Here is a 72,089-nt window from a genome sequence, read left to right on the forward strand (position 1 = left end):
TTATGGAATCTGACTTCTAAACATATTCATCTAACAAAACCCTAAGGACCTTTGACTGAATCAAATGAAATCCCAAAGAACAATTATTAGATTATTAAGCAATCAGTTGAATTGATTTCCGCAAAGTCATCAATTAGGGTTAATTAATAGTATCTAAAGCAAGCAATCTTACGAAACACTAAACCTTAGATAACTTGATAAACTATCATGACATCATGAACATGGATCAACACAATAAGCAAGAATATTGTCACTACTATCCTAGCATGCAATTGACCAAGACGCATGAACAACTACTCACCTTATAGCTATTGGAATTTAGCAAAACATTTAAAACCCTAACCAACTATCAACAAGCTTCTATGATCTAACGGGCCCATTTAATCATAATAATCAAAACACCAAGTAATTGATTAAACATAAGCCCTAAATCTAAAGAACACAATCAAAAGATAAAAGATCTATATGAAACAATAGTTAACAATCAATCAAGATAATAAATACTTATATGCATCATGAAAACAAAATCAAGTTTTTTACTATTAAATCAACAAAACCATAATCAACATTATCCAAAGCAATAATCAAATCAACACATGTTTATCAAACCTAGGTAGACATGAAGTCTATCCTAGAATCATTATTAAAAACAATCCTAAACAAGTATTGAAAACAAAGAGAAACATCAAGAAAGATAATGAACAAGAACAAAGATAAAGAACGAGAGAACCCGTCTTAATCAACTCTTGAACGCTTGTACGAAAGCTTGATGATCCTCCTTGATTCCTAACTCCAAAACACCTTCAAACACTTGGTTTTGCTCTCAAAAACGGTTGCAAATAAGCTTAAGGTTCTGTCAGGTTTAAGTTAAATGCGTTTAAATAGCGAAAACTAGGCCCGACAAGAAGCAAAAACGAAATAACTCTAGCCCAGATGTACCTAGGCGCCGCGCCTAGGGCTTTTGGCCTTTCCCCTAGGCGCAGCGCGGCGTGCTCTTCCATGGGGGGCGGTCCGACCGGCTCGGTCTGACCGGTTCTTTGTCCGGTTCCTTCCTGATGCGTTCCGGATCTCCGTTTCGGCTCGTTTTAGCTCGTTTTTCGCCCTTTTTAATCACGATCGAATCCCGGAACCTACGAAATATAAAAACGTTAGAAGTATACAAATCTCGACTAAAAACGAGCAAAAACAATTAAAATAATAAATAAAATATACAAGGGAAACATATATATTTAGCATTATATCAATCGCCTTTGAATCTTATATGCGAACTTGCTTTCTTTCTTCTAATCTTCTGATTTTCCTTTGAACCAATTCAAATATTGTTACCAAGTATTTGTAATGGCGTCTGCTCAATCTGAGGTCGACGAGATAGAGGTCTGTTGGGACCCAGAAGAATATCAAAAGCTTGTTGCAACCTATGGTATTCAATCGGAATGGGAGCCAGAATTCCCTTCTGCTGGTTCCATAGCCAGCTTTCCACCTCCTGGAAAGATGGCGTTATATGCTGACTACTTTGTTCATGGGAATTTCCGTCTTCCCGTCACGAAGTTCTTTCAACGAGTGGTCTAGGAATTTGGGATTCACTTATCCCAACTTCATCCCCGTGCCGTTATGCGAATTCGACATTTTGAGTTCGTGTGTAGGTTAGATCGGTTCGCTGTATTTTACAAGATGGCGAATCGGAACGGATGGTATACTTGCCATAGCTTGCCGGATAGAACTATCGGTAATGTTATTGAAGAAACTTCCAAGGATTAGAAGAAAAAATTCTTCAGGATCTCTGAGGATGTGATACCGGGGGCCATGGTTCGCCGTTCTCCAAACGACGCTCTTATCAACATCACGCCGGCGGCTCATGAGAAGCGTGATTGGTTTCGAAAGCTTACTACCCCACCTACACCAATGCGGGCACTTCCGAAAGAAGCCCTTGTATGGGCGGGTATGAGTCGTTTGTGGCCTTCTCTTTTTATGGAGCCTGTTTTTATCGAGCTGGATGGCTGTGAGTTTTTACTACCTTGTTCTTACTTTCTCTTTTTCTGAGTTTTTATTGTCTGACACTTGTATGTTGTTTGTAGGTTTTTGGTCGATGTTGAACGCCTTAGACGATGGCAAGGGTTGTGTGGGTAAAACTATTCGTGATGCCAAGAATAAGCCTATCCTTGAAAGGACTGCTGAACACTTCCTTTTCCCAATCAAGCTGCGTGCCGAACCAATTGTTTCAGAGGCCATCTTTGAGACAGGTGCGTACATTCTAAACCCTCCGCCTCTTAACATGCTGACCTCCGATGGGATAATCGTTATTCCAAGTGACGATTCTGCTATTCTTGAGGAGGAAAGCTTAGATGATACCACTGAAGTTTCATCTGTCTCTCATTTGTTAGCAGAACTTTATCGGAAGAGGTCCATCCATATATCACAGGCGAGTGACGAGGGAACTAGTTCCGCCGACGCCGGGAAGGGACAAAAAACGAAGAAACGTCGGACGCATCGTCCGAGGAAACCACTACCACCTAGCCTTGCGGATCGTTTGGGAACTGTTACTGGTAAGTTATTATCTTTTGTAATCCTGCTGTTTTTGGTAGGAATGATCTTATTGTTACTTTCTTTTTCAGATCCATCTATTGCTGAGGGTCACACGGCTAGAAAGCTACCGACGTCGACCCCAAATGTTGGAAAACAGCCGTTGCCTCCTCCGGAGAAGGAGGCGGATAGGCCTGTTACCCCTCCTGGTGATACAGATGTAGATTATCTTTTCCAGGGTGGGGATGCCACCGATTCCTAACGTGATAATCCTGAGGTTGGGCTTCAGGGTACATGAATCTCTTCCCCGCTCTGCTCCCCAGTTTGATTATGCTTCTTCGCCTTTCGCGTTGGGCGGAGAAGATGACTTCTTGTTTGGAGTCGGGGGGGGGGGTCTTCACAAGGTGGTCCACAACAGTCCTCTTCTACTCCCATTCGCCTTAGACCTTCAAGTTCCCACTTTTTTGCGAATGTGCAATTAGGAGAAGACTTTGACTTGTTCGTCCCACCTTGGGATATTGTCAACGGGTCTCGGGTTTCTAACCCCAAGACCTGTATGAGTTTTGTTGAACATTGCATTCCGCTTGCTGATAGCATATCAACAGACTCGCTCCCGCCAAGAACTTCATACTGATCTAGCTGTTTCTTTGACTAATAGCTTAGCTTGTAGTCAGGAAATTCTGCGGGAGTGGTGAATGATGGGCGGGAAGCTTGGTGCAGCTTCCGAGGCCTTGAAGGCCGCCAAGGCGGAAGCCGAAGAGTATCGCAAAGCAGCGAGTGCAGCTAGGTGGAAGCAAACCGACGCTGAAGCTGCACTCCAAAAGGAGAAAGAGTGGAATGTTGATGTTGCTAAACGGTGGAAAGAGGCCTATGAAAGGTCTAATGCCACCCTCGAAGCTTCCCAGGCTGAAACTCAAAGGAGGGAGGATGATTTTGCGAAGGCACAGGAAGAAGTGTCTCAGCAAAACGCCCGGATCCAAGAGCTCGATGAAGCTTTGAAATTGCAAGGGGAGCAGACTGAGCTGAAAGATAAAACGATTGTTGAGATGCAGTCTGCTTATGACTCCCTTTTTCAATCCCAGACTAAAGCGGACACCCGCGCCTCCACCGAATTAGAAGAACTTCATGGCAGGGCGGAGCGTGTTGAGCGGGAGAGGCAATATTTCCTCAACTGTGGTCTTGACTCAGTAAGTCTCTCTTAGATTAACTCTCGCATTCTTATTTTTATGGTGTTGACAAACTTTCGGTTTTAGGTCATCCGTCATGTTAAAAGAAGTACAGAGCTTACTGATTGCTTTGTGAACTTGACGACTGCTTCTGAAGGGGTTGGCCGGGTAAAAGGCTTCGACGAAGGATTGGCATTCGCCCAATCCGGACAACCTATTGAAAGCCATCCCCTTCACGGACTTGACGCGGATCAAGAACTTGGCATGCGGGTTCAAGAGTATAATGACCTTTTCTTTCCGCTACAAAATATGCTTCCGGAATTTGCTTCATCCGAAGATGGTGTGAAGCAATTGCGGGTATACATTGATGATGAATCTGATGATGATGATGAGTCCGATGATGACAAGACAGAGGACGTGGCTCATACTGCTCCGGAAAACACGACGCCTCCTAACCCTTAGGTTATGTGTAGGCGTTAGAATTTTAAACATGTAATTTCTTTTCATGTTTTTGTAATCACTGTTTTGAATATTAATGAAAAGAAACTCTATGTTGATAATATCTTTTGTGGAATATCTTTTCCTTTGAATTTTTGAACTTGTGCAAGTTGGATAGATAATACTGATGACGTGGCGGAGAGAGGTTTTTAGACGGTGGCTGATAGGCCGTGTAAAACGCCTGTTTTGACAGCCTGTAAGCACGCTTTTCGAGTCTCGCGCCTGACGTGTCAGTCATTCCTTGGTCCGGATTTTTTCTCTTTCCTCTGTGAGTCAGATGGTCGCATTAATTGCGATGAGTATAAATAAGCCTTGGGGTCTTCAACCCATTTTTATTACTTTCATATTTTCTCTCTTGCTAATATCAGAAAGCTTCTTCTCTCTAATATCCGTTTCATATCCTTCCAAAAAATGGCTGCCCAAAAGAAAAATCCTCCTGCTATCAACGAAGTCGTATGAGAAATCAAGAAGAAGGACTTAGATGATATTAAAAACGTATATGGCTTTCCTTCAGAGTGGGAAGCTGAACGCCCGTTGAAAGGGGCTATTGCGACGGCGCCTCCGCCGAAGAAGATGGCCGTCTACGTGGACCACTTTACTACCGGGAACTTCCGGTTGCCCGTAACCAAGTTCGTGCAATCAATATTGACAGCGTATGGGATTCATTTATCTTAGATCCATCCATTCGGGATGCTTAGAATTCGTCACTTCGAATTCTGCATTCTGGTGCGTGACTATGACCCTTCCGTCGGTATGTTTGCTGTTTATTACAAAATGACTTATCGTGAAGGCTGGTATAGTTTTGCTACCACCGGGAAAGGGGTTATTGGCTTTGAATGGCTCCGCAACATTCATTGATGGAAATCTAAATTTTTCGGGATTCGGGAAGATGTTATCCCGTTTACTATGACACGTCGAAAACCCAAAGATAAGCTGCCGGAAGTCCTTGCTTCCGAATATGAAGGACATGCTTGGTATCTTACTTTGACCAAGACTCCAACACCCATGCGTCCTATTCATGATGGGGCGATGGTTCATGCCAAGATGAGCCGTTTATGGCCATTTCCCACTCTGGAACCATATTATGAGAATCCGGACGGAAGTAAGTTTCCATCTATACCCTTCCGGGTACTCAATTTACGTTGTTTAACATGTTTTTTATTGCAGGCGAAGGTACAATTCTTTCTACCCTTATGGACAAGGTGGGTGGCATGATGGTACGCCGCCCCATTACTCAACACGACGTTCCGTTTTTGGATCGCACGGAGAGGAATTTTCTTTTTTCCACCACTCTTACTCCGGAACCAATTGTCTCCGAAGCAATGTATGCCCAAGGTGAGGAGTTTGTCAGAAAATGCGAAGGTATTTTCCAACCCCGCCCTGTGACCGCCGTTACCTCAAGCGGAGTGGTAGTTCTTCTTTCGTCCAGCGAAGAATCATCACTCTGTGAAGAGAAGTTATCGATTAGTGCTGCTAACCCTTCATCTTCAACTGTAGGTTTAACCCGTAAGCAAGATTCGAAGACCACCACTGACCCGACAACAGGTGAGGAAGGTGGTCCTCAATCCGTTGAGGGTGAACCTCAGGTTTTGGATGCGGGTACTTCTGAGGTCGCTGGTAAGCGGAAACCGCAGCCTTCCGGTTTTACGCCTAAGAAGAAGAAGAAGAAGAAGAAGAAGAAGAAGAAGGAGAAGAAGACCCATGTTCTTCATTTAGGTGCTCGTCTATGAGAACTGTCTTCCGGAGACGTTTCCAAAGGTAAGTTTAAATCATTATGATTACCTTTTGGCCTTGTCACTTACTGATGGCTAATAAAGCTTTGCCTTGGAAATTTCAGGTTTCAAGGATTCAACTGTTGTACAACTTCCGACTCCGCCAACCTCTCCATTAAACAATACTCAAGAACCAATCAATCTATCAGACTCTTCTCCCATCAGGGAAAAAGAGGTTGGTGAGTTCGAGAAGCCTCCCACATCTCCCTCCACAACGAGCATCACTTCCGGGATCAAGGGGGGGTTAATGTGTTCACGTATAGGGGGCAGGCTTCCTCATCCCGAGTGGAGGAGGATACTGCTCCGCATAATCCTCGTTGGTCATTGCGTCGGAACTCAGTGTTGAACGATGCGGACGTTTGTCAAGAGTACCTTCACGAAAGCCTTCCTCCTGCCGAACGGGAGCGACAACGTCGTCGCATCCGCCAGGAACTTCTAGATTCCAACTCTTACCACATGGCGATCACTATTTCCACCAATTAGGATATACACCGTGATTGGTTAGCTATGAACGACGAACTGGAAGAAATTGAGCATAAACTGTTGGACGCTAAAAAAGAAGCTCTTAAAGCGTTAACAGATGCCCGGGATAGTCATCGGGCTATGGAGACTGCGAAAGCCCAACAACTTGCTGCTGAGGAAGCTAGGGCCGTTATCCAGAGACAGCTTGATGACCAACCTGAGCTGATAAAGACCCTTCAGGCTGACTCAGCAGCTAAAGACAAGCGCTTGTCTGCTCTTAATGCTAAGAGCCGAGACCAAGCTATGGAGTGTGCTAAGAACAAAATGGATCTTATCCGGGCTCAGACGGATAAGAAATGGCTTTTGTCGACGGCGATTCCCAAGGTACCAAGTCTGTTTGTTAACGTAATCAATTCAAATGTGTATAAGCTTACACATGTTTGATTTACTTAACAGGTTATTACTGACGTCCGCAACAGCAATGACCATGGAAATTGCATTGCGATACTTCTTGGTGCTTCTGAACAAGCGGGCCGGCAGATGGGTTTCGAAGAAGGATACAAGTTTGGTTCTGAGGGCCGGGTCCCGGAGGAGTATATCTTGGCTGGTAAAGATACTGCTTCCATCCTCATCGAGAAAACCAAAAATTTTGACACTCTGAAGTTCTCCCTTTCCGATCACATATCAAAGCTTGCGGACAAGGAGGATGCCATCGATCAATTGAAAGAATTATTAGATCTTGATGATAAAGAAGAGGAGGAAGCTAACAACACTACGGAAGATGAGGATGCCACCCCATAAATGTATATGCCTTTGTTTGTAAATATTTCCGTTGCTTGTAATCTCATTTGACTGTTTAATAAGAAGTCTTTGTTTCTTTCCGGTGCACTTTGTCTTATGTACTATAATATAAGTGTCTATCCGGTGCTTCGTTTTTGTCAATAAAAGATTACAGCTTATCGGAATGAAGTGGAACTAACTCAATATTTTTCATTCATTGGCATAAGCCTTCTTAGAAAAAGAAATTACACAATTACTGTACTATGTGGGCGCGCAGGCCAAAAATAAAAGACAAATAGGAGCACTATATGTAGCATATCTTTAGTTGTGCTGCATTCCATGTCCGAGGAACCTCAGTCCCGTCTAATTTCTCCAACTTGTAGGCACCTTTGGTTAATACTTGTTTGATTCTGTAAGGTCCTTCCCAAGTTGGGGCTAACTTGCCCGGAGGCTCCTGTCCGGAGGCCTCGTTGTTGCGGCAGACAAAGTCTCCCGCATCGAATTTGCATTCTTGGACCGCGAATTATAATATTTCTGAAGATTCCGCTTATAATTGTGTTCGCGGATCAATGCTAATTCTCTTCTTTCCTCAAGCAAATCGAGATTCATCTGGAGTTCATGATCGTTATCATTAATCAACAGAACCCTCGCGGATGGGATCCCGATTTCTGCTGGGATCATAGCTTATGTACCAGAGGTTAGGCTAAACGGTGTTTCCATATTGCTAGAGTTCTTTTGGGTGCGGAAGGCCCAGAGTACATGGGTCAATTCGTCAACCCAACCCGTTCGTTTAGTACCTAACCTCGCTTTAATCCCTTCCTTGATAGTTCGGTTGGTCCGTTCGACCTGACCGTTTGCTTGCAGGTGTGCTACAGATGTGAAGACTTGAGTGACTTGAAGTTCTATCAACCAATCCTGTAGCCCGCTGTCAGCAAATTGGGTCCCATTATCACTTACCAGTTCTTCTGGGAGGCCAAACCGGCAAATAATGAATTCCCAAAGGATTATTTTTACGGTTGATGCCGTTATCGAGGAAACTGGTTTGGCTTCTACCCACTTGGTGAAGTAATCAATGGCCACTATCAAGAATTTGACTCGTTCTGGAGCTTCTAGGAAAGGTCCCATAATGTCAATAGCTCACTTCTAGAACGGCCAGGCAGATGTTACCCTGCGTTCGTTCTTTGGGCGTAAGGTATTTGGGGCATGACGCTGGCAAGAATCGCATTTTCTGATTTCTTGCACATCGTCTAAATGCATACCAGGCCAGTAATACCCTGCGTTCATAATTTTTGCAACTGTCATTCTTGGACCCACATGAAGTCCACAAATACCTTCATGAATTTCCCGGATGAGGTAATTTGCGTCTTCCGCGTCCACACAACGTAATAGCGGACCAAGAAATGATCTCCGGTACAAGATGCCATTAATCATCTGGTAATTCAAAGCTTTATGTTTGATCTTCCGAGCTTCAGCTTTCCCAGCTGGAAGTGCTCCGGAAGATAAGTAAGCTTTAATTGGCATCATCCATGATTCGACTCCTGTTTGAATTACCAAGACTTGATTCTGGGGAACGGATGGGTGGTCTAAGACTTCTACACGAATATCTTTGGCAAAATGCTTAAAATTCGTTGAAGCTAACTTGCTAAGAGCGTCCGCCGATTTGTTCTCACTCCTTCTAATGTGAATAACGTTGAAGGAAGTAAATTGGCGAATCAAGACCTTCGCTTTTGACAAATAAGAAGCCATGACATCGTTTTTTGCTTCATATGTTCTATTTATTTGTCCCGCAATTAGTATAGAATCCACCCGTGCTTCCAAATGTTTCACCCCAAGCTTTTTCGCTATCCGCAGGCCTGCCAGGAAGGCTTCGTATTCTGCCTCGTTGTTAGTACTCTTGAAGTCTAACTTGTTGGCGTCTGTAAATTCATGCCCCTCGGGATTGACTAGCCTTAAGCCTGCACCTGATCCTTCACTGCTTGAAGCTCCATCCGTAAACAATGACCAAACTTGTCCTTGTTCCGGAGGTGCTTGGGGTTCTTGTTCGATCAGACACTCTTGTTCTTTATGCTGCGGGACTTCTGTGATGAAGTCCGCCAGCACTTGTCCTTTGATTGCCGGTCTTGGTTTATATTCGATTGAGTGTTCCCCCAATTCTATGGCCCACTTTGCCAATCGACCGGACAATTCAGGCTTACTCAACACGTTCTTGAGTTTGTACCCGGTTAACACATTGATGGGGTGAACCTGGAAATATCTACGAAGTCGTCTGGCGGCATAGACTAGTGCCAAAACCAGCTTTTCCAACATCGAGTATCTTGTTTCCAGGTCCGATAATGTTCTACTGACGTAATAAATTGGAGTTTGGACACTTTTTCTATCCGTCAATAGGACAACCCCCACGGCAATGTCGGATGCTGACAAATATAGTGTTAATGGTTCACCCGCGTGTGGAGCAGTTAACATGGGTAATTCCATTAAACACTTCTTGACTTCTTGGAATGCTTGTTCGGCTTCCGGATTCCATCTGAATTGTGCCTTTTTGAAGAAATTCCTTAATGTTGAGATGAACGGGTAAGACTTAGCAGCGTGGTTTGCCAGAAACCTGTTTAATGCTACCAATCTCCCGTTAAGTGTTTGGACTTCTTTGAGGGATACGGGGGATGCCATGCGGGCTACTGCTTGTATCTTGTCTGGATTAGCCTTGAAACCCGTGCATGTAACGATTACTCTGAGGAACTTCCCTTCCTCCATCCCGAAGGAACACTTTGCTGGGTTGAGTTTCATGTTGATACTTCTCAGTGTTTCGAAAGTTTCTTCTATGTCCCTCAGCATTTGATCTTCTTCGATGCTTTTGATCACTAAATCGTCTATGTAAACTTCGAGGTTTCGACTTATCTGACCTTTGAAGGCTTGATCCATCAGCCTTTGATACGTGGCCCCCACATTCTTTAACCCGAAAGGCATCATTCTGTAGCAGAATGTGCCCTGGTCGGTGCGGAACGCTGTCTTATCCTCATCACCAGCCGCCATATGAATCTGGTGATACCCTTTGTAGGCATCGAGGAAGCACTTGAATTTGAATGGCGCCACAACGTCTACCTTTAAGTCAATTTTCGGAAGTGGGTAACAATCTTTCGGACATGCCTTGTTTAGATCTTTATAATCTATACACATCCTCCATGTTCCATTACTATTTGGGACCATCACTGGGTTTGCCACCCATGTTTGGTTCTTGATTTCTCGGATAATCCTGGCGTGGAGAAGGTCTTGCACTTGCTCGTTCATGGATTTTGTCTGTTCGGGGCCCATTTTCCGCTTCTTTTGCACAATTTGGGTGATCAACGGATTCACCTTCAACTTGTGCTCTGAAATGTTCCGCGGGACACCTGTTATGTCCACGGGTTGCCACACAAAGATGTCGATATTCTTTGTCAATAATTGTTTTAAGAAGGTTCGAACAATTTCGGAGATGGCTGGCCTATTATTATTGTTTGATCAGGGAATTTCTTGTTAAGTACCCATTTCTCTGGCTCAGTTCTCTGATTTTGTTTCGAAACCTTACTTGGTCTTGAGCTTTCGGTTATGAAGCAATGTCGATTAACATGAATTATTGCTACACCGGTACGGGTCGTAACCCCTACTACTTCATGAGCTGTGGATGGGTGAGCATTGAAGTCACCAATTGCCTCTCGTCCGAGGATAATATCATGTTTAGAGGTTGCCGGTAAAACTAAGAATTCAACCTCCTCAGTTCTTGAGTGAACTCCATCACTAAGTGTGATCAGGAAAGTAATGACACCCCGCGGGTGCATTATTTCCCCACCAAACCCAGAAACGGGTGCGTGAATAGGTCGCAATCGTTCTTTATCCTCTTCCTCAAGCTGTTCAAAGCACTGTTCATACATAATGTCGGACGTACTACCGGTATCGAAGAACACATATTGTGACCGGTAGTGTCCGAATAAGGCGGTAACTATCAAAGGATTTGTATTGCATGGCCCTCCTTTGACACGCGAAAAAATGACAGGCTCATTCTTCCATTCTGCGTCCTTAAATTCTTTCCTCTTTCCGCTGGTCTGCTGGCCTTCGTGAATCATATGAACGTTCAGATCTTTTATTTGCCTTTTGGCTGGGCCCTGGTTGTCCTTTGCGGGAGGTTTACGAGCCCCTGGTCGCACACTTTTGACCAAATGGTTTAACTTCCCATTTTTTACCGCTGCCTCTATTTCATTTCTCAAAGCCACACATTCTTTTGTGTTGTGTCCTATGTCATCATGGTACGTACAATGTTTATTACTGTCAAGGAATGATTTCCTTGGTAGTGGTTGAGGCTTGCGGAAAGTCAGGTTCTCGGTCGTGAGGATTTCTGATGGAGATTTTGACAACTGAGTCCAACTGTTATTCGACGAACGTGCGGGAAAGTTACATTTGTTCTTGTTGCTAATCAATGATCTCGCATCAAATTGCTTTGGTGCTTTTGTACTTGGTTGCAGCCTTGACCAAATTGGCCCTTTTGCCTGTCGATTTGGTCTTGGGGTTTGGAATTCGACTTTTGGCACTTGTTTTTGACTGTCGGATCCCAAGGTTTTCTCAGTCCTTGCAAATAACTTAGCCGACGTCATAATTTCGTCCCAAGATTTGGGCATACCGTCTCTTCCGGTTAGAGCACGAATCAAAGCGTTACTATTTACGTTCTTTCGGAATGCTCCCCTCAGCATGTCTTCACTAATCCCGCCAATATTAAGGCTCTCATTATTGAAACGGATAATGAAATCTTCAATGGATTCATTATTTCGCCTTACTACATCAAGTATTTCAGACGGGTCACGAGTGTGTTTCTTTTGTTGACTAAAGTGCTGGGAAAATTTTGCTACAAAGTCTTTCCAACTCTTAATGTGTCCGCAAGGCAATTTTTCAAACCATTCTCGTGCAGCTCCAGTAAATGTCAATGCGAACATATGACACCAATATGGTAGAGTCCAACCACTGACTCCTCCAACTGCTTCGAACCTCAGCAAGTGATCACTGGGGTTCGTCATCCCGTTATATGTCCCAACAGATGTTGGTAGTTTTGCGTTTATCGGGAACGGAGCTGTCGCAATGGCCGGAATGAACTTTGATTTTTCAGTGAATGATTCCGGGCGATATGGTTTGGAGAAATCGTGTTCCGCGTTGCTGTAATATTCCGCATGGCGAATAGCCGATCGCGGGTAACTAGCCTCTCCAAATGGAAGAAAATGGCTGTCTCCGCTGTAATAGCTACCTCCCGGATGATATGTCGAGTCGTGTCCGTCTAGTTCTTCTTCGTAAGACGGTACTCGCATATTTATGCGGAGACGAGGACGTAACCTTGGAATTTCTCTCTGGTTTTGCTCTTCTGGGTGACTGTACTGAATATGACTTCCCTTTATTGGAGGAGAAATAGATCTCCTACGAGGATCATCATAGCTCAGGGTACGGGCGTGAAGCCGTTCATTCCGTACCCTTCGTCCATATTCAGCGGCCAAACTCTCTTGTTGGATACGGAACCACTCAACTGGAGACAAGAGTCCCTCAGATCTATGACTTGTTGTATGAGTTTTCACCGGGGCTGAGTCACCTGAATGTTCTTCGAGGTCCAATTCTAGGTGAGTCCGGCGATTATCTCTCATAATTCGCCCAATATCTCCCAAATTAGAACCTCTCTGAGCTGTAACCCCTCCTAGATCGTTGGGAGGGGTACCAGCTGGTGTTACTACATTTCTTGTACCCATTGGAGCAGCGTCTGCTAGTGGGGTAAAATGCTTTCGAGTTGATGAACCACCCAAAGTACAACCTCCGGGTGTCGCAACATCATCTTGCTCATCGGGAGTAAGATTCTGATCGAACAATGACGTTGCTCTCTCACGTGTTTCTAGGTTAGTAACACGTGGGGTTTGTTCTGAGGTCCCCGTCGGCCCTTTAAGAATTTGGCTCATATCGTAACTTCGAAAACAAAAATTGCTGTTCTAACCACAAGCACGGATGGCGCCAATGAAGAAACACGGATCCTCTCCCCACTAATGGGTCATGGATCCAATGAGTCAATAGAGTAGGATACGGTTTACTGCCAACACGATATGAACCCAATTGCCCAAAGTCCAATGACAAGCACCTGCAAAACAGACACCGTGAGCTCGTTACGGGAAGGACAAGAGGGGGGTCTTCCCGTAACCACCCTCCGGCGTAAGAATAAGTACTGCTCTGTAGAAGATAAGCACTTAAGTAAATTCGGAGAGTACCGTGGGAGTGAATGAATACCTCATGATGATTGATAGGGTATTTATAGCCGAAGAGTGTGGGAAGGTGATTGGGCCAGCTGTCCCTTAAGAAGATGCCTGCATAACCGTTTGGACACGTGTTCTTATGTGACAGGTTCAACTTATAAGTTGCATGTGCATGTATAACAACCTGGACACGTGTCTCTTTCCCATTAATTGACGGGAGAATATTGGCCATGTGCACGGTTATAACGAACTTGCCAGGTGTTATTGGCTGATTGTCTGAGGGATCACGTATTGCCCAAGAAAGCATCTTGGTAAATCTTCTAGAAGGTAATTGTTTATTGACAGCTGTCCCGGAGCACTTACTTCGTTGTTATTTACGCGGAAGGATATTCCTTCTTGCGGATGACCTTTGAGGGTGCTATGATGCTTCCGCATGTGCTTTGGGGGTGTTTCTTCCTCAAATGATTATGTGGATGGTTTATATGTCCCACATGTGCCTTATGAGGGACTTCTGATTGACCCGCGGGTAGTCCCTAAGGGTATTTGGGTCTTTTTGGCACCCTACCTCTATAGTATTAATTTCTGTAATGGTTATTTGCTAACATGTTCCTTTATTCCTTGATCATGTAGTTACCTACACCAGAGCAATGTTTTATTGTGACTTCTATTTAGTGAAATGAATCGGTACTTAAGCAAAATGAATTGGTTTTAGTTAAACTGATAAATTTTATCTTGGCATTTGCTGAATTTTGATGGCCCATAATCTTGCTTCGTATGGAAAAACTATTATGGTCAACATGTAACAACTTTAAATTTTCATCAAACTAAGTAAATGTAATAATATCAAAATAAAAAAAATGAAAGGAATATTAAACAACTTAGCCAAAACCTTACCACTACGCTAAAATGATTGAAACAAGAACCTTAATAAACCTGCGGGATACAATAACTACTATACAACATAATGTTTATTACTTTTTATATTAAACCAACCAAAAGTACATATGAGATAAACCCAACTCCTAGAAAGTACAACCTTAAATTCGATCTTTTCATGGACATATATATCAAAAAACGTTATGACATTATAATTAATTAATAAAAAATATAATTACTATAAGTGCTGAAAAAGTTAAAAAGTTAACTTCAATTAATTAATTAAATTGTTGGCACATTGTGCATTTAAGAAAAAAAATTTAATTTTAGATGGCAATCATAAAAAAGTATTAAATTGCCGGTCAAAAATTAATAAAAGGACAAGTATTAACTAAAAAATGAGCATGCTTGGTAATTTGTAAAATTTTAAATCCAAACAAGCTTTATTTTTACTTTTCGTATTAAATAGGTCAATATACGATATTACTAATGACATGAAAAAGAAAAAGAAAAATAAATCAAGATATAACTAGTTAAAGGTTAATAACATATATTGCATTAACTATATATTATTAACGCCTATATATATACATACAATCTCGCATATGCATACCCAACCATCATACTAAAGATCACACACTTGCATGTGATTTTCTAGTTTTGTTCTTGTTGATAAGATGAGTTTTCGTTCTTGGGCAATACATATACTGATCGTGGCTTTGTTTGGGACATTAATTTTGCTTGGTAATACAAAAGGAGATGCTAGTTTTGATGAAAACTACAATGTAAATTGGGGAAATGATCATGTTTTGTCTCTTAATCAAGGGAGAGAAGTTCGATTGCTGCTAGATCAGTATTCGGGTTCGACTTTTCTAGTAACTTATATATTTATTTTTCTATAAAGGGGTGATCTCCAATTAATACATTTACTTGTTTATAACATATATGATGCAATATTCTACTATGTAACATGCAAGGCTAACTTTGGATTTCTGCTTTCATGCGGGTCGATAAGTGTTGTGCAATGAAATCCGTAACAAAAAAATGGGTTGACATGTTTCAACTTATGTATTATCACTGTCTTCAATTTTTAAGAATAAAATTACATGTGATTAATTAATTGACATGTATAACCAAAAATAGGCAAGAACTTTTAACTTATATACCAACATTGTTTTATTTTTTTTATTGCATGTGTTTAATCTTAATGTTTTAATTATTGTATTTACATGTATAAAGAATATCACATGTGATTTACATATATATCTCAGTTTTTAATTCAATTTGTAGTATTGAATATATTTGTAGGTGCTGGATTTATATCAAAATCTTTTTTTGGATCGGGCTTCTATAAAATGAAGATTAAGTTACTCGCCAATGATTCGGGTGGCCTTGTCACTTCTTTTTATGTACCTACAATTGCTCTAAACTTGTTTCTTAATGTTTATACAAACCCGAACATACATATTTATCTTTACGATTGATGCAGTTGTATCTAAATGAGAACGGCGTGCATGATGAGTTAGACTTTGAATTCTTAGGAAACAGACCTGGCAAGCCCATAGTATTACAAACAAATGTATTCACAAATGGAGTTGGGGGCCGAGAGCAAAGATATTTTCTTTGGTTCGATCCTACGACAGATTTCCATTACTACAGTATCCTATGGAATCACTATCAAATTGTGTATGTAATTCTCATCCCTTATATAAAAAAAATGCGTTAATTATCCGTATTAGCTTGACTAACGCTTTAAAATTATTATATAATCTACATGTGTTAAAAGTTCGATGTTTAAATCTTATATGTCTCAGGTTCTTTGTGGATGACATACCAATAAGGGTGTTCAAGAAAACCCAAGGTGTAGGGTACCTTAATAACACAATGCAAGTGGTTGTGAGCCTCTGGGATGGGTCTGATTGGGCCACCGATGGGGGTCGAGTAAAGGCTGATTTTAACAATGGGCCATTTGAAGCCTACTTTCAAGATTTTAATATAAATGGGTGTGTCTCCTCTAAGATCAATGTGCACTGTTTAGCCCAAGATTACTGGTGGAATTTAAAAAGGTACTGGATATTGAATTCAAAACAACAAAGAGCTTATGAGCATGTGAAGGAAACATATATGATCTATGACTATTGTAAGAATGGGCTCCCTACCAATTTAGAGTGTCATTAAGTGAAAGTTGAGGGGTGAGTTAGTAATTTTACTAGTAATATGGGTTGGCTTGTGGATTGTGGTATATTTTAAACATGGTATTACTTTAAGTTAAATTTGTTCTTTTTGTTTTTGTTTATCGTTTTTGGTTAAAATCTAAGTAACGTTTATAAAAACTTTAGCCGTAACTAGATTTATAAAATGTTAGTTTAAACATACTCGGTCTTATATTTAAATACGCATCCAGAATATTTCAGGTTTCGAATAAAGTTAGGATTGATTAGAGGCTTGTTTTTAACAATTCTAATACTTTAAACATTAATTATAATTATATTACTAACATTTATAGAAAATTTGAAGTTGTGTACATTAGTTAAAGAAAATATTTTCCAAAAGATACTATAAAAATTGATTTATTAGTTTATTTACATCTAATCTCATTTTTATCAATGGAATTGGTTGTTCATTTGTAAAGTCAAAACGATTAAAATATCAACAGGTTGGGAGGAAATACCAACAGTTTGGGACGTCTTGTCTGTCTTCTAGATGACATAAATTCGCAATTCAAAGAAGAAAAGAAAAAGGAATCCAATCTCATTATTAGTTTTTTTTTTTTTGCAATTTACCTATGTTTAATGTTCATTTGAATCACTGACGTGGTTAACTTAATAAATTAGTTTATAATGTTATTAAGGTTTACTATTTTTAATGTTTATTTGAATCACTGACGGGCTATGGGTCTACCTTTTCATTTAGATATCTGGAGTCTGCCTCATTAGTCTAACTCCAGAGACCAATACCACTTGAGAATATTTATTAGCAATCAATTGTTACTCTTTATATCTTGGTAATAGTGTCAATTAGTGGTGTGTGTGTGTCCGGATCAATTTTGGCATCATAACATTACTTTGATTATGGGAAACCACATGAATGATCATCATGATTTAATATTGTTTGATCTAGTCTTGTGATATGATTGCTTATTAATTGATTAGGTATAATTGTGTGTTTTGTGTGTTAGTGTGTGTGCTGAGAGGAAATTTGGACATAGTAACGAGAGGATTTCAAAAAAAATTTGGAGTTGTTAATTAATGTATGGGTATTTATAGAAGATGAAGCCTCAATCGCTATAACTGCATAGCAAATGTGCCACATTCGCTATACATCCCATAGCGAATGGTCTTATATGTTATCAACTCATTAATTAAATATCCCCAAACGAATTAGGAACCAAAACAATGTTCATTCGCAGTAACATTTCAGATTTTTCATATTTGTATTCGCATTCAATTTCCCGATTCGGGAATGCAATTAAGATCTTTCGTATTTGAAAAATATGTATTTATTTCTATTTAACTTGGTTTAACTTAATTTATATTTCCTAACTTTCAAACTCACCAAACAATGCTTAGAAACTTTTAAAATCACTTAAAATGGCTAAACATCGCGTTTATAGAAGTACAATGACTAATTTTGCCAAATCTTTCCTAAACCATTCTAATTAACGAAACTTAACCCCCAATATAAGTCATATGATATTATAACATGTCCATATTCATTCCTTATTTTATAAAAACCAACTTTATGTTTTAAATAAGTTGATTTCGTTATTAAACGAATATTCTTTTGCATGAACGAGTTAATTCCTTAATACACGAATTATATCTTTAATATTTAATCCAACTATTCTCTATACCATAATTCTTACAGCAAAACGCAGCCGACATCCCAAATTTCTTCATCTTGGCCTCCTTGATTTCTCCAAAATTTTCAAGCTTTTCAAGACAATTGACTTTGTGCTTCAAGACCCACTAACTCGTGTTTTCTCATTATTCTATTCATATTCCGTGTAAGTTGTTTTCTTTGATTGCAATTGTTTTCATTCAAATAACAAAAGCCTATAATTAATTTCTGGGATTGAAGGAGTCTCGGTGGTCAATTTGATCCCGGTCCGTTTTAAGGCATAATATTCAAAATATTTGACAATTCGATTTCTCTATCTTCTGGTCAAAATTAGATTTTGGCCTGAATACTTTTATGTTTATTTTCTGATTTTGAGTGTACTGACCAAAACCTGGCTCTCGAATCGCAGTTCAGATTCTGGTTAGTACCAGCTCGCTTATTTATTAAAAATATCATAATCGGAGTTCTGTACATCCGTTTGGATTGATTCCAACGACAATGTTCTTCTTTTGACTCTATTTATTTTGTATAAGTCTCAGGTCCATTTAGGTCAGATAACTTGGCATGCTAGTTTCACTTATTTTATTGTAATCCTCGGTTTAATGGCTTAATCATCAAGGTAAATAATCGCTTCCCTATTTTACTGTTTTCAAATACTTTTTGGGACTTTATGAGTATTAATTCTTATTTTTCATACCACATATTATCCTTATTAGAAAATTATTATTATTATTATTATTATTATTATTATTATTATTATTATTATTATTATGTTGTTGTTGTTGTTGTTGTTGTTGTTGTTATTGTTGATTAATTAAATGTTTGTTTGCTAATTGATTACTTGCTTATCTTTTTAATTCTAGCAATTCAGAGAGGTCCATCATTGATTCTAGCAGGTCCTCATAGTAGCCATAGCCCGTTCGTGAGACACGGTCAACTGACACCAATTATTTTCTTTCATTTAATTGTTGATACTCATAATATTGATTTACAGTTTTTATCTCATATTATATGTTGTGTAAAAACTGGTGATTTTCTCACTCAACCTCGTGTTGATAAAATATATATATTTTTACATATATTGCAGGTTATTCTTTGGTTTTAAGTATAGATCGAAGAACACATAGATTGGATTTAGGTTATGTTTAAAAGACAACTAGTTTGATTTATTTGTAACAAGTGGAAATGATATGTACTTGATTGAATTTAGATAAATAAATTAGTTATTGTCAATTTAAATTGTATGATAGTATCATTTGAGTTATGAGTAAACAATTCGTGCCCCTGCATTTCTGCCTTAGGTTGGGGTGAGACAGATTGGTATTAGAGCCGAAGTTTATAAGATTGGTAGTTAGAAATGTCCTAGTAACATATTGAGGACCCTATATGTGCTTACTTGACTGCCGTATGTGTTCAAATTTTAATTGTTTACATCTTAATTATTTATTTACTTTATTATTTTAATCTTGTACACACACACACACAACTCCGAGGCTATGCCTCATTCTCAAAAGATTTTATTTTTAATTTGGTATATTGTTTATATTGGAGTTCTAGAATTAACTTTACTTGGCTCTTCAATGATGGGAACTTGATGTTGATTTTTTGTTGACAAGTTTCAATTGGTGCAATTAGAGCAATTGCAACTTGAAAGCTTGGTTTTTCTTCCTTGATCATGTGATTTTCAATCATCTCATGCTCATCTGCTTTCAATAAACAGATAACATCATCTAGCTTGAAGTTTGGAAAGTTTGCCTTTTCTTTAATGAACTTGCTACTTGTGTACCATTCACCAGATAGGGATGATATCAACTACTTGTTCAGGTCAAAATCAGTCATTTCAAGTTCAGTAGTTCTTATTTCATTGTCTTTTGTAATAAACCTTTGCAACATAGATTTCAACCTCTCTCCTTCTTTAAACTTGAACCTATCAAGATGTTGTTTGAAACTGTGTTTCTTAATATCTTTCAGCTTAGTATTCCTTCAAACATTTCAACTACAACATCAAACATCTACTTAGCAAAAGTGTGATGATTCACACTTGTCAAGATTTCCCATGACAGACCTAGCTTCATCATGAATAGCGCCTTATCATCCTTTTTCCTCATTTATCTGTCCAATGTTTGATTGTTGTTTGCACCATCAGTTGCAACCTATGGACCATTCTTGATGGAGTTCCACATATCAACATCATTTTAACAATCAGCGGCTTCAAACTTGAGTTTCCATTGGATGTAGTTCTCCTTTCCTAACAACCTTGGAATATTGCTAGTAGACACCTCTTGGTCATTCATTTGTTCAGAAATGTTTTTGGTATTTTTGAAAAACTTTAGAAATTGAAAATTACTTAAAACTTAACAAATTTTGAAAAACAACCAGATATGAGAACAAAATCCTTAGATCTAATGAAAATAGATGGATAATTCCAAGATCTAGACTTAAACAAACAATAAACAATGTAAATTTGAGAATAGAACACACCTTAACAGATTGTAGATATGAAAAATTAATAACAAAGCTGCTGACATGACTAACCAATGAAACAGTGCTCAGCTGACGTCATTATCATCTTCTTCAAAATCAGCAAATAATCAGCAATACCTACACAATCAACAACAATAGGATATTCAAAAGTGCAAAACTCAACTCTGATACCACTTATCAGGATCGATCTTTCACTAAATCAATCTCGTAACCAACAACAGAGTGTTGACAAGACGGTTACAAAGGATGCTAGTGTGAGGAACCCGATGAACATCAAAGGCGGAACAAATTATATTCAAGGTGTTTCTTAACGAGGACAAATGAAAAAACACACACAAGTCACTCAAAATATTTCCATTAATATTATATTATATAAGAATACAATGAAGATCTATTAGGGTTTCTAGGTGGAATGTCAGATGTGAGGCTACTTTCCGTAGAAGATATTCCGTTACAAGAAAGTTTTAGCCGTCAAATCACTCAATATTTGCTTAGGTGTTGTCACTCGTCTATTTCCTGTCTTTTATAAATGTGACCAAAACTTTCCTTAAATAGGCACATCTGACGCCTTTTAGAAACCCTAGTTATTGTTACAAAACATATTCAGAAATATTACAAGTGTAAAGGTCTTCATGTAAGCTTTCATCCTTGTCGAGCAGACCCGGTAACCATAAGTGTGCTTGGAACAGTTCTTTGAGCAAGCTTTACTTAGAATTTTTTCTTCAAGCAGACTTCAATCTTCATGATAATATCAAACTTTGCTCGATAATATCCTACAAGCAAACCTGTTCTTCTTTGACCCCTTTAACCTTTTGTCTTTAACTTATTTAAACAAACTAAGTGTGTTGGTGACACTGTAGCTTCCTCGAGGTTGAACCTTGCTCGTGGAAGTCCTTAGAATTGTTTCATTATAACTTTCTTCAAGTGTGCTTGAGATCACTATTTATTGAACCTTGCTCGATCCACCAAAGTATTTGGTTTCAGCATGGTTAAGTCAAGGGTTTGCTCTGTAACAAACCTTGCTCGTCTGAAGAACAACCTTGCTTGATGAAGTGCAGTTTGCTCGAACTAACACTTAGAAGAATTCTAGATGATAACTTTGCTCGAGAGTAACATACCTTGCAAGAATAAGTTCTAGGGTTGCTCGAAGTGCATAGTTTGCTCGTATTCCATACACAGCCATTCCTTTGAGGTGGTTGAGAAGATTCCAATCTTCCTTGGTCAAATCTTGATCCCAACACTTACACATCCAGGTTACCAAGATACCTCTCCCAGCCTGGGATATACCACACCCGAAGAGGGACCTCCTCGTTTATCCGACCCAGCCTGGTTAGGAGTACTGACCGATCATGTAGTATATCATTTGATAACGATAGCCACCAACATCCATAGGAGACCTGAGCTAGATGATTGTATGTTGGATATTCAGCAGGTAGTGATGAACTTGTAGCGATCCAATACTCATTATCTATGGCTTTTGGACAGGGTGGCAACCCGGTTATGGGTCTGTCAGGCAGTTATTGTAGCCTTAGTAGCTGTTTGTGTTTGGTTGTTGAACTATAGAAAAATGGATGGATAGAGACAGTAATATGGTTGGTTGTACATAGTCTTTTGATATCCCATGCAGCACTTGTACTAGCATGTTGTGCTGACATGGAGGTTGGTTTTGACTTACTATTACACAAAGAACTAACCCTTATCGGGTTAAGTCTCTCTGTCACTCAGTGACAAATTTTTGTACGCATATTCAAGCGTTGGCCTATATCAGGTTAAGCCTATGCGCTGATTTTGGATGCATATGTACAGTAACAGTTATGTATAATAAAAATGTGTTCTGCATAGTTGTGTGTTTATGATTATGATTATCCTGATAATGCTCTCACTATGGTGGAAACGGTACCAATTACTATATATTTAATTAGTGTTATAGAATGGCCCCGAAGAAAACTAATACTATATCTGAGGCAGAAATGGCCAAAATGATTGAAATAGCGCAAGTCACTGCTGGCATACGTGCAAATACAACTGTTAATCAACCGTCGAGCACCGATACGGCCACTAACACTACAACTCCGCCGAACACTAATGCAGCTACGAATACAACTACCCCGTAAAATGCTAATGCAGCTGCAAATGTTATTACTCTAGTGAATACTAATGCTACTATCGATAGAACTAATACCCGACCAACTTAATGTTACTGGAAACCCCGAAACTGTACCAAACACTAGTAATGTCATGGATACAACTCTTCCAACGATTATCAATACGACTGCAAACTTTAATGCTCAACCGAATATAGATAACAGTCATAACAACCAAGAACCTCTGCGCCGGGAATGCTCATTTAAACAATTTACGACATGCAAACCGACAGAATTCAAGGGTACTACCTAACGGATTGTTAATGTGGATCGAAAAGATGGAATATTTAATCAACATCGTTAACTGTCCACCAGACTACATAGTTAAGTATGTTACCCGTATGTTTGTTAATCATGTTTTAATGTGGTGGAACACATATGTACAATCAAGGGGACAAGAAGCAATAAATCTTATGACATGGACTGAACTCAAAAATCTTGTATTAGAACATTTTTGGCCTAGAAGTGAAATCCAGATATTGGAACATGAACTCTGGAATTTTGAAATGAGAGGCGCTGTGTAACACCCCGTAACCGCAGCGGAAACATACACGGGATGCAACAGACACATCTGATATCAACAGCATTGCTTATAAAGAAAATACCACTACATTGATTTATAACATATTACATTGTTGCGAGTTGCGTTACTGTCTAGGTGTTACACACATATATTACCAATAAGACATTAATAAATTCATTACAAAACATAGAGCAGCAAGCTTCCAACAGGTAGCACAGATAGTTAAGCACATATCAATCATTCCAACTTGGGCATACCTAGAAAACATGTAAAGAAAACGGGTCAACTACGAATAATTGGTGAGTTTCACTAATTTAAATAAACACAGACAAATCATTTTAATAATCATTTATTAACAATATAATCATGCTGGGAACTATGTTACCCCAGAACATTTCCATTAACTTTCTGGGAACTATGTTACCCCAGAACAATAATAACCCCTGGGAACTACGTTACCCCAGAACAATAAATACCCCTGGGAACTATGTTACCCTAGAACAATAATAACCCCTGGGAACTATGTTACCCCAGAACAATAATAACCCCTGGGAACTATGTTACCCCAGAACAATAATAACCCCTGGGAACTATGTTACCCCAGAACAATAATAACCCCTGGGAACTATGTTACCCCAGAACAATAATAACCCCTGGGAACTATGTTACCCCAGAACAATAATAACCCCTGGGAACTATGTTACCCCAGAACAATAATAACCCCTGGGAACTATGTTACCCCAGAACAATAACACATGATAAACATTTTATATATTCTGTGCATCAGACCATATATATATAAATATACAAGTATTTCCATACGATCGGTATGTACTTAAATACTTTAAATAAGACATGTTTTCCGCCCCGTGATAATATAATTAAAACAATTCATTAAAAGGGGCTCGTGAAAACTCACCTTTTTGTGAGTCGGTGGGTAATATAATGAACAGCTACGTGCCTGGATCTGTAATATAATATCTAGTCGTTACTATATAATTCCCATAACTAAAATACGTATCAATCGGTACATCTGGGAACATTGTTAACCCAGTACTGTACTCGATCCGGGGACAACGTTAACCCCGTGACACTTCTAAGGACTCAGATGGTAACATTGCTTAGAGTTTGACAGTCAATTTAGTTAAAGTGATTAAATTATAGCTCGGTTTGACAACCCGTTTGGCCGCGGGGCCCGTTTCCGGTATTTCGGCGTCGGAAACGGTAAAATCGTGTAAAATTACCCAAATCATCCGAATTATTTTCGGATGATTTATTTTTACTTAATTTACTTAGATTTATGAAAATAGTCCATTTTTAAAGTTTTCGTGTACCAGTCAGCTCGCTTATGCGAACTTTGCCGGTTTACACGTTTTAAGCTTTAAATATTTGTTTTTACGTTCTTTTTAGCACAAATAATTACCCGTTTAGTCTCGGGTCTTGAAATTTTGCACAAAACTTATTTTGACAGAAAGAAAATTTTACAAAATTTTTCCAGATTTATTTTCTTATATTTACATTTATTTATCTATTTTTAAATCTTATTAAAACACTAAATATGTCAAAAATACCAAAACACTTTAGAAAAATCCCAAATTTTTCTGGGATGATCTCTGTCATCCTCATAACTTCCTGGAATTTTTCCAGATTTATTTTCCTATATTTACATTTATTTATCTATTTTTAAATCTTATTAAAACACTAAATATGTCAAAAATACCAAAACACTTTAGAAAAATCCCAAATTTTTCTGGGATGATCTCTGTCATCCTCATAACTTCCTGGAATTTTTCCAGATTTTAAAACTCATTTTTCAAGCCATTTTCACCCAAAACCGAGCTAGAAAGCCCTAGAACTCGTTTCACCGAAAAGCCTACTTAGACTTTTCCAACTGAGCTCAAATTTTGTGGGTGACTTTTATATGTTATAAAAAGCTTATCTTAAATTTTCCAGAATTTTCATCATGTTTAGCTATTTTTCACTATTTTTGGCCAAAACCGAGCATTAAATTCACCAAATATTCATCTTTTATCCAAAAATTACCAAAAATTCACAGATCTCTTATTTTCATGTGTAGATCATCTCTGTGAAATTTCGTGACCCGACTCTAAGCACACGAAAATCTGTCCAAATTTCATATACACACGAAAACCGAACTATCTTGTGTTTTCTAGCTTTAGATCGCAAAGATCTTGGTTTCTAGCCTTTGCTAGCCGCTAGATACAACACTTACAAGCACCATAACACTATACCAAGCAAACTATACCAACAATCAAACCATTTCTTTCATAGTGTCGGTTTTTAAGTAAAAACAAAGGTTTTAACCGTAGAAATCCATTCCCGACTCTTTTTACTCATTTCTTGGACCATGATCCCTTGTATAACATGTATACATCTCTTGATCATGCAAGAGTCGGTTTCATCTCGGGTTTTCACCCGTCTTTCACATGGAAAACTCATTTGACAAGATTTCAACCGTAAAAATTCATTCTAAACACTTTTAACTAATTACTTGGATCAAGATCCTTTGTATAACTTATATACATCCCTTGATCACACGAGAATCGGTTTCATCTCGGGTTTTCACCCATTTTTCACATGAAAACCTCCTTTTCTCAAGAATTATGAAATTAGAAACAAGAATCAAGCTTCAAAACATATGTTATACCTTGTGTTCTTGGTTAAAACTCAAGACTTTGGTTGAACACTTGAAGATTTGAGAGTGTTTGGAGAGTTTTTGAGAGAGTTTGTGTAGTAGAAAAAGAAAAAAAAGGAAATGTGTGTGTGTAATATCATGGCCGGCCAAGATATGTGTGGGGTGGGGCCCACACATCCATTCTAGGCCACACATTCCGATTTTCATAATCTGGATAATGTTGTGGATAGTCTGGTTCAGTTCGTTTCTCGTTTAAACTCGTAATTCGGCTTAAAACGAGCACAAAATGGTCGTTTTTCGGGTTAAAATAAAATTTACATAAAACTGATTTAAAAACTTTAAAAAACTTAACCCATGACATTAAAACATCATATTATTAACAATTACGCATCTTATTCGGCTTGATTGATCGTCTCTTGCTTGGTTTGGTGTTAAGGGTTTCGTTTAGCGTACCGACGTACCAATAAATCGAAATCCTTTTTCTGTGCTATAATTCACCTATCCCGAAGCATTAATACTTCGTAAACGTCACTTAAACATTATATACTTCGTCTATAATGTAATTCCCGATTCGTTCGGGTTTCAATAATCGTTCATTGGTTAATTGTAATTCCAATACGATTCACTATATAATCAAGTATGACTCGTACTATGAATCATATATACTCGTATATACGTACTATAACTCATATAATCAATATTAAATGACACGTAAATAGTATATTCCGGCTAGGGTATACCTGGATTTGCCGGAATCGTTACATTCTCCCCCCGTTATAAAAATTTCGTCCTCGAAATTTTACGCGACAACTACTTCCTTTTGAGGAAATAGGTGGGGGTATTTCTTCTGAAATTCATCCTTTCGTTCCCAAGTATATTCTGGGCCTCGTTGCGAATTCCATCTAACCTTGACCAACGAGATCTTATTGTGTCTAAGTTGCTTGATCTTACCGTCCACTATTTCAATGGGCTCCTCTACGAAGTTAAGCTTATCATTTATATGAACGCCCTCTAAGGGTAACACCGATGTCTCATCCGCCAGACATCTTTTCAAATTCGACACATGAAACACGTTATGAACTGCACTTAGTTCCTCAGGCAGTTCTAATCGGTAAGCTACCGGACCGATTTTTGCAATAATATCGAATGGTCCAATATATCTCGGGGCTAACTTCCCCGCCTTTCCAAATCTAACCACACCCTTCCACGGTGATACTTTCAAATATACCTTTTCACCCTTCTCAAATGACAACGGTTTTCGACGGGTATCGGCATAACTCTTCTGCCGATCCCGCGCGGCTTTCAGGTTGTTCTTAATTTCAAGAATCTTGCTGGTCGTCTCCTGGACCAGATCCGATCTAATGACCTGCGAGTCACCCACTTCAGACCAGCAAAGTGGTGATCGGCACTTCCGTCCATACAATGCTTCATAAGGTGCTGCCTTTATACTGCTATGGTAACTGTTATTATAGGAAAATTCAACGAGTGGGAGATGTTGGTCCCAATTTCCCTTAAAGTCCAGTACGCAGGCACGAAGCAAATCCTCCAAAGTTTGAATGGTCCTCTCAGACTGACCATCGGTCTGAGGGTGGTAAGCTGTGCTTAGGTCAATACGTGTTCCCAATGCTTCTTGGACAGCTTGCCAAAGTTTGGAGGTGAAATGGCTATCCCTATCGGAGATGATCGAGATGGGGATGCCATGACGAGACACTATTTCATTTATATAAATTTGCGCAAGTCTCTCAGTGTTATAATTATTCCTAATTGGAATGAAATGTGCTGATTTGGTTAATCGATCCACGATTACCCAAATTGCATCATGACCTCGGGGCGTCTTGGGGAGGTGTGTCACAAAATCCATTGTGATCTGCTCCCACTTCCATTCCGGAATTTCCGGTTGTTGCAACATTCCCGAAGGTTTCTGGTGCTCCGCCTTAACCCTCGCACACGTCGTACACTTGCCGACGTATGTGGCTATATCCTTTTTCATACCAGGCCACCAGTAAAATTCCTTCACATCCTTGTACATTTTATCTGATCCCGGATGTATGGAATATTTCGACTTATGCGCTTCATCCATGATCAAATTACGAAGGTCATGGAGGGTCGGAATCCAAATCCGACTTTTGAAATAGAGAATTTCGTCTACACGCCGTTCGAAATTCTTCTCATTCCCGTAAAGTCCTTCTTTATCCAATTGGTCCTCTTTCAACGCCTCGCGTTGAGCGACTCGAATCAAATCCGAAAGGTTTGACTGGACTATCATCCCCAACGCCCGCACTCGCAATGGTTTAACCCGATCCTTCCTACTCAAGGCATCGGCTACGACGTTAGCCTTGCCGGGGTGATATCGAATGTCACAGTCATAGTCACTCAGCAACTCGACCCATCTTCGTTGCCTCATATTCAGTTCTTTCTGATCGAATATGTGTTGCAAACTTTTATGATCAGTGAATATGGTGCACTTTGTGCCGTAGAGGTAGTGTCTCCAGATTTTAAGTGCAAAGATGACTGCTCCCAGTTCTAAGTCATGAGTAGTGTAATTTTTCTCATGAACTTTTAACTGTCGAGACGCATAGGCTATGACATTTTTATTTTGCATCAACACGCATCCTAACCCTTTACGGGATGCGTCACAATATACAACAAATCCATCGTCTCCGTCGGGGAGACTTAAGATTGGCGCTTGACACAACCTTTGCTTTAGCGTTTGAAACGCCGCTTCCTGCTCTTCACCCCATTCATATTTCCGATCCTTTTGAGTCAGGAGGGTTAAAGGTTGGGCGATGCTGGAAAAGTTCTCTATAAATCGACGATAGTATCCAGCTAAGCCTAAGAATTGGCGGATTTCCTTCGGAGATTTAGGCGCTTGCCAATCCTTAATTGCTTCAACTTTACTCGGATCAACGTGTATTCCTTGGTGGTTTATAACGTGACCGAGGAATTGCACCTCTTGTAACCAGAAGTTACACTTGGAGAATTTTGCATACAACTTCTCCTGATCCAAAAGTTCCAAAATTAACCTCAAATGTCGCTCATGTTCTTCTTTACTTTTTGAATATATCAAAATATCGTCAATAAATACAATGACGAATTTGTCGAGGTAGGGTTTACAGACTCGGTTCATGAGATCCATGAACACCGCTGGCGCATTTGTTAGCCCAAAAGGCATAACTAGAAATTCGTAGTGGCCGTAGCGAGTCCGAAACGCGGTTTTCGGGATATCCTCCTCTTGAATTCTAACTTGGTGGTATCCCGATCTAAGATCAATTTTTGAGAAATAGCTCGCACCTTGTAGTTGGTCGAACAAATCATCAATTCGGGGAAGAGGATACCTATTTTTGATGGTTAATTTGTTCAATTCCCTGTAGTCAATGCACATTCGAAGGCTTCCGTCCTTCTTTTTCACAAATAGTACAGGTGCACCCCACGGGGAATAACTGGGACGTATAAATCCCTTATCCAACAATTCCTGCAACTGGTTGGATAATTCTTGCATCTCGGACGGTGCAAGTCTGTAAGGGGCCTTAGAAACAGGGCCAGCTTGTGGTAACAGATCGATTCTGAATTCGACCTGTCGGGTTGGCGGTAATCCAGGAAGTTCCTCTGGAAAAACTTGTGCAAATTCGCGTACCACTGGAATATCGTCCACCCGTTTTTCCTCAGAATCAGCGGCCGTCAGGCTCGCTAGATACGCCACACATCCCTGACGTATATATTTCAACACCTTGAGGTGGGATATAAATGGTATCATGGTGCCGGATTTTTCTCCCTGCACTAATACCTCCTCGTCATCCGACACCCGGATCTTGACGGTTTTCTTTTCACAGTTTATTTCTACCCTATTACGTGCCAACCAATCCATTCCCACTATCACGTCAAAACTACCCAATTCTACCGGTAACAAGTCAATCAGGAAGGATTGTTCGCTTAGAATAAAAGGGCAATTCCGAACAATCCGATTAACTATCATGGTTTTACCGTTAGCGACCTCTACTGTGTAGGGTTCTATGGTTTCACCAATAGGAAGGTTTGCTATCGAAAGGAATCTAACGGAGACAAAACTTCTATCGGCGCCTGTATCAAATAATACAGAAGCGTAATGATCAGAGACGAGGAAGGTACCTGTCACTACGCTGGGGTCCTGGCGCGCCTCGTTCGCTCCCATCACAAATGCTCGGCCTCGCGCCGGATTGGACGACGATGGCTGACCCGCGAGTTGTCTCCCGTTTCCTCCCTGATTCAGTTTCGGGCAGTTCCTTTTGAAGTGATCTGTGCTGCCGCATTCGTAGCAAGCACGGCTAGTGGTCACCATCTGGTTTCCTTGCGGGTTCTGCTGTCGGGCTGGTTGAGTTCTAAATGGTTGCGCCCGAATAGGTTGTGGTTGTCGGTTCAGGTTGTTCAGATTTGTCTTACAATTTGGTGCGTAGTGTCCAACCCTGCCACACCGGTGGCACACCACCTCTTTGCACACGCCACTATGGTGGTAACCACATTTCCCACATTTAGGAAACGTTCCCCTCTGCGGTTCATGCCTTCCGCCCGAACTAGTCATGGCGTAGTTCTGGGCAGTGGGTCTAGCACGCTTACCTTGCTGTTTCTCTCGGATCCTATTGTTATACGTACCTCGCTTTCCCCCAGCCGACTCTCCTGTTGCCTTTATCGATCCGCTCCTTAAGAAATCATACGTGACAATACCAGCCTGTGTCACTGCACCCTCATACGTCTGGTGCCCTCCCGCGTTAACTATACTCCTCACTACTGGAGTAAGTCCCCAAATATAACGTTCCACCCTCTTTGACTCTGGGGTGACCAACCACGGCACTAATCGTGACAGTTCATTAAACCGGTTGGTATATCCCAAGTGGTCCGCCCCATGCATCTCTAGGTTCCACAACTCATGTTCCAGTTTCTGCAATTCATTCTTTGGGCAGAAATGTTTCAAAACAATATCCTTAAGCTCTGTCCAGGTCATGCGGTTTGTCGCCGCCTGACCTCGAGTCTGTACTATGGTGTTCCACCATGTCAAGGCATGGTCTGTGAACGTACAGGTGGCGTACTTAACGACACAATCCTCGGGACAGTTGCTGATATTCACCACTGACTCTATTTTCTCTAACCATTTCACTAACCCATTCGGTCCTTCCGACCCGTTAAACTCTAAAGGCTTGCATAACATAAAGTCCTTGATTGAACAACCCCTGGATGGTCCAGTGCGGTTGGTCTCTACAGTAGGGATAGGGCCATTACTGTCGGTAGCGACCACCGTAGGCGGTGCGTCATTACTCGGCATAGTGTTATCATTCCTTGGAGGATTAGCATTTTGTTCCCCGTCATTATTTATGGGCGTTTGATTGCTCGGAGGGGTTGGATTGGTCGAGTAATTAATACTGGCGGCGATGCGCGATACTATATCCGGTATCGCCGCCTCCAACTGTTGAGCAATCAAACGGCTCACATCTACTTCCGATATTTTCGTTGATCGTTTCGGTGCCATTCTACACAACATCAAGAAAACACATATAATTAATACCATTCCAAATTATGAAACACAAAACACATTCCATACATTAATAAACATTAGCACATATTACACAAACATCCGTTTACATACTTCCCAGTCATCATTACATAACTAAGTTTTAATACAAAGGGCCTATGTTGGTATCATTCTCGACATAACCCGCAATGGGTCAGTGCTTGAATGATACCCAAAAGTATCGATAATGATATGCCCTACAAGAGACCCCCTATGGGCCAGTGGTTGTATCATAACTAAACAAGATTCACTCCATGTTAGCATCACCACTAACTGCTCACATGGAGTATCAAAAAGCGGTTCAAGATTCTACCATCTAACACATCTACACATGGTGGTAAACCAACCCCACCAACACCGCCACCAGCACCACCAACACCGCCACCATAACCCGCATTCGGGTTTCCATCTGGCCGATCAACCAGTGGGAGTATGAGCACTCCCTCTTTAACTGGTTAATAGCATACTGGTGATCCAGTATGCAGTCCCCGAGGTACGTCCGCCTCTGTACCCCCACGACCAGGGCGGCAGAGTGCTCGTTCACCTGTTCGGTGAGCACACGTAGCCAGGCCGCCAAGTCCCGCTCCTGCCTTGGAAGACCCCACACAGGTAGGGTCGCAGGTTCGGGTTGGGGGCGGGAAGACTCGCCCCTGTAGTATGTGGATCTGGGTGGGGTAACAGTGGGCGGGACATACGGGGCACTGATCCGCGCCGTGAGGCGGGGACCGTGTCTGGGGGGAATCGGGGCGGTCTGTGGTGCGGGCGGGGTAGGAGACCTGGTAACCCTAGCAGGGGAGGGTAAACTAGCACTCCTAGCTGGGGTGGTCTGTCTAGAAGTACTATGACTAGCCTCCGAAGGCTCGGAGCTGGGTGCTACACTTGGGCTTCCAGAGGCCCCGGAACTGACCTCTTCCGGGTCCTCTTCCGTCGACACACTAGGTGTTCTTGCCATTATTACCTGCACACAAGTTAACAAACATATAGTCCCTTTCCATGGTGTAATTCATAATTAAATTAATCATGCACTTACTTATACAATTTTGCCACATAATAATATTATTATACATTTACACATATGTTGCCAATTTTACCTATTTAAGTCCCCCGTGACTTCCCCCGAATTCCCTCGTGCAGACAAGTCTGTTATTATGTTCCGGACCATAATAACCCACTTGTCCATCCAAGTTCATCCCGATCTCGTCACAATATATTATTAGTTGATATTCAGATCCTATAATACTTGAGCTACTGGTTATATTTTAGGTATCTCTTTCAGACATCCTAGTTCTTTATAACCAATGGCTCTGATACCAAGTTCTGTAACACCCCGTAACCGCAGCGGAAACGTACACGGGATGCAACAGACACATCTGATATCAACAGCATTGCTTATAAAGAAAATACCACTACATTGATTTATAACATATTACATTGTTGCGAGTTGCGTTACTGTCTAGGTGTTACACACATATATTACCAATAAGACATTAATAAATTCATTACAAAACATAGAGCAGCAAGCTTCCAACAGGTAGCACAGATAGTTAAGCACATATCAATCATTCCAACTTGGGCATACCTAGAAAACATGTAAAGAAAACGGGTCAACTACGAATAGTTGGTGAGTTTCACTAATTTAAATAAACACAGACAAATCATTTTAATAATCATTTATTAACAATATAATCATGCTGGGAACTATGTTACCCCAGAACATTTCCATTAACTTTCTGGGAACTATGTTACCCCAGAACAATAATAACCCCTGGGAACTACGTTACCCCAGAACAATAAATACCTCTGGGAACTATGTTACCCCAGAACAATAATAACCCCTGGGAACTATGTTACCCCAGAACAATAATAACCCCTGGGAACTATGTTACCCCAGAACAATAATAACCCCTGGGAACTATGTTACCCCAGAACAATAATAACCCCTGAGAACTATGTTACCCCAGAACAATAATAACCCCTGGGAACTATGTTACCCCAGAACAATAATAACCCCTGGGAACTATGTTACCCCAGAACAATAACACATGATAAACATTTTATATATTCTGTGCATCAGACCATATATATATAAATATACAAGTATTTCCATACGATCGGTATGTACTTAAATACTTTAAATAAGACATGTTTTCCGCCCCGGGAAAATATAATTAAAACAATTCATTAAAAGGGGCTCGTGAAAACTCACCTTTTTGTGAGTCGGTGGGTAATATAATGAACAGCTACGTGCCTGGATCTGTAATATAATATCTAGTCGTTACTATATAATTCCCATAACTAAAATACGTATCAATCGGTACATCTGGGAACATTGTTAACCCAGTACTGTACTGGATCCGGGGACAACGTTAACCCCGTGACACTTCTAAGGACTCAGATGGTAACATTGCTTAGAGTTTGACAGTCAATTTAGTTAAAGTGATGAAATTATAGCTTGGTTTGACACCCCGTTTGGCCGCGGGGCCCGTTTCCGGTATTTCGGCGCCGGAAACGGTAAAATCGGGTAAAATTACCCAAATCATCCGAATTATTTTCGGATGATTTATTTTTACTTAATTTACTTAGATTTATGAAAATAGTCAATTTTTAAAGTTTTCGTGTACCAGTCAGCTCGCTTATGCGAACTTTGCCGGTTTACACGTTTTAAGCTTTAAATATTTGTTTTTACGTTCTTTTTAGCACAAATAATTACCCGTTTAGTCTCGGGTCTTGAAATTTTGCACAAAACTTATTTTGACAGAAAGAAAATTTTACAAAATTTTTCCAGATTTATTTTCTTATATTTACATTTATTTATCTATTTTTAAATCTTATTAAAACACTAAATATGTCAAAAATACCAAAACACTTTAGAAAAATCCCAAATTTTTCTGGGATGATCTCTGTCATCCTCATAACTTCCTGGAATTTTTCCAGATTTATTTTCCTAAATTTACATTTATTTATCTATTTTTAAATCTTATTAAAACACTAAATATGTCAAAAATACCAAAACACTTTAGAAAAATCCCAAATTTTTCTGGGATGATCTCTGTCATCCTCATAACTTCCTGGAATTTTTCCAGATTTTAAAACTCATTTTTCAAGCCATTTTAACCCAAAACCAAGCTAGAAAGCCCTAGAACTCGTTTCACCGAAAAGCCTACTTAGACTTTTCCAACTGAGCTCAAATTTTGTGGGTGACTTTTATATATTATAAAAAGCTTATCTTAAATTTTCCAGAATTTTTCATCATGTTTAGCTATTTTTCACTATTTTTGGCCAAAACCGAGCATTAAATTCACCAAATATTCATCTTTTATCCAAAAATTACCAAAAATTCACAGATCTCTTAATTTCATGTGTAGATCATCTCTGTGAAATTTCGTGACCCGACTCTAAGCACACGAAAATCTGTCCAAATTTCATATACACACGAAAACCGAACTATCTTGTGTTTTCTAGCTTTAGATCGCAAAGATCTTGGTTTCTAGCCTTTGCTAGCCGCTAGATACAACACTTACAAGCACCATAACACTATACCAAGCAAACTATACCAACAATCAAACCATTTCTTTCATAGTGTCGGTTTTTAAGTAAAAACAAAGGTTTTAACCGTAGAAATCCATTCCCGACTCTTTTTACTCATTTCTTGGACCATGATCCCTTGTATAACATGTATACATCTCTTGATCATGCAAGAGTCGGTTTCATCTCGGGTTTTCACCCGTCTTTCACATGGAAAACTCATTTGACAAGATTTCAACCGTAAAAATTCATTCTAAACACTTTTAACTAATTACTTGGATCAAGATCCTTTGTATAACTTATATACATCCCTTGATCACACGAGAATCGGTTTCATCTCGGGTTTTCACCCATTTTTCACATGAAAACCTCATTTTCTCAAGAATTATGAAATTAGAAACAAGAATCAAGCTTCAAAACATATGTTATACCTTGTGTTCTTGGTTAAAACTCAAGACTTTGGTTGAACACTTGAAGATTTGAGAGTGTTTGGAGAGTTTTTGAGAGAGTTTGTGTAGTAGAAAAAGAAAAAAAAGGAAATGTGTGTGTGTAATATCATGGCCGGCCAAGATATGTGTGGGGTGGGGCCCACACATCCATTCTAGGCCACACATTCCGATTTTCATAATCTGGATAATGTTGTGGATAGTCTGGTTGAGTTCGTTTCTCGTTTAAACTCGTAATTCGGCTTAAAACGAGCACAAAATGGTCGTTTTTCGGGTTAAAATAAAATTTACATAAAACTGATTTAAAAACTTTAAAAAACTTAACCCATGACATTAAAACATCATATTATTAACAATTACGCATCTTATTCGGCTTGATTGATCGTCTCTTGCTTGGTTTGGTGTTAAGGGTTTCGTTTAGCGTACCGACGTACCAATAAATCGAAATCCTTTTTCTGTGCTATAATTCACCTATCCCGAAGCATTAATACTTCGTAAACGTCACTTAAACATTATATACTTCGTCTATAATGTAATTCCCGATTCGTTCGGGTTTCAATAATCGTTCATTGGTTAATTGTAATTCCAATACGATTCACTATATAATCAAGTATGACTCGTACTATGAATCATATATACTCGTATATACGTACTATAACTCATATAATCAATATTAAATGACACGTAAATAGTATATTCCGGCTAGGGTATACCTGGATTTGCCGGAATCGTTACACGCTGACCATGTGGGGGTACACAATCTTTTTAATTAACTTGCTCGTCTAGTGCCATGGATGGTAACACCTAAACCCAAGCACATTGAGCGCTACATTTGGGAACTGATCCTAGCAGTGAGTAGTATAATCAATTCCATAGCCCACCTAACTTTATAAAGTGTCGTGTCACAAGGTGGTGTTGGTACATTCAATCTTACAAGAAACAGTGTGTTAAGAGTCCAGGGGAATCGCCTGGTCTGAAACGAACAGATTATGCCTCTAGAGCACAAGTGAAACCTCAGAATAAAATAATCCGTCCTACAACTCAAAGTTATGCCATGACCAGTTCTGATATGAAACAAGATACATACAAAAGGCCACTGCCAAAGTGCGGAAAATGTAATATGCATCATAAATGCGAATGTCGAACGACCGTTTGTCAAATATGTAGAAAGATTGGCATTATGCCAGAAATTGTAGAACTTTAATGGTTACTCCAAACCAACAATCTATTCATCAAACCCCACCTATAATTAACCTTCGTACATGTTATGAATGTGGTAGTACGGAACACCTTATGAGATACTGCCCCAAATTGAACTCCGGTGCAGTAAGAAGACAAAACTGAGGGCGAGCATCAATTCCAATCTAGCTAGGGGACGCGCTTTCATGATTGGATCGAATGAAGCGCGACATGTTCTCAATGTAGTAACAGGTACATTCTTAATTTCTGATAAGCATGCTTCCGTTTTGTTTGATATGAGTGCCGATAGATGTTTCGTATATGATAACAGTTTACCTTTGGAAAATATACGATTAGTGAACAAATAAATCCTTACGCTATAGAACTCGCTAACGGTATGTCTATGATTGTTAACCAAACAGTTCATAACTAAGCTTTTATATTAAACGACCAATCATTCCTTATCAACTTACTCCCAGTAGAATTAGGATGCTTTGATGTGATAGTCAGTATAGACTGGCTATCTAAGTATTAGACGGAAATTGTTTTTAAAGACAAAACTGTTAGAATTCCTACTTTGGACAATGAAACGATCACTATACAAGGAGAGAAATCTGGTACTTTATTTCCTCTCCCATTTCATCTTAAATCACTAAGATACTTGCACCAAGGTTGTATGGTGTATTTAGCAAGTTTAACAATTAAGGAAACCGTTGAAAAACGTGTGGAAGACATCCCAGTGGTATGAGAATATTCAGTTGTGTTTCCTGATGAATTACCTGGTTTACCACCAACCCGACAAGTTGAATTTCGTATTGACCTAATATCCAGAGCCGCTCCCATTGCTAAGGAACCTTACCAAATTGCACCATCTGAAATGCAAGAACTATCCAATCCAATACAAGACTATTGGATAGGGGTTTTATACGACCTAGTCATTCACCTTGGGGAGCACTGGTTTTGTTTGTGAAAATAAAGATGGAAGTTTTCGAATGTGTATTGATTAACGGGAATTGAACCATTAATAATAGGTATCCCCTTCCTTCAATGGACGATTTGTTTGACCAACTTCAGGGACCGAAATATTTTTCTAAAATCGATCTTAGATCCGGTTATCACCAAGTGAAAATTCCGGAAGAACATGTTCAAAAAATAGCCTTTCGAATTCGATATGGTCATTATGACTTCCTAGTTATGCCCTTTTGATTAACCAATGAACCAGCAGTTTTTATGGATCTTATGACCAAGTCTGTAAACCCTACCATGACAAGTTCGTAATAGTGTTCATTGATGATATTTTAATCTAATCGAAACGTAAGGAAGAACATAAGCAACATCTACGAGTAATTCTGGAGTTGTTAAGACAAGAGAAATTTGTATGCAAAATTGTCCACGCCTGAATTTTAGTTGCAAGAGGTGCAATTTTTAGGACACATTGTAAACCAACAAGGAATTTAAGTGGATCCCAGTAAAATAGAAGCTATTAAGAATTGGCAAGGGCCTAAGTCACCAAAAGCAATTCACCAATTTCTAGGATTTGTTGGATATTACCGGAGTTTTATTGAAAACCTTTTTAGCATTGCCCAACCCTTAACCATTTTAACTCATAAAAGACTGGGTGTATGGCTGGGAGAAGAATAAGAAAACGGCTTCCAATTGTAAAAAACAAAGTTGTGTGAAGCCCCAATTATAAGTCTTCCAAAAGGAACTGATGACTTGGTAATCTATTGTGACGCATCTTATAAAGGTTTAGGATGCGTACTGATGCAAAGAAATAAGGTGATAGCATATGCCTTCCGACAGTAAAAAAGTACATTAGAAGAATTATAACACTCACGATTTGGAATTGAGAGAAGTTTTCTTTGCGCTTAAGATCTGGAGACATTACTTATATGGTACCAAGGGTAAATTTATACCGACCACAAAATCCTACAACACATATTTGATCTAAAGGAACTGAATATGAGGCAAAGAAGATGGATAAAACTGTTGAACGAATATGATTGTGAAATTAAATACCATCCATGCAAGGCTAATACAGTAGCCGATGCCTTGAGTCGTAAGGAAATAATTAAACTGTTGAGGGTACGAGCACTTAAAACGATTGTCCAAAGTAGCCTTACCCAGCAAATTCGTATCCCTAAAAAAGAAGCCTTATTAGAAGAATTCGTTAAGGATGTTTAACGAATGAACATTAATCGTTATTAATACATCTCCATTCGTTAAGGATGTTTAACGAATGGACCTTATACATTATGTATTGTATCCATTCGTCATGGAATGTTGACGAATGGGGTATAGCGAATGCGTCATTCGCTATGACATTCTGGTTATTTATGTAATGAAGACGAATGAAGGCCATTCGTTACAGAATGTGTAACGAATGGCATTCGTCTTCTATATATAGGCTGTTTAGCCTCAGATTAATTTAAGTGCTTATAAAGTTATTCCTCCCTTCCCGTTACTCTGCCCGATTCTCCTCTCAAACAATTCGTTAATATTATCAAATCTATTATACATATACATATATCATATAAATAGACCCGGTTTTTAATCAATATGATCGATTCAATTGATTGAAGCTCTTATTGTTTATGTTTTATCAGGTCTCACAGATGTAGGACTCACATATGGTTTCTTGTTTACCACATGCCTTTTCTCTTGGGAATGAGAAAATCGTTTTGGGCATGAGTTAAACAAATCTCCTTCCTCATTACAACAAAAACATTCTCTCCTGTCAACAAACTTGTTAACCGGAGGAACCTGATTCTCTTTTGATTCTCTCAATGTTAAGTCTATAAAACTCATCATTAGATTGTTTTCTAAATATATCCTCTTTCTGTTCCTCTGAGGTCTCAATTTTAAAGAAAACAAACTTTTGAAAACCATTTTTTGTTTTACAGACTCTTTGTTAAAACCATTAGTTTTAACCTTTTTGAACCCAATACCTTTTATTTTGTAGAAAAATCTGGTTTTAGCAAATTTAGAATTTTAATTACCAGTTTTATTACTTGATTGAGTTTTAGATTTTGCCTAAGAAAGCACATATTCTACAGCTTTCTTACCCACCGCGCTCTCACACTCAGAACTATGAGAGAACTTAACAACTTTCCTTTCACACAAACGAGATGATGAAATATCATTATGTGGTGAACCAGTCACCACATTCATTGCCTTGAAGAACCCTTCAGGTTCTTTTGGAACATAAGAGCTCCATATAGGAGGCGATACAAAATGATATTTCGGATCATCCTTTGGAACAATATGATCAAGGACATATGATGAAGCGAAACAACTTTTTAGTTTAGTTTCAACTCTTTCAGTTTCTACTTTAATTAGTTGAAGTTCCCTTTTAAGTTCCGCTTTCTCATCGATATACTTATTAATGGCAATCTGTTCGTCCTCAACCGTGTGTTTGAGCATAGAAATTGTTTTCTCATCTTGTAGGATTTTCACCCACAATTGAAGCTTTTCATACACTTCTTTGATATTTCGATAATCATGAAACATTTTATTGTAGTCGGTTATTAATGATTTAATAACAAATTCTTTTTCATCATACGACTCAAAAATATGTTTAACCTCTTGAGTAGAAAATGTTAATTGTCGCGCCATATTAGCATGATGAATATATTCTTTTTCAACATCTTCGTTTCTCACCTAATCAACTGTCGCTGGAAAACCTTCAACTGTTATAGTTGTTTCACTCATTGACTCAATCTTTGCTGCCTCTTTAATTTCATCAGATTCTGCAGTCTCATCTTCATCATCAACTTCAAAATTAAATTTTCCATGAGGCATTTCCTCTCCATTAAACCAACCTGCAAAACTTTCAAAAACATCAGGTGGAAAAAATGATGGAAAAAATTCATTTGGAATTGAGTTAAAACTCTTTGGAGATTATGTCTCCCCAATATCACTTGACATTTCCTTAGTGTTGTTCTCCTCTTGATCATCACATATTCCATCACACTCAGTCTTTTCACCATCAGTGAGATCAGCTGCTATGATGCCATCCTTTACATCAGCATCTTCAACATTATCCACTCCTTCACCTGTAAATACATCGTTTACCTATTCTCTAACTTGTTGATCCTCACCAATTACCTCAACTACATTTTCCCTGTGACAAGCTTCATCCAGTTGTGTGTGACAAGCTTTTGATAACGAAGTCTCAGGTTTCTTTGATGAGTCGGCTGGTGTAGGATAGATGTGATGATAAATGGCCTGTCTATTGTAGTCTTTACCAAATGGATTAGGACTATTTTCACCAACTTTTTGGTTAGTTCATTCCCTCTTGAAATGCCCTTTCTCCTTACACTGAAAAAATATGACCTTTGACTTGTCAAATCCTAGTTTAGAAGTCATCCCATCAAGACAATTCTTTCCAGTAGTTTCCCTAAATCTTAGAGCTCTTCTTACAACAGTAGCCATGCACCAACGAATATCCAACATCTTCATATCTTCTGAATCAATTTGATCATAATCCTCCTTAGTCATGATATAGTTTCCAATTCGCCCCGCAATTAAACATTCATATGACTCGAGGACAGATCTTAGAAAAGCCATATGTTCTTGAACATTCTTTGCAATAAGTCCATTGATGTTCTTGATTTTAACAGCTATGTTGCATTGCATAACATCGAATGATGGACTCGTGGGTTTTAAAGATTGATCAAGGGAAGAGTTGGTTCTAGTGTGGTTGATTATGTAGTGTGGTATGTTAGTTGGTTGAAAAGGAATTGATTGCGAACTACCACAGCAACTACTATTAGTGACAAAAGTAGTTGGGATTTTCGGGCTAGTAACAACAGATTGTGATGAATTGAAGTATAACCCGATATCTTGATCTACAGCGGTACTTTTCATTTTATAGTTTCTTGTGGACTTCGAGCTCTTGGGCTTCTAATTTTTTAATTAATCGAGCTAAAGTCAACCTAGCATATGCAATCGGGTTTGACTATTGAATCAAGATGAATGTCTCCCATTCTTCAGATAGAGAATCAACAAGTCTATCAATATACTCATACTTTTGCTTCTCAATGCCCAATCTCTTCATTTCATTAACTAGATGTCAATACCTCTCGATTAATTGTTCCATTGTTTCTCCTTTGAGCATGGTGAAGATATCAAATTGCTTCTTCAATAGAGCCATTTTAGACTTCCTCATATATGGATTCCCTCTATCCTTGTTAAGTACAGCTTCCCAGATCGAGTAACACAAGCCATTGTGCTGTAATAGTTGGAAAATCTTGGACTTAATAGATTTTTGAAAAAGATTCATCATTTTCTTTTCTCGAAAAAATCTTGCTCTATCAGCGTCGGGGATTTGGGATAAACGATAAATGGTACCCTTCTCGTTTGTAAGAGCATTAATGTCTGATTCTAGGTGTAGTGAGCTAAATGTGTCAAATGCATTGTTTAAGGGGTTAACTTGTCATTTATGTAAACTGTGTGGAACGTATAATTCATAATCATCCGTATAAGACTTATGCGGGCGTATAAGTCTTATACGCTGACCATGGACTTATACGTGACACTGTAGCTATAAATATTCTTTCATGTTCATTATGTCAAAACAGTTATAACAGTTCTAATTTGTACTCAAATTGTTTTATCAATAAATCACTGCTTATAAGTGAATGTGTTGTTAATCCTTTACGATATTATTTCATAATATTGTTTAGTATAGAGAATAACAAGTTAATCGGTTCGAATCATAACGTTTAAACGTAAATGATGTCATGCATGATCTGGATCATGTTCTTTAAAGTGGTATCAGAGCATAAGGCTCATATTCGCTACTGATTACCACACATTCTGTGGTTAATTATTGAAGATTTGAAGATTCTTAGTCAACGTCATTACCGATTATATATTCTTCAATTACTCTCTGGTTTATGGATCATTTTTCAATTCCTTTGGTAAAGATGTTCATTGTTACCTAATAATCATTTCTGCACGAGTGATTTTGATTAATTTAAGCTCAAATTCAAGATTTAGATTATCAAGATGATCATTATGCATGGCGTATAAGTCGTTCTGTTCACGTATAAGTTTTTATTCGTCTGTATAAGATGTTATACGGAGTTCAAGCTCTGTGTTTACCGGATAAGTTTGTTAAACGTATAAGATGGGTTTACGTATAAGTGAGTTACACGTGAAAGTAGTTATACACAACACTTGTAATACAAGAATAGGTTATACGTTCTGAAGTGTTTGTCTGTATAAGAAACTTATTCACCGAGTGGTGGTTATACGCTGTTGTGAACAATATTTTCATGGTTTTCGTGCTAAGTTAGCAAAGATGGAGGATTTAAATGCGTTTGTAACACGTCGGTCACCGATACTTCAGAATATTAACTTGGAAAATTAAAATGGGGACATCGAACAAGCCACCAAAGTTGTTAAGAATGGAAGATTACCTGAGTTGGGCTGATAAGTTTGAGACTTATGTTTAATCCATCAACTATGATGCATGGGAAACTGTTGAGATGGAATACATCATACCAAGAAATGAGAATGGTACTAGTCATCGTTTGTCTCAAATTCCCTATGCAGAAAAAACAAGATTTCTTCTTGAGAAAAAGATGATGAATTTGTTCCAACAATCAATCAAGTATGAGATCTTTCCATTATTGCAACACAATGGATCTTGTCATTCAATTTGGGTAGTTGTCATGCCGTTCTTCTCGCCATGTACGGAGGTGGTTTCGTCGGAAGGATTAGTGATATGAACTATATTGTCATTGCATATAACCTCAGCTCTATTCTCGGATATCTAGTCCATGCCGACAACAACGTCGTAACTACCAAGTGTAAAGGGTATGAGGTCGATATCAAAGGTATAACCCGACAGTTTCAACTTGCATCCCGCTAGCACATGTGTTGTTTCTATAGACTTACCATCGGATAATTCAATAGGAAACTTAGCCTCTAACGGTGTCGGGTTTAAGTCTAACAGTTTACTAAATACTTTCGACACAAAACTCCTATCAGCTCCGGTGTCAAACAAAATAGAAGCAAAACAGTCCTTTATGGGAAACTTACCGGTAACCACGTTAGGATCGCTGCGGGCCTGGCCCGATCCAATGACAAAAGCTGTTCCTCTAGTACCACCTCTGTTATTGTTATTGCCTCCATTACCCTTATTTGGTTTCAGTTTAGGACAGTCCTTCCTAAAATGGCCCACCTGGCCATACTCAAAACACCCCTTCGTAGTTACAGACTGTTTTGGAGCGCTCTTACCCGTGAGTTCCCCTCTACAGTCCTTGGCTTGATGACCCAATTTACCGCATCTCTGACACTTGATTCGATCGCATGGGCCAGAATGGTGATAGTTACACTTTTTGCACTTTGGGTACTTACCTGCATAGCTACTCGAACCCTGTCCGCCATCGTTGTTGTTGGAACCCTGATTATTGAAGTTCCGGGTGGGTTCGGTTTACGGTGGTGTTGTTGTTGTGGAGGGTTTGATGATCAGGATCTCATATTGTTAGTGCACGGTTTTGTGTCTTGAGTCTTTGTTAACGTATTTGTTTATGTTTAATGTAATAATTCATTAAGTTAAAAGGCTAGTTCGTTATATGTATTGTCTAGTTCGCTAGGGATGTTAGCGAACTAAGACTTAAGGTTATTCCCTCTGATTCGTTAGGGGATGTTAACGAATCAAAGGATGATTCGTCTTATTAATGTATGTAACGAAGTAGCTTCTGGTTCGCTAGGGGATGTTAGCGAAACAGACCTATCTTCTATATATAGTGAACACTATTCACGTTTAATTAAAGTTTTGAGAGTTAATTAACGAAACCCTGTCCAAATCCTCTCTCGATCTTCATCCTAACATTATAACATCACTAATAAATATATACTGATAATATATACACACATATAACACTGAATCAAAGTTAATTACGAGCTAGATCTATAGTTTATGTATTAATCAGTTAACACAGATCCGAGGTCTGTTAATTGTTATTAGATTGATAACTATCCGGGTTCCAACAAGTGGTATCAGAGCCGTTGGAGCTCAATTACACTTGATTTGGTGTTTAATTAGTTTTTGATTTTGTTAATATTCTGTTTGAGTGAATTTGAATCAATTATAAGTTGAATTGATTGAATTATGGACGAATTGGATTGAATCCGAGTTGGTTAAAGTATTGGAATGGTTTTGTGAATTGGAATTGAGTTTTGGTTTGGTTTTGAGTGGATTTGGTGTTGGTTTTGGTTTAAGGCCGAAACAGGGTTCGTGTTTTGGTAAAATTTGATTGGTAATCATAGATGTTTGGTATCGAGGATTAGCGTATTGGTTTCGCGATTGTGTTACGAGGATTTTGGTTGGTCATTTGCGTGATTTGGTTTAGTATCGAGAGTGTATTACAAATTCTGAGTTTCTGAGTTGATGTTCATCATTTCCAGATTTCTGGACATCTTGTGTTGATATTATAAGATTCAAAGATGAATATGATTCGTTATCATCTTTATGGTGATTTGCTATCTTGTTTCCTTTGATTTGTTCATTAAGTTCATCAATTCGTTATTCCTTTCAAGTGATTCGCTAGCCAGTTCGCTATAATAGTTGATTCGTGTGATCTAATTCGTTATTTGAGGTTAACTGATTCGTGTGACACGCGTCCACTTTGGGATTTGGGTCATAACAACCTTTTCCACGTGGCATAAGGTGTCAGAGTTTGTTACAAACGGTTGTAACAACCTGATTCGTTATAGTTGATTCGATAATCAACTGTAGCTGATTTGTTATCCATTTCGCTAAGTATTTCTTAGTGATTCGCTACTGAAGAATCTCTAATTCGTTAAGTTTTTCTTTTTAGTTTGATTGCTAATTCGTTGGCTAGATTGTTAGTCAATTCGTTAGTTTGACTTTCTGATTTGTTAACATTGTGATTCGCTGTCTGATCAATCTTAACTCCGTTAAGATTTGATTCATTAGATACTGTTCACAGTTCGCTACAACTGTTTACAGTTCGTTGCATTTACCATCCATTCGTTAATCTTATTCGCTTATTGATTCGTTAATCCATTCGTTACACCCTTGTATTTTTGAAACTTGTCAAAAATGGCCGGTATGTATGCATTAGCATGTTAAAACATGTTGATGCAACAAATGTTTCAACTTGATACCGAGATAGGTTCACATTCGAAATGTCCAAGATTGATGAAGTACAGTGATTTTGCCAAATGGGAACCTCAGTTTCGTGCTCATCTAGGTTCAGTTCATCCTGACTTTTCATATTGTTTAGATGAAGTTTATACCGTTCCTATGATTGGAGATGAGACTATTGGTTATACACCAAAGGCTATCTCACAATACTCAGTTGAAGAAAAGAAAGCATTAGAGATAGAGACAAAAGCTTATTCAACTCTAACTATGGCTTTGCCTGAGAATATTTTTCATCAAGTGGGTAGCATAAAAATATGTGCTTCTTTGTTTCAACATATCCGAATGAGGAGTATGGGAAACACTGCTGAAAGCAAGACAGTGATGCTTAAGTTTCAATTCAGAAACTTTAATTTACTCAAAGGTGAGACAGTTGAAGAAATGACAACGAGATTCAATCACTTAATTGCTGAAATGGACAAGATGAGGTTAGAAGTTTCTGAGATGGATAAAATTGACACTATTAAGAGTGTACTCCCAAGTTCTTATTCCACATTCTTAATGGTTCTCAAGGAGAATAATTATTTCTTGAATGAAGATTTGACTGCTATTGAATTCTTACAAAAGATTGAAGCTTAGGAATATGATCTTAAGTGCCAGAAATCTTCTAAGGAAAATCAAGATCCTTCTTTCTATGGTGGTAGTATGCATCTAAGTTAAACTATTTCTCCATTGACTACTTTCTTACTTAAGCTGCAAGTGAGAATGCTACTACAATGTATAGTGATCCACGAGCCTGTTTCTACGCAGCTGGAAATACTGGATATTCTGGTATCTCTGGTTCATCTGGAGGATCGGGAAGTTCATCATCTACAAGTCAATTTTCATCTCAAACTAATGTAAACATAAAGGACACTGAACAAAACTTTGCATTTTTGTCTGCCTTTATGTTCCCTTACGAGAATTTGGTGAGTAGCAAGATTACAACTAGTGATTTAACCGATGAAGATTATGATCAAATTTATCCTGATGATCTCGAGCTCATGGATTTAAAGTGGAACATGACAATGATTGTTCGTAAGGTAAAACGATTTATGCAAAGAACCGGAAAAGATCTTCCTGTCCTGAATAAGAAGTTGGGTTTTGACAAGTTGAAGGTAAAATGTTATAACTGTCAAGAATTCGGGCACTTTGCGAAAGAATGTGACAAGCCAAAGAAAGAGTATACTGGTCCTCGTGGTCAAAATCAAAATTCCTCCACACCACGGGTCAATGATGCTGAAAAGAAATCATCTACTTATGGGTCACATGCAGTGTTAGCTGATGAAAGTGATTGGTCACAACGACTATTGTGCAATGAAAATCAAGCTAATCTAGCTATGTTTGGGTTTCCTCAATGCGTTCAAGATATAAGTGGAAGTGAAGTTTCTTCTGATGCTGAAACTGAGTCTGAATCTGATAATTCAAGTGATAAGCTTCCAACTAGCTTTGCTTGTATGGCTAAGATCAGTGATTCTACCACATCTGCTTGCATGGCCAAACAAAGTGAGGTTAGTAATTCTGCTTCTAATGTATCATGTGTTGATTGTGATTATAATAAATCTAAAATTGATTCATTGAAACTTCAAAATGATAATCTGCTAAAAGAGATTGTGTCCTTAAAAGATACTTATAGACAATCCTTGACTTCTCAAATGAATTCAAGAGAGAAAATTGAGGCTTTAACTATAAGTAATCAAGATCTCAAAGCTGAGTTATCTGTGAAAATGACAATTAATGACCAAAAGTTTCAAGAAATTTTGAAACATCCATGAGGTTCTTGAGTTAAAGAACAAATTGGGGAAATTTTGAAATTCATCTTTTCTGTTGAATGAAATTATCGAAGTTTCTGGAAAACAAAAGGACTCAAAGAAAGGTATAGGTTTTGTTGAAATTCCCCCACCATTACACAATGATTATAAAATTAATTCTTTTGCTCCAACTGAGAAAGATGTTATTCTTAAAGAGCCTGTGATTTCATAAAATTCTAACCCAAGTAAGTCTGAAACTCTTAAACCCCAATCTTTAACTCATAAACCTCATGTTCAAAGCAACAAAGTTTTTGTTGAAAATGTTGACAAAGTTATCATTGAGGATGTGTTTGAACCGGAAATTATACACAAGAACAAGAACAAGAACAAGAACATTCCAAGTTCTAATCACATACTGTGTGAACCTCATTAATTTGAGGAGGCTGTGTATGGTTCGCACACAACTAAGATGAAACAAGATGTTTTTGTCAAACCAGTGAAGGCTAAGAAACCAGAAAAATCCAAAATTTCTGATGAGGATTTGTTACGTTTTATAAATCCTAATGCACTTAAGCCATCATCTGCTCATGTATTTAAGTTAAAGGGGATGGATACAATTTTCACTGAAAAAGACATTCTAATAAGTATCATCAAACCTGAACTCATTGAGAGTGTGTTTTACAATGAAACCTCCAAGGTTTGTGAACTTGAACGTCAATATGCTCATGCGAAAATATCAGCTTCATCAGATTCATCTGATACATTAACTAGATTAAAACAAGTTCTGAAACAGGCTAAGAAATTAACTTTGTGAAGTCAGCTGGGACAGACACATTGAAAAGTTTTTCAAACTGTTCTAATTTAGATTTTTACTTGAAAAAGAAATCTGAATTATCTGATGATTTTGCTAAGAGCATGACTAAGAATGTGAGTCATCAATCATCATCTGTGAAACATGTTCCAACAAATTTTCAACCTCATCATGTTGACATGCGAAGTTGTTTTCTTTGCGGTCAATAGGGTCATGTAGTAAGAAATTGTGTCCAGAAGAACCATCAGAATCTCCATCCTTTTATCAAGGATCATTCCAAACCGGTTCCTTTGGTAAAGGAGATTTTGAAACGACATGTGTCGTGTGCTGATGATACTCATATTATGTTTTCGAACATACATCCTCAAAAAGTTGTTCATGTGAATGAAACTCACGGTTCCGTTAAACCTAAGTTTATTCCTACTGAACCACTGTGAAAAAATGTTAATTCAAATGTGGTTCAAGCCGCTTACTTAAGACGAAAGTCTAGGAAGCCTGTAACTTATTCTCAAGTTGCTGAACAACAATTGAATGCAACTAAGGTTAATTTTTCTCAAGAAAACCAAAAGGTGCCCAAGACTGAGGCCTGAGCTGCCTTTTTGAAGTAATCATTTTTCTTGTGTGTGTAGAGTTCATCCAAGACCATTTCTGGTGAAAACTAGATCATGGATAGTGGATGTTCTCGTCATATTACTAGAAATCTCAACCTCTTATCAAATGTGAGAAATATTCAAGGGGGTTATGTGGCGTTTGCTGGGAATTCTGGGGTATGATTACACAAGAAGGTGATGTTTTAAATGGGAAGATTACATTTGAGAAAGTTAAATATTGTGATAAAGTGGATCATAATTTATTGAGTGTGTCGCAAATTTGTGATAAGCAATACACTACGATATTTACAGATAAAGAGTGTCTGATCTTGAAACCGGGTTATGTGATTCCTGAGGACATGGTTGTCATGAGATCACCACGATCAAATGATATTTATGTCTTGAATATGAATCTAAAGTATCTACATTGATCGAAACGTGTTTTGTCTCGAAAGCAACCGAGAAAGACTCAGTGCTTTGGCATCGAAGAATGGATCATATACATGTTCAAAAGATGAACTACCTAATGGCAAACGATTTAGTAGAAGGGGTGTCATTAAAGAACTTTAAATTATCCGATCACTGTGTTGCTTGTAAGAAGGGCAAACATAAGAAGAAACCACACCCATCTAAGGTATTAAATTCCATTGATACTCCGCTTGAACGAATTCATATAGATTTGTTCGGTCCAGTGAATCGTGCGAGTATTTCTGGAGACTGGTACTGCCTGGTTGTTACAGATGATTATTCACGATATTCATGGGTTTTATTTATGAGCTCTAAAGATCAAACACCGGGTCTTGTTCAAAATCTAATCACTAAGATCGAATCACTTTACAAACTGAAAGTGAGGAGAATTCGAAGTGACAATGGTACTGAATATAAATATACTGTATTGGATTTCTTTTGTGTACAAAAAGGAATTCATCGAGAATACAATGCCCCATATGTACCACAACAGAACGTTGTTGCTGAACGAAAGAATAGAACTTTGATTGAAGCTGCAAGAACTATGCTTGCTGATTCTAAGCTTCCTGTCCAGTTTTGGAATGAGGCTGTGAATACGGCTTGTTATACCCTCTATCGAGTTCTAACTTTTAAACGATTCAAGAAGACCAGTTATAAATTATTGAATAATCGTAAACCTAATTTAAAGTATTTAGAACCTTTTGGGTGTCCTTGTACTATGTTAAGAAGGGATGTGGATAAATTTGATGAAAAGGCCATTGAAGGTTATTTCTTGGGGTATGCGTCTCCTAAGAAACGGGTCTTTAATTTTACGTCTGGTTGTGTTGAAGAGTGGTACCATGTTGACTGTCAAAAGTACACCACTCCTCCACAAGGGAAAGGTCCCGACTGGATGTTTGACTACGATGGCTTGTTCAATTCATTTACTCCATCAACCGATCATCCAGATGAAGATTTAGTCCGTGCTTATTTTGAAGAACATTTAGAAATGCCAAGATTTGCAAGTTCAAATGATGTTGAAGCTCCATTGGTTGCTCCAACTGAAGAACCTGACAATGAGTCTCCTGTTCATCATGATAATACTTCTACTTCATCTGATGATAATGCAATTGTGGATCAAGTTATTGAACTTGACAGTTCTGTTTCATCTCCTGAATTGGGTGAACATTACACTAATTTATTTGAAAATATTGCTATTTCTGAAAATCCTACTCTCAGGATTCATAATTACCATCCACAGGAAAATATTATTGGAGACCTTGATGTGGGAGTTCAAACTCGTCGTCAAGTTGCTTCCTCGGGTGAAAATAATGTTTTATGTGCTTATGCCGATTTACATTCCACTGGTATTGTAAATACAGCTAAATTGTCTTGTTTTTTTATCCCAAATTGAGCCTACAACTCCTCGTGTGGCTCTACAAGATCCATCTTGGGTAGAAGCCATGCAAGAAGAATTACAGCAATTTGCACGTTTAGGTTTTTGGGATCTTATTGACAAACCTGCTAGAGTCAAGAAGGCAATTCCGACTAAGTGGGTATATAAGTGTAAGAAAGATGATCGTGGGGTAATTGTGAGAAACAAGGCACGTTTAGTGGTGCAAGGTTTTCATCAGCAAGAGGGTATTGACTACACTGAGGTGTATGCTCCAGTTGAAATATTAGAGTCGATTCGAATCTTCCTGGCATATGCTGCTTACAAGAATATCAAGGTGTATCAAATGGATGTTAAGAGTGCTTTCTCAATGGTGAACTTCATGAGGAAGTGTTTGTTTTACAGCCTCCAGGTTTTGAAGATCCTGATTATCCTGGCCATGTTTACCGATTAAACAAGGCATTATGTGGTCTACATCAAGCCCCGAGAGCTTGGTATGGCACGCTCGCCGACCATTTGACGGATAACGGTTTAAAACATGGAACTGTTGACTGCACTTTATTTTATAAAAATATTGGTGATGATCTTCTGCTCGTTCAGATTTATGTTGATGACATAATTTCTGGGTCTACAAACGACACGTTGTGTAAGGAGTTCGAGAAGTCTATGCAAACCAAGTTCGAGATGAGTTCGATGGGAGAGATGAATTTCTTTTTAGGGTTACAGGTTCATCAGTCTGCGAAGGGAATCTTCATTCATCAGACGAAATATGTGAACGATGTCTTGGGCCGATTCAAGATTACTGCCGGAAAAATCCCTTCTACTCCTCTTCCCGTGGGTCACAATTTATCATCGGATGAATTGGAGTATACCGTTGATCCGACCCTCTATCGTGCCATGATTGGTTCTTTAATGTATTTAACTGCTTCTCGACCCGACATAATGTTTGCTATTTGTTTATGTGCTAGGTACCAAGCTAGTCCCCGAGTGACTCACCTGGGAGCGGTCAAGCGTATTCTGCAATATCTACGGGGAAATCCTGACATCGAGTTATGGTACCCCAAAGATGATACTTTTGATCTTACCGCATACTCAGACTTAGATTATGGAAGATGCAAGATCAATTTCAAGTCTACTACAGCGGGATGTAAATTCTTAGGAAGCCGGCTTGTTCCCTGGCAGTGTAAGAAGCAGACAACGGTCTCCACTTCAACCGCCGAAGCTGAGTATGTTGCAGCCTCGAGTTGCTGTTCCCAGGTTTTGTGGATACAACAACATCTTCGCGACTACGGTTTGAAGTTTCTTACTACACCCATCTTGATTGATAATTCTCCTGCTATTAGTATCACCAAGAATCCCGTACAACATTCTAAAACGAAACATATCGAAATTCGATATCATTTTATACGGGATTGTTATGAAAAGAAATTAATTGATCTTGAGAAAGTGCACACTGATTTTCAAAAAGCCGATCTATTTACCAAAGCGTATGATAAAACACGTTTTAATTTTTTGCTTGGTTTAAATGGTTTGAAAACCCTTGCTGAGATCCTAAAATTAGGATAATTATCTTTACTTTTATTATTGTTCTAGTTTAAATTTCATTCTGTTTTTAGGTTTTAGGGGGTGAATCTAAGAAAATACAAAAAATATTGCGCGTTTAGTTTGTATAGATAAAACCCAAAAACATTAGAAAATTTTGAAAAACCAAAAATATTGTGTTATTTCCTGTTTTATTTTAATATTTGAAAAACCAAAAACATTTTAAAATTAGAAAATACCAAAAGATTGTGATTTTTGCATGTACAGAAAATTTTTGAAAAAGATAAAAAGAATGTGAATTTTCTTGTTTTGTAAAGAAAAATCTGAAAAGACAAAAAGATTGTGTTTTTAGTTTTTAAAGAGAAAAACCAAAAAGATTTTTGCTTATGGTCGCTGAAAATTATGTCATTTACTTCTATTTCGAAGAACATATACTTGTATATGTTTGGTCCTGATAATTTGTTGGAAATCTTCTGGTTAGCCATTTATCTGACAAATGGAAAGTACTTGGGGCGTTCGTTTAGCTGTCTACATTATTTTTTAGCTGAGAATTTAGTCAGTTATTTAAGTTTGTAAAGCATGCTTGCATGTATTGGTCATGTCCTCTACTTGTAGATGGATAGGATATCCATTAGTTTATGAACATAAATTAACTGGGGCAATTTAAATCATTTAGTTTTATGCTCCTCAAAATTTTGAGTTTTTGAAGCAAAAAGAGAAAATGATAGTACATTGATTATTTTACCCCAAATTCAGAAAAGAAATAAGCTTAAAAGGCTGTGTGCTTAATCATCGGTGTATTGATAGGTCTTAAACAAGCAGTTAGAGTAAAGTAAGTGATATAAACTTAAAGAAAAGCCAAATTGAAAGAGATGTTAGTCTCTAGCAAAAGTCTCGGTGAAGATGGCAGAAATGTAATAACCGATCATACTCAAGCCTTATAATTGTTGGTCACCAAAAAATATAATAAAGCAAATAACAAGCGTTAGGATTCTGGACACTGTGAGTCTTTATGCGGCTTAATCATCTGGATATTCATAAGCATTAATATTTCACTCGCTTTCTAGAGCAAACCCAAAGTCATTAAACTTGATCACCGCCGTACTTTGTATAATCTAAATTACTGACGTGATCAAAATCCGCTCCTAGTCATACAACTGTTCCTCCCTTGCGTGCGTCTTAATACCAATAAGAAACGGACCTCAGGGGATACAATGTATGTAAGCCGATAGATGGACTCGTGCATACTCACTCACAGTAAAGGAAACTTGATGCATTGCTCAGAGTTTCTCAATTGGTATAAAATTTTGATCAACATTATAATGATTTAAGTCAAGTTGGGTGATTTGGCAAAAATCAAGTTAAGCTTGAACCGAGATTAGGGGCTGATAGTTTCTAATATTCTGTGCGCTAATTGAACCATAACTCATATCACAAAAATGCTCGAAGGTTTGTTATAAGATTTAAGTGGATAATAATATCAATGACCGACTTAACGCCATCAGTAATATAGCTGAAATATAAAACTGTGATAGAAGGGCATTTTGGTCAATATGATTCTCTGCTCAAACTCAAAAAAAATACAAAAATATGTACTTCTTTTGATAAATCATTGAAAAACACAAAAAGAATGTCCAATTTTTATGTTCGGATGCTTCTATGTAAATACATTCTTTAATTTTTACAAAATACCAAAAATAATTTATCTTTCGTACTTTACATATTTTTTTAATGATTTTAAATTATGTTTCGTAAAAGTGAAACGCTTTTTTAAGGTATTCAATTATCGGGATAAAAAGGTTCTCGATAATTTATTTAAGTTAATATTTTTTATTATTTATTGATTAATTCCATATTTAACTCATTTAATTATTTAATTTAAAATTAAATAAATTTTTTATTCAACAAAAGCTACTTCGTTAATTATGGATAACGAACTAGGTGATTCTTTAGCGAACTGGTTTCTAGTTCGCTCACCTAATTCGCTTCCGCACTCTACAACGAATCATCTCTACTTTGTTATACATATTTAACGAATCAAGACACGAGTCATGTCTTGTTCGCTACTCTAAGATAACGAACTGGAATAGCGAAGTATCTAATTCGTTATTTATAATTCAAACGAATTGCTTAATTCGTACATAAGGTACTTCGGGAAACGTGTACGGCTATATAAGACAAAGTGAACGAACAGTCCTTCACCGTTTAATTTTCGACATTTCAAGGATACCATTGTGTTTCTAAGGTATAGATGATCACCGCGGTGTGATTTTCGTCAAAAATGACTGAGATTTGATAGATTAATTATGAACTTTTGTGTTCTAAGGGTTTTTCCGAGTTAAAAACCCTGATTTATTTATGTAATACTGTGTTCTTGTAATTGATATATAATCATTTGTGATCGAAATGCGTTTCCGAGCCCCTTGGTAGACTTTAATCGACGAATGATTTCAGTTTGCTGGGTTGATTGTATGTTAATGGTTTCGGGGTTCTTGTTTACTCTGGTTAACCTTAGTTATTTTCTGGGTTTTGAGTCTCAATCTCAACACCATGAGCTTCGTATTGTGTTTCCGAGTTTACTACACATAATGTTTTGATTATCCGACGATAGTTATGGATTAATTGAAGCTTGATTTGTGTTGTTGACTATCGGTGTTCATCTTAATTTTGACTTTGACTATGTGAGTCAAAGATTAAGTCAAAATTCTTGACCATTCGTTATCCTTAGCGAATTGGAACTGCTTTGTGTCCAATTCATTAAGGTAATATACGAACTAGCTCAGCGAACCACTTTCTCACCGAATCAAATACTGATTCGTCAAATTTGTAACGAACTAGACTTTAGTTCGTTAATCTTTTATAGTTATGTCGCTGTGTCTCTTTCGTTAATTTATTTACCTGATAGCGAATACTTGATTCGTTATTACATGGTAACGAATCAGAGTGATATTCATACGAATGACATATCATTTTAATTATTTAATTAAATTAAAATTACCTTTTGCGTTAAATACATTATTTAAACCATCTAAATACATCAATTACACACGACACACTGTAATTATTTCTTCATATTACTCATACCTTTCGAAATTCTATTCAGTTAAAATGGCTGATCAAGTAAATCAAGATCTAACGGTTGTCGATCAAGGGCAACAAGAACAACCACCACAGGAACAACAACCTCAAGAGGATGTTATTTTGTTACCATATGACACGAAACACAACATCTGTGCATATATTGATCAAGATATTGCTGACGTTGACGTATTTGGAGACATGTTAGCATTCTTAAGACGTTCAGTAATACGTTATGCAATCACTGCTCAACCCAGAGTGTCTTTAAATATTATTAGGCAGTTTTGGGATACTGCTGAAGTTGTTGAGGCGGAAAATCATATTCGAGCCACAATTAATCAAACTGCTATTACAATTATTATGGGAGTGGTTCGCCGCGTACTTCAATTTGGTGACAATGATGACAACCCGAGTGAGTTTGACAAGCAGCTGATCAAGGGTTTATTTACTCGTCTACATTATGGTGGCAATATTGATAAGTCTATGTTGAACAAGAATGGTTTATGCCCACCATACAAGTATCTTCTTCATGTTTTAATTCATTGTATGAGTGGTCGACGTGGTGGATTTGACGAATGTAGAAGTAGTATACAGTCAGCTTTTTTTGCTCTTATTCTCAACAAGCCGTTTAACTACTCTGAGTTAGTTTATGATCATCTGCAAGAGCAAGTTCAGCAAACACTTCATATTACTCATACCTTTCGAAATTCTATTCAGTTAAAATGGCTGATCAAGTAAATCAAGATCTAACGGTTGTCGATCAAGGGCAACAAGAACAACCACCACAGGAACAACAACCTCAAGAGGATGTTATTTTGTTACCATATGACACGAAACACAACATCTGTGCATATATTGATCAAGATATTGCTGACGTTGACGTATTTGGAGACATGTTAGCATTCTTAAGACGTTCAGTAATACGTTATGCAATCACTGCTCAACCCAGAGTGTCTTTAAATATTATTAGGCAGTTTTGGGATACTGCTGAAGTTGTTGAGGCGGAAAATCATATTCGAGCCACAATTAATCAAACTGCTATTACAATTATTGTGGGAGTGGTTCGCCGCGTACTTCAATTTGGTGACAATGATGACAACCCGAGTGAGTTTGACAAGCAGCTGATCAAGGGTTTATTTACTCGTCTACATTATGGTGGCAATATTGATAAGTCTATGTTGAACAAGAATGGTTTATGCCCACCATACAAGTATCTTCTTCATGTTTTAATTCATTGTATGAGTGGTCGACGTGGTGGATTTGACGAATGTAGAAGTAGTATACAGTCAGCTTTTTTTGCTCTTATTCTCAACAAGCCGTTTAACTACTCTGAGTTAGTTTATGATCATCTGCAAGAGCAAGTTCAGCAAACACTTCAAAAGAAGAAGTTTTTAATGTATCCTCGCTTCCTACATCTGATTATTGTAGACTTAATTCCCAATTTAGTCATTGATCAAACTCAAGTGAATGATGAGTTTCCTATGAAACATATGAAAGCTGATACAGTACATAGGATGTTGGTGTATCAAAAGGAGAAGCCAAAGGATAAACGAATGATTGGTCATATAATTAATCCTAATTATGTATGTCCTCCTGATGAACGCTGGATCCATGACGACTCGGATTCCGAGCGTGAAGGGGGAGAAGGTGGGAACGATGAAGATGATGATGGGAATGATGACGGTAATGATGGTGATAGTGGAGCTGGTGATGCAGCTCTTAGAGAACAACAAGCTGCAGTTGAAGCTGCGTTAGCTGCCACCATTGCAGCTCAACAAGAACGAAAGAGGAAAGGGAAAGCGGTGGCAACTGGAGAGCCATCGAAGAAAAGACGTGTTTCCACTAGGGCAGGGGTAATTATTGGTGTACCACCACCTCGTCAATCAACGCCTCAACGCTCTGTAGTGCCGCCTACTACTAGCACTCCGATGCTTACATTGACTAGATGATGGTGTCCCATGAAAGGCTTGGTTTAATTCCTCAAATAGCATTATCTGAAATACCAAGGCCTCCTACTACATTGTCAACAATCCCTTCAACACCATCCATGAGGCCTCCTCCTCCTCGTCCTACTCCACCTCCTCCAAGTTATGCCTCGTTTATAAGAATCACTCGGCCTCAGGGACTGATTCAACCTTTTCATCCCTCTATACAACTTGCCACCAAACCGTCAGACTGAGATGCTGCTGAATCTTCTCCATCTTTATGAAAACCAAATGGCAGCTGACCGTCAGAATCAAGAACGCCATATGGAGAATCAAAGACGGATGATGAGTTATATCTCATTTTGTCAGAAGGAGACTAAAGCGCTCTGAGCGATTGTTGAGTCTCAAGGGGTGAAAATGAAAGAACATGAAGAATTAATTTTGCAATTGACTTGCAAAGAAGATGCCCTTAAGAAACTCAAAAATGACGATCAAGATCCTGACGAGTCTGGTGCAGAAGGTGAGTCTAAACAATCGCATGGTTCATCTTCTGGTGCTGGTACAAGTGGCGGTGAAGACTCGGGTAAACATATTATTATATATCAAGATCCAACTGCTGCTAAGCCAATTGAGATGATTGCGGCTAATACTGTGATATTTGTGGATGGATCGGGGATGGTTAGAAGTGTGGTGAACAGAGATGAGATAGAGGTTGGTGAGTTTGTGGATAGGTCTTTGACACGGGAGCAGATTTCTATATTGCTTGGGCTGAATGACGATCAGTTGACTGCTTTAGAGACTGAGCCTGATGTAGAGGTTGTGAATGAGGAAGGTATATCGTATGATTCGTCAATTCAGATGAATACAGACTTTATTTACGAAGATGAGGATGTTGAGATGGAAGATGTAACTGCTGAGGAGTATCCAGACTTGTTTCAACACACTAATGTTTATCAAGATGCTCCGATATTTGATGAACAGACGGTTAAAGCGGCAGAAGACGAATTGGAAAAAGTATTGAAGTGTAAGCGGACGGTTCATTCACTTGAAGTCATAACTGATGATGATATTGTAAGATGGTTCAAACGCCAGAAGGTGGGTAAAATTATCAGTGCGTATCGATATGTTGATCAAGAATGGAAAGACACTGCTGCTGCATGGGTTAAAGAAAACCAAATGACCTCCTTCAAGACTGTTTCCAAGGTACATGGTGATATTATCTCATGGATTTATGATCATGAGCTTAAATTATGTATAATTAAATGGGAGAAGGGGATCCAGTACTACGAAACAATAATGGATGTTTTGACATTACCGCGTTGGGATGTTCGTACCCTCGCGAGACGCCCATTTATCAATCGTGAGGGTTACCGAACAGCTGAGTGGTTTCACCAACACTTACTATTCGAGGTCAATCATGGCTTCAAGTTCTTCAAGCCTCAGGTACCGAGACGTAAACTGATTGACGAGATTGATCCAAGGACTGACTGGAGGAAACTTGTCCTTAAGGTAAAGAAGCCAAAGACGATGAAGCGGGTTCCTGTGAAGACGATGCCCCAACAGATGCATCTCTCATTCAACCGCTGGTATTATCACATTCGTACTGGCAAGGCCGTCATTGTCCTTGGTAAAGGACTGAAAACTGAGCTCATCAAGATAATTGACCAAATGTGGTTGGTTAATTTATCTGAGACCGACAATGACGTGCTCCACAAGAAACAGATCCTGATCGAGCGCAATGAAGACTACGACCTGGCTATGCAATTCCAATGCGTTATGCGCGTTTGTCATGAAAATGGAATTCATAGTTGCAGAGACTGGCAGTCCAAGTGCTTCAAGTAAATTAAAGACAAAGAGCTCAAGATGAGGGGGTGTCTGTTAGTGCACGGTTTTGCGTCTTGAGTCTTTGTAATTATCGTTAGCGTATTTGTTTATGTTTAATGTAATAATTCATTAAGTTAAAGGCTAGTTCGTTATATGTATTGTGTAGTTCGCTAGGGATGTTAGCGAACTAAGACTTAAGGTTATTCCCTCTGATTCGTTAGGGGATGTTAACGAATCAGAGGATGATTCGTCTTATTAATGTATGTAACGAAGTAGCATCTGATTCGCTAGGGGATGTTAGCGAACCAGACCTATCTTCTATATATAGTGAACACTGTTCATGTTTAATTAAAGTTTTGAGAGTTAATTAACGAAACCCTGTCCAAATCCTCTCTCGATCTTCATCCTAACATTATAACATCACTAATACATATATACTGATAATATATACACACACATATAACACTGAATCAAAGTTAATTATGAGGTAGATCTATAGTTAATGTATTAATCAGTTAACACAAATCCGAGGTCTATTAATTGTTATTAGATTGATAACTATCCGCGTTCCAACACATATTGCCAAACTTCATTTTTCCATTCCCCTAATTGCTACAGTTGTCGTTTCCCGAGTTGTCAAGGGTTTTAGAGGTGGAACCTCTAGGGGGCAACGTACCTTGTGCCACTGCTTGATCCGTCAGCTTGTGGGCTATTTGAATCGCCTGTTGTATGGTGTTTGGTTTTGAGGACGTCACCATAACCTGAATCTCGGGCACTAAACCATCAATATAGATCTCAATTCTTTTACTCGGCGGATCTATCATCCGTGGGCACATCACATGTAATAAAAAGTAGGAAAGAAATGTAGGAAAGTAGGAAAGAAACGAAAGAAAAGATATAAAATGTCCACACATTGCAACACAACCATATAATAATCCAAATAATAATTCTTGATTAAAACCATTGTATTTGCTACAATGTATTTAAAATCATAGAAAATATAAGTTGGATGGAAACAAACATTCCATCTAGATGTTATCATCCTGAGATGTCGTCATCTGAGGACACATCCGAGTGTGCCTCCTCCTCAGCCGGCTCTTCCTCTGGGTCTTCTTCAGGATCCTCCTCAGCATCTTCTTCAGGATCCTCCTTTGGTTCTGCTGCGTTCGGAGCTATCTGTGCCTCTATAGTGGAGAATCGAGCTGGAGTTACTGCTGCATTGCTTCTTGCATCATTAATCTCTTCCTTCAAGTCCAAGATTCCTGATTGCATATTGAGTACTAGCCTCATTAGATGTCATGAGCATCTTGACTTTCCTTCATTGCGTCACTTAGGTAGGAAAGTGTCTTCCTTGCCTCCGCTCCATCCTCTAGAAACCCAGTAACTTTCGCTCTCGTTGAGTGCATGATGCTGACTTCACGATCCAAACAGGAGACGAATGTTGCGATGACACGCTCCATCAGAAGGGTTAGGGGTGGTAGTGTGTTGAAAGACATAGGACATCCAAGGATGAGTAGTGGGGGAACTTTCTCACGGTAAACATACTGCTCGGTCAAACTTGGGTACCAACTCTAGTAACCGTTGCTCTTGTGTGCAACTCCAGATGGGCAGTGCCTCTTCGGTGCGGGGGCTGCTAGTGGTAGGTCTTCTCGAGGTGGTGATGGTTTGGAAATCTGCGGCTCCTTTCTTGGGGCGTGGCACACCGGATCGGATGATGATGATTGTGTTGGCATCCGTACAGGATAGGTCGTGTATGGTTTACGCGCGTATGAGCGAATGAGGAAAATGAATAAAAAATGAATAAATAAATATGCAATACATATATATGTATTGCATAAGATCATAACTTATGGGTCGTTGCGGTCATAGTCTAGTATGAATGCAAATTCTAGTTCGCTATAACCAATGGCTCTAATAACAATCTGTCGCACCCTCAAAATCCATTAAAGGAATTATACCGTTAGAAGGTGTGAACTAACATGATCGAAGTCATTAGTTATATCAAACATAATTACCAAAGTTTTTAAAAACCAACAAAAAAATTCAAGTTTAAAATAAGTGCGAAAGCTGATATAAAGTGATGCGCCAACATAGGACGACTTAAAGCAACAGCTCATATGAAAAAGTTTATTGAAATTTTAAATCATCAGAGTATAGTGCAATCTTGTCCTAAACCGTGCGCCCGCCTCAGCTTCCGGAGATAAACATACTAAAAGTGTCAAAACAAGGTTAGTGAGTTCACAGGTTTAAGTAAATTAATCTTTGCGTTTTAGCATTACTAGATAGAGTTATTTCTATATATATCAATAGGTAGCTAAGTTATCAAGAATGTATTACTAAGTGTTCGACATCGAAGCTGATTTCTTATCGTTTGCCTTGCCACCATGTCAACCACGACCATGGTAATGTGTTAGCCAAAACTACACCCACTCGACCTATAGTCGAGTTTAGAGTCGGGTGTGGTTTGTCAAACAAAGAAGTACTACTTACTCACTATCATCCAATATTAACTGTTTCGATTGTTCTCAGAAGGACTTAGTTGGTTTGTTGCCACTTAGTCTTATAAGTGATATATATATATATATATAATAAGCAAAATCTAAAGCGTTTGGAGTACGTTATCTCGCCCTAATAAAAACATTAAAGAGTAAAAGGGGCCGTGAAACTCACTGTTTGCGAAGTTACCGAAGTCCGATAAAAGCGTGCGTAAAGAAAATCCTCACTAGTGCTCTAAAACAAAAATGAGATTTCTAAGTGTTTTGAACTATGAGTGAGTCTCTAGACTCGATACAGAAAAGTTATGCATGAGGTGTGTTCGTGTTACGTTTGTGAAATAAGTGCGACTTGACAACACGTTGGTGATAAGTTACGGGTGTGATCAAGTACATTATTAAATGTTACTTACATCTATTTCAGCATATCATTAACTACAAGTGCACATATGTCAAGCACAATTCAAATATCGATCAAACAATTAGCTTTACACATTCCAACAAGAATTCAGCAGCTAAGTTTCCAAGGCAAAATTTATCACTTCATGATTACTCTATTTCACTATTCTTAACATGCAGCTAAAATTACCAAAATTTACCACAGAAGCACACTTGAGTTAGATTTCTAAAACTATTTTTATTATATTTTTAGCATATATGGTTTTATCACAATGATCAAAACAACACAGTAGGTACACAATAGTCATTATCATGCGCAACAAAATGGTTAATGGTTAATCCCGTTACATGGTTAATCCGATTAATGCAAGGCCAATTGGGTTCGACTCCACACTCAACTTTTAACATCCAGAGGTGGAATAAACTCAATTGGTCTTGTCGTTTGTGAGTTATGCTATTAACAAATCAGCCTATAAAAAGGCTTCCTGAATCAGAACTACACAACTAATTTATAAATTAATAAAAAGTGACTTCCACATGTCCAAAAATTACAAACTTGGATTCCCTGGAAACTAGACTCGACATAAAACGTCAAGGAATTAATAAAAACTTTAAAACTTATAATTAACATCTAGTTACAGCCATATTAACACACATATGTGATTCTGTCCCGCATCAGTTTTTACCAAACTCCAACAAAATAATAACCTATGAACAATTAATCATGCATACAATCCTCTAGACCCATAATCTATCAACCATGCATCTCAATTTCACTTTTCATGCACATTTATGGTTTACTCAAAGATTCAATCTTAAACAAACATGCAATTGACAATCAATAACAATACAACTAGTGATCAATTCACTAGTGTTTATCAACAAACATACAATTAAACCCTGCCTCATCATTAAACATCAATTTTAATATCTAGGGTTTTGATTAACATGCTTAATGATGTAATTAAATCAATGAAATAGACTAGAGAGAGTGTTTAGTTACATAGTTAACACCTTGGACCTTCAAACAAGCTTGCAAAATTATTGTATGTATGTGTGTGTGTGGTTTCGGACGACAAAGAGAGGGGAGGGTGGGCTGGCGATCGCAAGGGGGTGGGGAGGGAATTAGGGTTGGGTGATTATGTTGTTTATATATTTTTAATTATAATACATGTTACAAATTGCACCCTAAACTTCAAGTTAACTTAATTCTAGCACAACTAGTTTATTGAATCCATGATATGATGCTACACTTACAAGAATGTAGTCACATACAAACATAATACGTATTTATACCAAGTAATTGTTTATATTAATTTTTGTTGTTCACCAACGGTTTGAGTCGACTCGTGTGTGGTTCGGTGAAACTCTGAAAGACTATTTGTATAATGATTGTCACATTTAATTTAAACTCTAATTATATGCAATGAGGAATGTGTTAACTAGAATGACATGGTTCATGTGATCTTGAGTTTGATTTAATTGAGTTCGGGTTAACGGATTTTACCCTAAAATTGACGAGTGTCATATTCTGTTTAAGAGTAATTTGGATTTTGGACATGGTTTGAATAGGAATTGGAGGTTTGATGAGTTTGGGTTTGTTCGCGGGCATCAAATGTTTTGATTAAGCTATACACTGTTGATTTTTGTTAAGTTTAGGATGAGTAATCTATAATTTAGTGTTCGTCTGGATTCACGTTTGGATCTGGAAATTCAGATCTTGAAATTGAGTTTGAAGATTTGAAGATTATAAGGCTTCATTCGTTACGTTAGAATCAATCATTCGTTATACTGTAGCTACCCATTCGTTATTAGACAATAACAGTATTTCGACACGTGGCAAGTTTGTTACAACAGAATGTCGGTCCCGTATTGCTCACTCAATAGCTCAATCGCTCACTTTCGTAACCCAAACATAAGTGTTGACAAGAAGGTTACGACTTAATATTTTGAGATAAGAACAAAAGAATATTAAAAGCGGAATCAATAATACTCTTAGTGTTGCTCAACATACAGAAAAGTAACAAACACACAAAGGATACATTGAAAATCAATTAGGGTTTCTTGGTTGAATGTGTGGATTTTTGGCAGCTTTCCGTACAGGAGGGAGAAAACCTTCAAATCACAATATTCGCTTAGTCTATTGTTCAGGTGTGTAGAGAGGTCTGTCCTAGGCGTGCCCTAAATTATTCCTTTTATAGGCCTGCCTTGACAGTTATCATTCCTTCTAGAAACCCTAATGGTATAAACATATTTAAAAACTTATTACAAAAGATTCTAAGTGTAAACAGTTCTTCAAGAAAGCTTTGCAGCTTTTGTCTTTAGAGAGTAGACCTGGTAACCATTAAGTGTGCTGGGGAACAGTTCTCCGAGCAGACTTTACTTAGAATATTTACCTTAGAAAATATTCATCTAGCAGACTTCATTCCTCTTGACCATATCAAACTTTGCTCAATAAGGTCCTACAAGCAAACTTGTTCTTTAGAGATCTCTTCAACCTTTTGTTAACTTAAATTATTTGAACAAACCCAAGTGTACTTGTAACACTGTAGCTTGCTCGAGGTTAAACCTTGCTTGTTATAAGTCCTTAAGTAATTTCTTTCACAACTTCCTTCAAGCTTGCTGGGACCACTGTTTATTATGAATAAACCTTGCTAGATCTTCCAAAGGATTTGGTTTTAGCTTGGTTTAGTCAAGAGTTTTCTATGAAACAAACCTTTCTTGACTTAAAGAACAACCTTTCTAGATAAAGTGGACGTTTCTCGTTCTATCACTTAAGAGGAATTCTAGAAGATAACTTTGATGGGATAGCAAAATACCTTGCTAGACTTAGTATAAGCTTGCTGGGAGGCTTGAGTTTGCTCGGTTTCCATACTTAGCCACTACCAGGGAGGTTGAGAAGATTTCAATCTTCCTTAGGTCTTTTCTCATCCCAATAAAGATTAATTGCGCATTTGTCACTATGGCTTATTCTTGATCAACAATTCGTTACGAAAACAAATTCGTGATAGACTGATTTGCTACTTTATTCATCATCAAGTTCCTGATTGGTGATTACTCATTCGTTACAGAAACACAATTTTGATAACCTCATTTGCTACAAAAATGTTACCCTATTTGTGACCTTAATCGTAATGCTTTCTTTCTTGCCCTTCCTTATGCTATTCGTTTGACCATTCATGTGTTGATTCGTTACCATTAAATCTTCATTCGTTATAGTCATACGCTATAGTCATTCGTGAAGAATGTGGTGTCATTCGTTAACTGATTCAAGATACCATTCGTTACTATAAAATTATAACTTCTTTCATTACATTGTTCATCATTCGTTACCATTAACCTTACATTCGATACAAATTTCATCCATTCATTACAGGAAGTTACAATTTAAACCCTTAAGTTTATATATTTGACAATTTTAATCTAAAATTAACTTTGCTGATCCTTCAAATCGTATTTTTGACATGGCTAACTTCTATGTGTTGCTTCTCAAAACATGATGATGCAACAAATGCTTCATTTAGACGCTGAGATTAGGTCACATTCTAAATGTCCCTAATTGGTGAAATTTAGCGACTTTGCTGAATGGGAACCGATATTTCGAGCACATCTAGGATCCGTACATCATGATTGTTCGCGATGTATTGACGATGTGTATGTTGCACCATTATTTGGTGATGCTACGACATGTTTTTAAAAAAGGCCTTTTTTAATTCTCAAGAGGATAAAAAGGCCTTAGAAATCGAAATGAAAGCACATTCCACTTTGACTATGGCTTTACCCAACAATATTTTCCATAAAGTGGGAAGTATTAAAGTATGTGCATCTTTGTTTCAACATATAAAGACGAGAAGTATGGGTAATACTCAAGAAAGCAAGAAAGTCATGCTAAAGTTTCAGTTTTGAAATTTTAATTTATTAAAGTGTGAGACAGTTGAAAAAGTGTTGACTAGGTTTAATCATCTAATTGATGAGATGAATAAACTAAAATTGAAACCAAATGAATCATATAAGATTGATACTGTTAAGAATGCTATACCTGGTTCTTATTCAACTTTTCTGATGGTGCTGAAGGAAAAACAGTTTCTTCAAAAACGAAGATCTTACTACTATGGAGTTTATGCTGAAAATTGAAGAACGAGAATATGACATGAAGTGTCAAAAGTCTTCAAAAGATAACCAACATCCTACATTATGTGGAGGTTATTTACCATTGAGTAGTTATGCAGCTCCTATCACTTCTTTCTTATCACAAAATTCACAAGAGATGTCATCTTATGTTCATGAACAAATGCCAAATGTGTGTTTCATGGCATCTAGGTCAAATACTCATTCTAGTGATACTAACACTTCATTCTCTGGTTTTGGTTAAACTCATCCACCAAACGTGAACATGAAGGAAGCTGAGCAACATTTTGCTTTCCTAAGTGCTTTCATGAGTTCTTACGAAAATCTGGTGGGTGGTAAAATTGTCACGAGTGAACTTACAGATGAATGTTTTCGTGTCACAACCATCGGCATTACTTCAGAACATCAATCTATAGAATTATACGAGCACGTCTACTAAGCCACCTAATCTTTTGAGAATGGAGGATTATCCGAGTTAGGCGGATAAATTAGAGACAAATGTGCAAGCTGTTAATTACGATGCATGGGAAGCGGTCGAAGTGGAGTTCGTCATTCCACGTAACGATGAAAGAACATGATCCAGATCATGCATGACATCATTTACGTGTAAACGTTATGATTCGAACCGATAACTTGTTATTTGCTACACTAAACAATATTGCGGAATAATATCGTAAAGGATTAATAACACATTCACTTATAAGCTCAGATATATTGATATAACAAATTGCGTACAAATCAGAAGTGTTACAACTGTTTTGAAAATAATGAACATGAAAGCCTATTAATAGCTACAGTGTCACGTTTAAGTCCATGGTCAGCAAATAAAACTTATACGCCCGTATAAGTCTTATTCAGATGATTATAACTTATACGTTCGAAACAGTTTACATAAATGACAATTTAAGCCCTTTACACAATACATATGGCACATTTAGCCCACTAGACCTAGCATTAGACATTAATGCTCTAACAAACTCCCCCCTTGGATATTTCTAGGTCTTCAATCCATACCAAAAACACTTTTTGATACTTTTTCCTTGAAACTTTTTCGAAAGACAGATTAGTTGATATTTGTTGAGATGTAGGTCTAGACACACCCATATCTTTATATTGAAATCTATTCCATGACGCCTCAATAACTCAATCTTTACGTTTAGCCTCCAATTCAGTCTCAAGTCATTTCTTCTTCACTAATAGCCCTCCAGTTAGTTTTCCATGTTCTACCAGAATGTATTTTCTTATTATAGCATATGTCCACAACTTTTTGAAACTGGTTAGCTTGAGTCTTTACTTTCTCGTCATTACATTGTATTTTGTTCACATGTAATATCTCAATATCTTACAATGAACAATTTACTAGCCACATTGGATCATACACTCGAATAACATCATATTTTTCTTTCCCACAATCCAAGTAGATACTTGATTCACCAGTCAACGCTCGATATGACCGACAAAGGAAATAAGAATGAAAATCCTGTTCAATTGGGTACACCGGTATTGTGCGTAGCGAGTCTAGTCTTGTATACCTCAAAGTCCTTATCAATTCACCTTCGGGATTCTTACGATTTTTTGATTTGAACACCTTAGGCAATTGAGGTGTCCCTTTTGTTGCAACCATGCTTAGCCTCATTTACCATACACTCCCAAATCTACTTCACAGGACCACTTTTTGGTCTATATAACAAATCATAATGCATACAATTATCATATGCATCAAACCATGGCAAACTCTTCAACTCCATTAAACTATTGAAGTATTGCACTCCAAAGAGTCTACTTATTCTGATTTTTTTAATCTTACTTAGATAAGCAATACTCAAACACTTTCCCATCGCAACATCCTTCTTATTTTTCTGATAATACTTTACACAATTCAGATAAACTTGCTTAGGAACCTCAACATGACATAGAAACCAATCGTTCATCTCATATTTATTAGAACTTCTTTGTTTGTTTGTTAGGATTTGGTTTCCTCTCTATTTCCCCATCAAACACTTCATCAAAAGCATCTAATTCTTCATGTTCACCAACATACTTAACAACTTTTGGTTTATCTATAAACTCTACATCAGTATTCAACTAGTCAACATCAAGTTCTGGTTCAGGAATATCTTTCTGAAAATCAAATGTTAAGTCATCAACAGAGACTTCTAACATCTTTGCCAATTCAGTCTTATCAACAGGCATCTCTCTCTTTTCCAGCTCATCCAACATGTTGGAAACACAGAAATTAGATGCAATCAAATCTTATAATTCCTCCAAAGGCTTATCAGATGGTGCAGATTTAGATTCAGACACCTATTGTGGTTCATCATGTTGAATACGACCACCAACAGTGTCAACCATCGGTTCAGACGTACCAGACACAACACCGGCACCTCCTTGTGGTGTATCGCCATCATCTAGATAATCAAAATCATAGTTATCCGAATCACCACAATCTAACATCTCTTCATCTTCTTTTTCTTTTTCCTCCTCCTCTACAACCTTCACTTCATCAACAACTTGATCATTTTTTTTTCAATAGGTTGTAGAATCACATGATCAACTACAGAGACAGTAATCGGTACATCCAAATGAATTAATTCCCTAGCTTGCACATAAGCTTCAACCACTTCCACAACAAAAGTTGGTTCTTCAGTTTTAGACTTGCCTTTATCAGCAGCTTTTTCAGAATCATATTCATCTCAAAAGGATGCTTCAGCTACACCAATATCTCCACCATAAACCCTTTAAAACACAGTTTTACCGGCTTCAGCTCTATCAGCCTCAGAATTAAGACGAATACCCAACTTTTTTTCAATGACAACAAAATACTTCATATGTTCAAAGAGTAAATCATCAGAAACTTTTCTTTTCCTTTCACTCTCGTCTGACCTCTTCTTTATCTCAACATTAACAGCCCTTAGACGTTCATTCTCATCCACGAAACTAGTAATCTTCACATCTTGAGTTGCAACTTTTTCTTTCAACAAATCAACTACCACTTTTGATGGACATCGAGTTGTAAATAGACTTTAGAAAATGATTGTTGAGATACTTTAGGATCAGCTTTTGGTGTTTCTTGATTCACAGGTTCATCAACTTTTGGTCTAATCTTTTGAGATGTTGAATTTTTCAACAACTGATCAATGGTATCATCCAAATTCACCTCGAATACAGGTGTCTTTTCATCTTCAGATGCTTTAGTAATATCTGGTTCATCATCTAGACATGCATCAATAACATATCCTTTTACCATATGCTTTATTCGTTTCTTCTTCGGCTGACTTGATCAAAGTTTTTCTTGAACGTATGTTTCATCATCATCATCAAAATTTTTCTTCGATCGATGTTCCTTTCGAAAATCATGCATAGCTCGAGGATCAATTAAGATTTTCTTTGGAATTTCTTGATCAGATTCTGTTTCTTCATCATCAATAGTTTGATTAACAACAAGTTCATCAGCAAGTGGTTGTTGTTGTTGAGCAGAATAGGTATGGAATAGGAGCAGGAGGTGTAATAACCTCAGTCTTAATCACACGCTTACGCTTCCTTTTCACCTTCTGAGAACCTCCAACTTCCTCATTTTCAGCTTTGACAAACCATTTACCACCCAAAGGTACATATCATTGCATTCTTTCATTCTCATTTTCTCTATCTGAATCACTTCCTTCTTTCCTCCATTGATTGTCTGATGGTGCTCCATAATCACGATTAAGCAAATGAGCAAATAAAGTACGAAACTTAGGAATTTCGTCTTCAGTTTGGTTCCTGTACAATTTTAGTTTAGCACATCCATTGACAGACATATGTGCTAGCTTCATCTCTTCCCTAGTCTTTTCAATATCTGGAAACTGATGATCAATGCCCAACTAAACAAACCTCGGATACATCAGCCATTGGTTATCAAAATATAGTTTCATATGCTCGAATATATCTTTAGAGAAGTTATACTTCAAGTTCAAGCATAAAGTTGTCATCATAAACATTTGGTAGTCCAATATCTCTTCATAACCACCCTTTCGATGACCGACACAGTGTACTATTACATGCACTAAGAACTTAAAAGGCCTTGACAACCCAGTCTTCAAGAAACCTCTATCCAACTAGTCCTTGTAACCCATCCTAAGCAGACAACCCTTCACCATCCTTTCATCTAATGAAGTAGGATCGGTAGATTCGTGACCCAATTCCCAAACATCTCTTAAAAATTGTTCAGAAATTATAATCTCCTTCTTCTTGACAACCGACTTAATACATTCTCCTTCAAGGTTTGCGTTTTTCCAAAATTCAGCAACCAACTCCTTAATAATCACCGTATTAGTAGTAATAGCTTTAATGATCCTCGATATTTCAAAGTACGGTAATGTAACCTGAAATGGTTCATCTTATTGTCTGATCTGTCAAGAAAGCACAAATATTATGATTAGCGTCAAAATCTTTTACTTTTACCATCTGCATATACACAAACAAACAAACCAGATAACATGTTAGAAAAATTAACAATGAAAAATAGTCTAACATATAGGAAACATATAAGTCCATCAGACGTATAAGATCACACAAGCGTGTAAGTATATGTCAACGTGTAAGTCTAGATATACACGTATAAGGCCTTTTATCGTAGAAGCTTACATCTACGTGTAAGTCCAATTAACACGTATAACCAACTTTCATGTAAGGACAACGTATATCATATTTACACGTATAAGTCTATATCCCGGATAAGCTCAGTTCTTTGTATAAGACTATTACACGTATAAGTCCAAATGTCAACGTATAAGATTATTAAGCTTATACACCGTATAAGTCAATAAGTCGTATATGCCGTCTAAGATCCAAATCTTATACGTTTAACCAACAAAGCTAGGTCAAAAACAATTTGAACAAATTAAACAACAATAGTCATGAATATTAGATTCAACAGGTTGGGAATAGTATCGATAAGCATACACAAAATTAAACCCCATGACCATTGATTAAAATCAAGTTCAATTAGATCTAAATGAATATGGTATTGTTCACAGACGATAAAATCAACATAGATATATCATTCAAGCTTGATTTATATCTTGATTAATCCTTGTAGTGTGTAAATCTACCACATGAATCAATATAATCAGTTATACGGATGCAAGCAAACAAGATATACAGATACAAAAGAACTGCGTGTATGTACTTCAAATCATAAACGTATAAGCAGAAATGATATGGTCTGTGTATAAGTAGGATATATATCGTCCACACTTATACAACGTATAAGTATTGGACTTATACGCCGTATAACTTTAATATTTATCTGTTGACCAGTACATTAAGTCCAAACTAATGACCTTGATGAATCCTTTTGAAATTTTGAACACATTGATTTTAAAACATTTAATTTCTCAAATTTTGAAATTAAACAAGTCCAATTTAATGACCTTGTTAAAATCTCAAGAACTTTAAAACCCCAATTTTGAAAAACATTTCCAGAAACAACTACTCGATTCCAGTTCTATGATATCCAAAGTTGAATCACCATTCACCAAAATCGAAAATAATACGAAAATATAAAATATTTTTGGTTTAAGAATGAAACGTTGTAAAAGAAAATACATTAAAATAAGAACTAATTACAAACATAAAGAAACCTATTTTTGTGAGTTGGGCAAGGAGTCATATTGATTAATCCGTTCTACCATCAACCTTTCAGTCGTATTATGTCTGATGTTAAATCGGTTATGGATATTGTTGTACACTGTTAGAGCATTTTTGTCTAATTCTAGGTATAGGGGTTTATAATGTCTTTTGTATATTTTCTAGGGGCGAAATTGTCAATATTAGAAAGTTTTAAAGTGTAACCATATAGGGTAAAGGACGTATAAGCTTATGCGGACCCTGATCTTACACGTTTGCACTGTAAT

General features: G+C 37.9%; 1 protein-coding gene across 1 annotated transcript; it reads left to right on the top strand.

The window, feature by feature from the left end:
- Positions 1-14,996: 14,996 nt before the first annotated feature.
- LOC143623855 (xyloglucan endotransglucosylase/hydrolase protein 2-like) lies at positions 14,997-16,552 on the top strand. The gene is made up of 4 exons (XM_077094663.1): positions 14,997-15,180; positions 15,628-15,728; positions 15,809-16,005; positions 16,134-16,552. The coding sequence occupies exons 1-4, from the start codon at positions 14,997-14,999 to the stop codon at positions 16,495-16,497; spliced, it is 846 nt and encodes a 281-aa protein (XP_076950778.1). The 3' UTR covers positions 16,498-16,552.
- Positions 16,553-72,089: the final 55,537 nt, after the last annotated feature.

This window comes from Bidens hawaiensis, unplaced genomic scaffold (genome assembly GCF_021521415.1).
Source record: "Bidens hawaiensis isolate Kalapana, Puna unplaced genomic scaffold, B.hawaiensis_p1.1 tig00003570_1, whole genome shotgun sequence".
In the NCBI taxonomy this organism is placed as follows: domain Eukaryota; kingdom Viridiplantae; phylum Streptophyta; class Magnoliopsida; order Asterales; family Asteraceae; genus Bidens; species Bidens hawaiensis.

What these genes read in the sequence shown, in the direction of transcription:
- LOC143623855 (XM_077094663.1), top strand. Translation starts at nt 14,997, where the DNA reads ATGAGTTTTCGTTCTTGGGCAATACATATACTGATCGTGGCTTTGTTT. An exon ending in GCTGCTAGATCAGTATTCGG is followed by an intron (nt 15,181 to 15,627) that starts GTTCGACTTTTC and finishes ATATATTTGTAG; the next exon opens with GTGCTGGATTTATATCAAAA. An exon ending in GCCTTGTCACTTCTTTTTAT is followed by an intron (nt 15,729 to 15,808) that starts GTACCTACAATT and finishes CGATTGATGCAG; the next exon opens with TTGTATCTAAATGAGAACGG.